The 72,089-nt window shown below is 40.3% G+C and overlaps 1 protein-coding gene and 1 long non-coding RNA gene across 2 annotated transcripts; one reads left to right on the forward strand and one right to left on the reverse strand.

Annotated features, from left to right (window-relative positions):
- Positions 1–6,349: 6,349 nt before the first annotated feature.
- Positions 6,350–26,089, reverse strand: LOC310637479. The gene is made up of 3 exons (XR_014491933.1): positions 26,026–26,089; positions 8,647–8,800; positions 6,350–6,405 (listed from the first exon to the last, which is right to left on the reverse strand). It is a non-coding gene; the product is annotated as an uncharacterized lncRNA (long non-coding RNA).
- Positions 26,090–26,163: 74 nt separating this feature from the next.
- Positions 26,164–44,175, forward strand: ZFP64 (ZFP64 zinc finger protein). The gene is made up of 6 exons (XM_083357425.1): positions 26,164–26,381; positions 28,962–29,201; positions 30,472–30,633; positions 37,850–37,912; positions 39,006–39,257; positions 42,869–44,175. The coding sequence occupies exons 1-6, from the start codon at positions 26,333–26,335 to the stop codon at positions 44,158–44,160; spliced, it is 2,058 nt and encodes a 685-aa protein (XP_083213551.1). The 5' UTR covers positions 26,164–26,332; the 3' UTR covers positions 44,161–44,175.
- Positions 44,176–72,089: the final 27,914 nt, after the last annotated feature.

A 72,089-nucleotide genomic window follows, 5' to 3' on the forward strand; every position in this document is an offset into this window, starting at 1 on the left:
AAACGATATGCAAGTCAGACAGTGTTATTTTAACATGGAGAGTTCCTCCTCCCCTTAAAAATGTAGCAATATTTAATTTGCATTAGCTCAAGTGACATACAATAGATCATGCCATAATCATGATTTATGTCGGATGAACTGGCATAAACTCAACATTATAAATTAAGCCGAAAAATGAAACTATTATTTTTACAGGAATTACTCTGGTGGAAAGGCTTAAGGGCCCTCAAGTCAACCTAAGTCAAACCCACTATTTCGAGTTTCATATTTTATGCCTGCTGTAAATGGTTAGGTGAAAGCTATAACCCATCCAAAAAAAAGTCATTTGAAGTCTATTAATTATAATAATACTGCCCCCAAAAAGCTATGAAGGCTTATTTTTGTGACATTACTCTTTGATTTGTTACTGCCTTAAATTATCTCTTTGTTGGCCTGGCAAGATTAACAATCATACTTTTGTCATTAAATATAAGGCATCCTAAAAGCCGATCCACCTTCACGCTAATTGATACTACTTTCATTTGGCAGATAGTGACCTGATTTATAATTTAAATACACATCATTATATGTATCTCTTCTGTATAATGAAAACGCAGAGCTGCTCTCATCTTTCTTTGCAGTGTTAACATCAAGGAAAGCATCTTCCTTTTCTCCCTTTTTGTACACGGTTCCTAATTGAAAACTGTTCATTGAATTTCAGCGTGATAGAAAAGTCTTTTTATCTCTCAATTTGTCCATTAGCCATTATAATTGAAGTATCTGCTACACAGCAGAATTGATATTGTACTTGCTTAAATTCTGAATTTCTCTTAATCTTCCATAAGAAATTATCCCTTTTTCTCTAGGCAGACCCATATACATCCACACAGGAACACGTATAGGGAACATGAGCTAACAATGCTACCTAAATGGGACCTTAAGCTTGATCTCCACATGTGCAAAGCTAGACAAAGTAGGAAGTCGTCTAATTTTGCTAAAGAATGTGTTGCATAGTAATCTTAACAGCATGACCATAAGGTTTGCTAATTGCCACATCTGTTTAACAGCTGTCAGATGGTTGCCATATGCTATCATCAATATTACAGTGGAACACATTACAGGGAGTTTTATTGTGTTCCACTGTTATTTATTTCCTGCAGACATTGCTACAGTTAGTGACATCTACTTATGTTAGAGTACTAATTATTTTCTAAAACCTGATGGTGGTCCAGCTTTTTCTCCTTTCCTCTGCATTGCATGGCACACTTTGCTTGCTCCGGTAGCTTTCAAAACCTTTCCTTTAAATAGCAATAAAGGGTCTTGTGGCACCTTACAGACCAACAAATGCATTATCACATATGCTTTCAGAATCTACCAAAGTTTATAAAGTAAATGAATTAGTCTTTAAGGTGCATCAAGATCCTTCCCTCATTTTTGCTGCAACACAGTGCTCTGAATATTTTATCTTAACCCTTTGGTTTCAGCAAGGTTTCTGAGACACTGAGGTAAAACTAATATCATTTCTATCACTGCACATCCTTCTGCAAAACTGTTCCTTATTTGTTCATGTGAGATAGATGTGGTCATGGGGGAGGTTTGCTGGATATGGTTAATGAACTGATAACTTTGATCTGAGGCAAATAAATGTGCCATGAGAAAATACTTCCATGTCATAAAATAAATGGGTTGTTTATCTTAAATAAGAAGAGCCCTCAGCAGATGAGAAAGCATTTTGAATGTCCCGTCTTGCATCAATCAGTCTGTCAATAGGATCCCCTGAGTGGATCAGAAATGATTTTGCAGTGCCAGGGCACAGTCAGGACTGGGGCACTTTGTTTTGTTGCTACAAAGGACAAGATGGCATCTGGTTGTTGGGTCCTCTGTAGAGGTTTTGGATTTGGAAAACAGATAATGTCCAAAAATAGTGAGCAATAACTCAAAATATCTCCAGTGGATGAGATTGTCCATTCCTGTCTCCCTAGTTTCTGATTATTGTGTTCAGAAGGAATGGTAAGCAAATTTTATTTCATTTCAGCTGTGCACCAACTTCTTCCATTTTATGTGCATACAAAGGCTGTGCTTTAAGGATACAAAGTTCATTACTTGACACCTCGACTTTGTTATACCCTGGTCTGACCCAGGTCATATAGGCAGATGTAGGCATCAATAAAGTCTTTTATTTCTCAGCCTTCCAGGGGTTTGGCAAAATTCCACTCCACTTTTCCCCACAAAACAAACACCCTCAGTCAACGTAGCTGGGTCCACTAGTCACCAGAACCACATAGTAAGAAAGTCCAGGTCTACAAACCAGATGCAAAGTTTGCAAAACAAAGTCTATAAACCACAATCCAGAATCAGAGTCTGCAAAGCAAGCTATGCAAATCCAAAGTCTGAAACACAAGTCTAAGTCCATGAATCAAGGTCAGGCATATTTGGAAAGCACTGGATTGCAAAGGCTGTCATAGCAAAGAATATGTGATAGGCTCATATGGGGTACCATGGCCTAGTGATTAAGATGCTGGGCTTGTCAACCAAGGTTGGCAGTTGGAGACTCAAGCAACACACAACAAGATGAACTCCCATTCTTGCCCAGCTCCTGCCAACCCAGCAGTCTGAAATCATGTAAATTCAAGATGAAATAGATACCATGCACCTCAGCATACAATTATGCTGGCCACATGACCACGGAAAGTATCTTTGGACAACACTTACTCCCTTGGCTAGGAAACAGAAATGAGCACCATCCCCTAGAGTTGGACACAACTGGGTAGGGGAAAACCTTTACCTTTACCATTTTTTAGTAGGCTCATGCAAGCAGTCCTCATAATTGTGCCCATCGCAGTGTCCCTAAAATGTGTGTTAGGCATTTGGCCAGTGAATGGAATGGAATGTACACCTAGAGAAAGGGTGAGGAGAATCCCATGAGGACACTGTGGTTTTCCAGGGAGAAGGCAATAAATTCCAGAGAAAAGCCCATATTAAGAGACTGCACAGTCCTGAGTTGGATGGGGAAGGGAGGAAGAAACTCAGGGCAGCCACACCCTAGAATCTCTCAAGATGTATCTATTAGGTTGGAAGGTTATAGCTTTGGTCTGGCAAGATTCTGTCTATAAGGTGCAAGCAAATAAATTAGAATCAGTTGGATTTCACTATGTTGTCTTTGGGTTTGGGCATGACATTGGCTCACAGTTATGAAGTCATAAATCTCACAATCATGTGATCACCATTTGGAAACCTCACTGCCAGCTTCTAGCAACCAAACGCAAGAGATCACAAATGGGGACCACATAACCATGAGACTCTGCAACCACATGGGATTTGCCTAATGGTAGCAACTGAGAACAGTTGTTTTAAGTTGCCCTGGTCACATGACATCATGCCTTATGACCACGTCACTTAGCAGTGGAGTTCCTGGTCCCAATTACTATCACTAGTTGAGGATTCCTGTAGAACATTATCTTAATAGCCACCTTTAGCTGCTTGAAATGATGTAGAGAAAGAAGAGGTCCATTGACACTTCATCAAATAACAAAAAAAATGAGAAGAACAGCTTTTCTTTTTATGCAACCTAAAAAGATAATTATTAGATTTTTAAAAAGAAATATGACATAGCTAAATAAATAATGGGGAAAAAACTCTATTCTTAGGAGACTCCTATGGCCTGCCTATTCTGCAGCCAAAATATTAAACACAGATCATGCTGCAGGTCTGGATGGCTTTCAGACAGATTGCCTTTGGGTGCCCCTCTGTAAATTGGGGCATATGGTTAACCTATAGATAAATCTGCCATGTGCTGTTGTCTTTGTTTGGTCTCTGTGCTTAAAATCTCTCTGCCATGGGAGGGAAGTTCACTGCATCTCTTAGATGTTTAATATAAAGTAATCAAACACAAATTTGTTTGCTCTTTAATGTACATTTTTATTTTTTTAAAAAATGCAGTGTTTATCTCCATTCTTTTAAAAATATATACATACATATATATATATAGCTGCTTCAATGATTAGCAAGAACACTGACAGATAAACTACAGATGTGGAGAAATATGCAAGATTTGATTTAATCTGAGTTGAAAGATGTCAGTGATCTGTATGATAAATAGTATGTATGTGAATCCCAGAAGATGTATTATTTATCTATTATAAATGTCTTCTTCTTTCATTAATAAACCTGCAATTAGAGAAAGAGGGAGATCATCCAGATGATGAAAGGAAATTTTTGATAATACAAAGTGCTTGTCTGCAGTTGCTCATTTATTTCTTCATAAATACTTTCTAAAAATACCTTTTGATTGTAGCCAAGCTTAAAAGACAGATACAGCACAATGGATACATTTTGACTCTTATATTGAGCTATAATGTTGTTTACTTACTTTTGGTTTAGCGTGTTGTATGAATTTAATGATTGCAGTTTTCAAGCCACAGCTATGCTGAATTGGCTTAAGCAACAAACCAGGTTAAATAAACTATGATTTACTATTCTGGGTACAGAAACCCCAAATTTAATCTCTGGAATCACCTGTTTACATTGGCGAGGGAAGATACAATTTAGCAGAGATCTTTTTCTCAGTAGAGAGACCTTGGTAGATCAAATAGCAAATGGATTAATTATAGGTTTAATGGATTAATAATTTATTCCCAAATAAGACTGCTCTCTAGAACCATTTAATTCCCAGTCATAGTGTCTTAGCTAACTGAAAAAATGCAGCCAGAGAAACACAAAATTATATTATGTACAGAAAATAGTACAGCCTATTTTTTAAAATAAATAAAACTTGACCACAAAACATCATTTTTGTAAAGTTTTTCAGGATATTGTTAAAGTGCTAGTTCATAAGAGATAGTAGTAATGCTAGACATAGTTTCCTATCTAGATAATATTCTAAAGTTATGGAAGCACAAACGACAATTGCCATACCACAATATAAGGCTGGGTACAGGGGAGTGCAACCATTTTTAATTTGAATCAGTTCCAATTAAAAAAATGCCTGTTTCAAATTAAACAGATGATTGTTACTTTTAAATTCTCAGGTGAACAAGTTGTCAGGAATCTTTACCTGGAATCAGACAACACAAGGACCAATAATGTTCTGGCAGAAGAATTCCATAATTAAGGGGCCACCACAGTGATAGACTTGCGTTTAGTAACCATTACCTTGCTATTTTGTGCCTTCTATTTTAAAGCAAAGCTAACATTTTCAAACACTAACAACAAGAAGAATTATCCTCTAATATTCAGATGTTTTAAAATTATAGAATACAGAATAACAGAGTTGGAAGGGATGTTGGAGAGACACATACAAAAAATCAATAACTAGCAGAAACTTGCCAAATGCTTTTTTTTTAGAAGATGGGAAGAATAGAATAGAATAGAATAGAATAGAATAGAATAGAATAGAATAGAATAGAATAGAATAGAATAGAATAGAATAGAATAGAATAGAATAGAATAGAATCTGGAAGGGACCTTGGAGATCTTCTAGTCCAGCCCACTGCTCGAGCAGGAGAATCTATACCATTTCAGACAAGTGACTGTCTAGTCTCTTCTTAAAATGCTCATCTGAACAAAGAAATATCATTTGCCAATAAAAACTGATTTTCTCTCCCTAGCTAATGTTGATTCAGGAGAAGAGCTTCCAGGTTCCAGTCCCCATATTTCATTAAAATAAAACAAAACTTTATTTCTTTTCTGAAAAAATGGTTGGAGTCTAGAAGATGACTAAGACATGACACCTTTTTTCAGTTCTTGGTTTTATTTTTGTTTTATGGTTTATGGTTTAATTGACGTAAATAAATCTCAAATTTTCACATTCCAATTCAGCACAATTATTAAAGCACAGAATATGTATTCATAATTTCCCCCTCTTTCAGCATAATTTTAATTCTTGCTGCTTGCAGTAACTCCTCTCTGATGAGATTTTTAAAAAGAAAAGGAAAGAAATCCATGAGAACTTCTTGTTTTGAACTTGTGGCCCTTTTAATTAGTTAAATGATACATCGATACAGAAGTTACAAAATTGATTTGCATTAGGATATAGGGTCTGTTTTAATTGAAAATGGGCTCAATACCCTTTCCAAATTCATAACAGAGACTTGTTAAATAGAAGTTACAGAAGCAGATGTCCCATCAGAACCAGGCAATAGTAAAATAATATTTCCTGTTATGAATGTTTTCTTCTTCTGCAATGATTGAAACAATATCTAAAACATATGTAAACTGATTTTTCAAAAATATTATGAACAGAAATGAGCTGTGAGATAAGAAGAGTTAGAAAGAAAGCAGGAGGGAAGGATAGGTAGAGAATAAGAAACAGGAAATTAGGAAATTGAGGGAAAATGGGAAGCAGAATGGAATTGCAGAAGTTAAGAACTTGCCTCATGTTTGAACGCAGCTCCCTTCTTGTGCCCCCAGGCTCCGCTCAGGCAGCAGCTATTAGAAATTAGGAGTACATATTCTTACTAATTTGAGGCAGGAAACACAAAAATTGTAGTTTAAGTCTAGCAGAATGAGGTACAGGTAGTCCTTGACTTATGATCACAATTGAACCCAAAATTTCTGTTGCTAAACGTGACAGTAGTTAAGTGACTTTTTGCCCCATTTTAAGACCTTTCTTGGTACAGTTGTTAAGTGAATCACTTCAGCTGTTAAGCTAGTAATATAATTGTTAAGAGAATCTGGCTTCTCCGTTAACTTTGTCAGAAGTTCACAAAAGGCGATCATATGACCCCAAAACACTGCATCCACCATAAATACGAGCCAGTTGCCAAGCATCTGACTTTTGATCATGTGACCATGGAGATTTTTTCAGACACTTTTTTCAGTGCTATTGTAAATTTTATTTTTGAGTCAGTGGGTATATATTTCTGTGTCCTTTTCCAGTAAGATATTCACAATTTGTATTACAAAGATCATGCCCAATACTCTGAATGTCCAGAACAAAAACTTTATTATTAATGTCCTAGATCTTTCCGCAAGCATTTCCAGGATTTCCCCCTTTTCCTGCCATCTTCCAGTCTTCAGCCCTATCTCCAAACATTACATTCAGGCTTCAAAGGCCAACCTTGGCCTAATCATAAATATATTGACTGGCAACACTTTTGCAAATTTTTACCTGCAACTCTTGTGGACAAAGGTTTTAAAGGCTTGTTTTATATATGCATATATCTGAAAGGCAACACTGAGGATGGATAATTTTAGAAAAAGTTCTACTATATGCCTGGTAAGAGTTAACACCAACTTGATGGCACGTAATCAATTAATCACTCAAGAGATGAAGAAGCCTCTTGGGTGAGAAGTGAAACGTCTTCAGAGAAAAACAAGGAAGTCTAGTTACCTTTTGAAAAAAGCACCTTTGGCATATTCAATCAATAGTCACAATGCTGCCATACTACTGATCTTTACAAACTATATGGATGAGTTTGTTTTACTAAAGAATAAATTTAAAATCCTTAACATTCATGAATATATGTCTCCTCCTCATCATTTTAGCCATTGTCTATCCACTGCAGGATGAAGGCCTCTTCCGCATGTTTCCAACCAATACGGTCCTGAACTTTCTTTTGCCAACTGGGCCCACAATGCTTGCTGATGTCCTTGATCCATCTTGTTTTAGGACTCTTTCATGGATGCTTTTTATCAAGTGGGATCCGTTCTATGACTGCCTCGGTCCACCTGCCATCAGTCCTTCTTGCTATGTAAACAGCCCGTTTCCATTTCAATTCTTTTACTCTCTTGATGATATTGTATAATTTCATTTGTTCCCATGTGCAGGTCTTTTTATCTTCTCTTGTAACACCGAGCATGTATCTTTCCATGGCTCTTTGCGCCACTCGTAGCTTGTGTGTGTGTGTGTGTGTGTCTGTCTGTCTGTCTGTGTGTGTATACCTGTGTGTACCTGTCTGTCTCTGTGTATATGTATGTATACATATGTATGTACACACACACACACACGGAGAGAGAGAGAGAGAGAGAGAGAGAGAGAGAGAGAGCGCTTTTAATGCAAAATCTGTCAGACTCAGTTGAACTACTTCTCTCACAAATGAGTGGATGAAATTCCAGATTCCCATTCTGACATACAAAAAAGGAGGGCACCAAGCAGAGCTGTTCTCAGCACAACCTGGACATAATAACTGGATCATATACACATCAGAGAGAATAAGTAGCTACACTGAAGGCATTACAGGAAGGAAGGAAGGAAGGAAGGAAGGAAGGAAGGAAGGAAGGAAGGAAGGAAGGAAGGGAGGGAGGGAGGGAGGGAGGGAGGGAGGGGAGGGGAGGGGCTGCTTCATGTCCCATTGTCAGGAAGTGGATAAATAGCCTTTGTCTTTCTGAGATACTTTTCCTTGATGGCCAGGAAAAGTTTTCTAGGAACATCGTCAGAATCCATTGTAGCCCATCTCACTGAAGCTGTGAATTAAACTAGAATTGCCTCATCCCATGGTTCTCATACATACTGAATGCTTTCCAAATTTTTCCAGGAAGCAGCACTGAAATTATGTCATTTGATTGGAAGAAACCTGGAAGCTAACAGGTCAAGAGGGAATATTTGACATACACTTAAGACACTTCTGTTCAACCAGTTCATTACCCCGTGAATGTTGGTAACATTTCATCAATGTACCCATGGGAACTTTTTAAAAGACAAATCAACATGCAAAACTCACCACCTACCTTAACCCTTGGGGAATATTGCACAGAGCAATGCAGTACACCAACATTGGTACAACTCTTGGGAAGGGCAACATTTTATTTGTTTGCTTAGTAGATTTATATCCAGTTTTTCTTTTAGGAATACACTCCCCACTATACCACACTGGATCTGGCTCTGAAAAGTAAAAGATTCAGCAGTGTGTGAGAATCCCAGCAGATGAGAGTGGGATTTTGGTATACTTTGGACTCATCCCATTTAGCCACTGACTTTTAACTTGAGAAATTGTGATTTAAATTATGTCCTTTTTAAAAGAAAGAAAGAGAAAGAAGGAAGAGAGAAGAGAGAGAGAGATGTTTCATTGTGTTGTATCATTATTTTTAATTTCTCAGTTGTTATTTTAGATTGTTTACCTGCTGAATTGTGGGAAACAGAATAAGCAACAGATAAACAAGTAAAAGGTGACTTTTCTGAAAATTGATTTATTTTAATGCTGCTTTGTAAAAGAACAGGGGTATCTGCAATAAGAGGTTATAAGGTCAAAATGACAGTCATAATTACAAGCAAAATAAAAGGGGTGGGAATTCAATTATGCAGTTGCAGCCACCATCTTGCCTAGTTAAACACCCCCCACTTCCTCCTCCCCAGTGGATTTCTACCATCATTTACCTTTTTCCCCCCTCTGGGAGTACGTAAAGTTGTTTTGAACTAGTTCAAGTAATCTATATACCTCTGAGAATGCATTGAAAAGACTTTATAAACAGCCACTAAGTTTTATTGGCCTGTCATTTGGGTTTTCATTAGATTCAGATAGCAATCTTCCTCCTATCTTATGAGGAGATATAATGAGATTGCTGTTGTTTTTCGAAGAAGGAGAAAAGAAAAATAAAGGAAAGTCAACACTGTCCTTTGCTGCATTGCCTGCAACTTAAACAATGTCATCACACTTAACCATCTCATTTTATTTTCACTGCAATCCAAGGATTTTTTTTTATTAAAAAATGCTGTCATTGCTTTGGTGAACACAGCAATCTGCCATATTTATTTACTTATTTACTTATGTAGTCATTTATTTCCATTCCTTCATGCCCTCTAGGGTTTCTTATCTTGACTGTAGCAAGACTGGCTAAGCTTTGCTCAGCCCTACTGACTACTTTGGAGTGCTTACAGAAGAAATGAAAAGAAAGAATGAGAGGCCATTGTCAATGGCTCTTCCTTTTGAATATGGATAACTACTACTCATGTAATTTGACAGCTGTTGACTCTCAGCTATATAATGGCAAAAAAAAGCCCTATAAGAATTTCAGCACCTAACTTCTGTCTTACTTCAAGATAAGCTTATCAAGGGTACCCCAAATCCCTATAGTTTTTGAGTAGATAGAAACCCATGTTGTGTTTGCCTCTTGGATTCTTAAGTTTTGACCATTGCTATTTTGGGTTTTTTTTAATCTTTACAGCTTTCAAAAGCCATTCTCCCAATATGCATAGCCACCTAGGATTCCAATATCCTTGCTTCAGGACAAGATTGAATCTATAATGAATTAATAGAGCCAGTTAGTTCTATGGTTCTTTGTTGAACAATGTAAGTGTAGACCAGCCTTCTCTGTGGGCGCGCCTGCCCTTTGGAACCAGTTACACGTAGAGCTCAGGACTGCCCCTGATTTTCGTTCGTTCCGCCGGGACCTGAAGACCTGGCTCTTTGAGCTTTCCAGCCAGGACTGAGGATTCTTAATTTTTTACTTATTGTAATTGGGTTTTTTAATCAGAGTTATAGGGGTTTTAGATTTTCTATCAAGGATAATTTAATCTATCTTAATTGTTATTAACTTTTGTATTGTAATATGTTTTAATTGCCTTGTGAACCGCCCTGGGTCCTACGGGAGAAGGGCGGTATATAAGTTCAATAAATAAATAAATAAATAAATAAATAAATAAATAAATAAATAAATAAGAATTTTCCATCTCAGCTCAGAGAAATTGGAGAGAGAAGATGAACACTTGCACATGGAGGCTTGGTCTCAATCTGCAGTGTTGCTCTGCTCTTGAGTTTACTACACCGGCCCCTCTACTAAACAGCCAAGGATATTGATCACCATTTGTGATCTTCCCAGATGGCTTCTGACAAGCAAAGTCAATGGGGGAAACTAGATTTGCTTAAAGACCACATTTCACTTAACAACTGTAATGATTCACTTAACAACTGTGGCAAAAAAATGTAAAATTGGGTGCAACTCAGCTAACAACTGCTTTGCTTAGCAACTGAAATTCTGATCCCAAATAGGGTCATAAGTCAAGAACCATCTGTGCTGGAGATATTTGATGATGGGCTATTTCCTTACTGATAGATATTCCTGCCTATATCTGCCTTTTGTGTCCTTATGATGCCACTCTATCCTCACAGCTAAGTGGCTGCCTTAGCACTTAATGGTTCTTACGCAGCTGTCCATTTGGGTCACAATAGTGTTTAAATAGTTGCCTCCCTGAGAAACCAAGAACCATGAGGCAAAGATGGAGACGGAGGAAAGGCATAGGAGGAGGCTCATTTTAATGCTCTTCCCTAGGCCAATTGAAAGAAAGTATTGATTAACCCTAGTGAATGCTTATAAAGGAGAACTGCAAACCATTACAAGACTGGTGATGGCTTAAAAAAATGAAAAGGCTGTTTGGACACATCTATATGTGTCCAAACAGAAAGATGAGAGAAATTAAGGTTAAATTAAGGCTGAATGTAAACTGTAAACACACCAATAACATACCTAAGGCATTGTTTTAATCACCTTTGAAGATTAAGGAATAATATAGACTTCTTCATAAGGTGGGTATTTGGCTAAATTTCCAGGAAACTGGAAATTGTATATAGTTGCAGGGTTTAATTGTGAAAATAGGAAGAGTAAATCCTATCTTTAGTCTCACCCAGAATAATTATTATTATTATTATTATTATTTATTCCATTTATATCCCGCCCTTCTCCGAAGACTCAGGGCAGCTTACAAGCTTAGCAGTAGCCTTCATTCTATGTACATGCCTGCTTATTAGGGCTCTCACACACACACCCCCAAGCGGCATTATTACAAAGTCAGCTTAATTGCCCCCAACAATCTGGGTCCTCATTTTACCTACCTCGGAAGGATGGAAGGCTGAGTCAACCTTGAGCCTGGTGGGATGCGAACCTGCACTAATTGCAGGCAGCTGGTGTTCCTTAAGGAGGCATTAGCCCACTGCTCCACCAAGCAAAAAGGTGAACAATGCTTTTAGCCCTGTCTGCTGCAAATTTTCATGTGTTATATTTAGAGCTTTAGAAAGGCTAAGCATACAGGTTTTATAGTATAATAAAGCCTACTCTATTTGGCAGGGACAATTTTCAAGGTATGTTTCAGAGCACAACTAGATCAGTCAAAGACATGGAAAGTCCTATTTTTCTACATTCACCTTTCTAATGATCGGCAGTGTGCCTCACTTCCAAACCTGCAATGAAATCCCAAGGAAAGACTTCATGAGGGAACCTCCAAAGACAGTTTATCAGTACTCATAGCATCATTACTACTACTGAGTCCTCCCCTTGAGAAACAAAGGGATAATTTTTACTTTCTCAGGGGGAAAAAATCAGAAATATCTTCCATCTAATTCTTCTCCTCCTCTCTCATTTGAGGGTGAATTTGGAAAGAACATTTGTGCCGAAAATCTAATCTGAAATGCCAAACAGACTGAAGAAAAGTTCCTTGGACAAAATGATTCATCCTTGGATACAGGTAGTCCTCAACCTGCAGTACAACCAAAACTGGAGCCAGAATTTCAGTTGCTAAACAGGACAGTTGTTAAGTTAATCAGACTAGATTTTGCATCCTTTTTTGCCACGGTTGTTAAGCAAGTTCTCAAGTAACTCATGTGATCATTAAGGGAATCCAGCTTCCCTCACTGTCTTAGTTTGTCGGAAACCATCTGGGAAGATCACAAATGGTGACTGCATGATCCCAGAGTCATGCTTCAACTGCAATAAATACATACTAATTGCCAAGTGCCCAAATTTGAGATCATGTCACTGTGGGGATCCTGCAACGGTTGTAAGTGCAAGGACCGGTCATAAGTCACTTTGCTGAATGCCAGTGTAACTTTCAACACTTGCTAAACAAACGGTTGTAAGTCAAGGACTCCCTCTACAGATACAGTATATCTTGGGGCACTTAGGTCTGGCCCATGACACATCCTCATAATAACATTCTGCCTAGAGATAAGACAGGGCATTTCTATCCCAACTTTCTTACCTGTACAGAGGGTGGGGCATCAATCTGCTAATTCATTTTGTTAGTTCTTGTGAAAAGACCAAAAAAAAAAGCCTTGCTGCTGCTTCTTTTCAATAATATATTCTAATTTCCTTGTTTGAATTTTTTTAGCTAGTTCACAGGGAAAAAGCCTCTTGAGAGGTACACCTCATTTTCATACATGCCCCAGGGAAAGAGAACTTGTCCTGTGGCGAAGCTGGCTTTCTATTGGCAGGCAGAGGTGACAACTAGCTAAGAGACACCAGGGAGCTCTGGAATTTAAACTTGTTAGATATTTTGCTTAATACAGCTGAGTTGGAATTTATGCTGGTATTGAAGTTTTCATAGCTAGGCTATGCTCTTTGGAATGGAATTTCACACTAATGAGCCTTTAAAAAAAAAGTAATGTCTGGAAGCAGATTTCAAAGAACGTTTGATGGTAGCGTTCGGGCTGTAAGATAGGAAATTTACAAACGCAACCAAGCAGCACCCTCTACTGACAAGACTTGAAAAGCAGCAATGAAATTACAGAACATTTTGCACATTGGAGAGGCTAATTTATATTGTTCAAAATACAAACATTGACAAAAGGATTCTCATTGCATCCTTTAGACAAGTTAAGATACTATTGCCATCTTTCACAATTGTCAGATCATGCCTTGGGAATTATAATCCAGCAAATCCCGAGGCAGCCAAATTATAGGTGCTAATTTAAGAAGAAAGGATGCATTTTAACCTGAATGTGTAAGCTGTAAATGTTGACCAGCAACTGTGATACTTACATGCAAAAAAAGGCCAAAGAAACCAGAACAACACCATGAACAGACCTAAGCAATTCTTTATTATTGATGACCTATATCACACAAATAAGGCTCACTGGTCTGTTTTATGACATTTCCTTCCCCAGGGCGACTCCATTTTGGAATGTCTCTTAACTCCCCCCTCTCCTTTAGCCAGTGATTCCATCACACCCCTATATGCAACCTAAAGTATTAATAAGTATATTTTTCTATAACCAGTTTAGGCAAATCAACCAACTAAAACACATTCTAGGAGCTGAAGTCTATCCCTCTTAAATTTGCCAAGGTTGAAAAACACCCCTATGGAGCATGCAACAAAATGGCTAATGATGTGGTGAATTTCTTCTAACCTTTGGTTGACTCAGTGTCTGTCACCTGACATAAACACTTACCTCATAGTAAGGTTAACCTCCTGTTCTCCCTACCATCTCTATACCTCATTGATCCACACTAAATACAGATCTTTTGGTTGTCTAGTAACCTGATATCCTACTAGCGTTATTAACACCTGATAGTGAAGTCCACAAGGTTATTTCTGCCTGTAGATCAGTTACCATTGCCTTCAGTTCCTAATATTTGCTCAACACATTGCCAACAATGGCTAAACACAGATCTTGATTTTATTCCTGTAATGCCCATCTTATGTGCAATGCAAAGAGGCAGTCAAATCCCGACTTGATACAACACACCTTATTACTGTCATTGTCATCATAATCATTTATATCTCTTCTCTGATAGCTGATAGAATCTTACATGGGGGTCTCTTTTAATTTTACTTCCACAACAATCCCATGAGGTTAGTTGAACTAAGGGAGAATGAGTAACCCTAATCATCCATTGAGCTTCATAGTTGAGTAGGAATTTCCCTATCACACGTCTGACACCTTAATCACTGATATAAGATTGGTTATACCATTTCAGGCTGCAGAGTGGGGAAATTTCTCCACTTTGACAGTCAAAATTCTGATACTTCATTCTGCTGGTTCAGAACAAGATCACCTGAGGGCAGCCAGTAACTCTGCTTAGGAAAAGTAGAATTTATTGAAGGGAAATGCATGCCAGTCCCTGAAGTGTATGTAATTTTAGTAGTTAAATGTGATACTTCCCTGCATTTTATACAAATGTACACTTTTCTTTTTAAAATATAATTTGTGGGGGCTAGGCTTCACTTGTAGTAGCCTCAGTTCTGATCAGTTGGTCCCTTCTGAAAGTCAGAGAACCATTCACTTTGAAGTGTTTTAAAAATGTTGTTTTTTATTATTATTGGTAATGGCAGCAACTATTCTAAGCTCATTTTAAAAATAATCACATCCTTGAACTTTTAAAAGGCAGATTGCTTTAAAGACAGGAGGCTATGAAGAAGCAAACAGCATTTTATCTGACAGTCTTGTGGGACAAAGAGTAGATGGTAACACTCATTTTAGAGCAGAAAATGTTAAGATATCTCCTAAAAGCTGTTGATGATGAAATTATTACATGTATAGTTATTGGCTGTTGATAGTTCATTATTTATGGTGTGTTGTACTTGTTTTTTTATTATGAAATAATTTTATCTAAATATATTATTAGAGTTATGAGTTTGTTATTTTTCCACCATGGATGCAATACTGAGCTTGCTGATATGGCAAGCTGCTCTGAGTTTAGATGATTGAGCAGCTTACAAATTTAACAAATTAGCAGTGGTGATATTAACTACATCCTGCCTTTCTGTATCTAGAAAATTCCAGTATGCACTCATATAGAATTTTTGATAATAGCAATAGCACTTAGATTTATATACCACTTCACAGTGCTTTACAGCCCTCTCTAAAAGGTTTACAGTCAGCATGTTGCCCCCTACAATCTGGGTCCTCATTTTACTTACCTGGGAAGGATCAAACTCCAGGCTGTGGGCAGAGTCAGCCTGCAATACTTCATTCCAACCACTGCATCACTATGGCTCCCAAGAACAATTTTTTTTAAAAAAAAGTTCTATTGTCATATAAATTGTCATCCATTTTTGAGCCTTATTTGGGCTCTCCCTTTTTCTTTTCCAAAGCCAGACTTGCTATCTTTCTCTGCTTTATGCAAGTGTATACACTATGATAAAAAATATTAGCACAAGGGCTGGTCACTAAACCAGAATAGATAAGGTTTTAAATAATAGGAAAGGCCATGCAGTATAAGCACATGCATGGATGTTTGAACTGGTGATGTCAGCATATATGTGCATGGAAGATAGAATACTTTATAAATGCTCTCCCATATTGGTTGCCCAGAAAGGGGGATGAGCAGAAGTCTGGAAAGAAAGGAGTTAAACAGTAGCCCGCTTAGCTGCTCTTCATCAAATATTCCAGTCTTCTAAGCAGAAGTATTATCAAGGTAATAAGCTGTGGTGGCACAGTGGTTAGAATGCAGTATTGCAGGCTGACTCTGCTCATTGCCAGAAGTTCAATCCCAACTAGCTCAAGGTTGACTCAACCCTCCATCCTTCCATGGATGGTAAAATGAGGATCCAGATTGTTGGGGCAATATGCTGAATCTATAAACCACTTAGAGAGTGTGTTAAAGCACTGTGAAGTGGTATATAAGTCCAAGTGCTCTTGCTAATAATGGTGATCACCCTGAGGCCTGCAGAGAGAGCCCCAGACATCCCTTCACACACACACAAAAAACCCCCCACACTAAGTCATAATGGGCTATATAAGACTAATATGTGTCCAAAAGAGGGCTAGATGTTGCCTAAGACAGCGTGATAGGTGGGGATGGAGCAGTAAGTAGAAGTGATCTGCAGAAAAGTACCCCAGCTTCAGTGTGGACCAACTGAGCCAACCGTTCAATGGTAGCAAATATATACAGAAAACATGAATTCTTTGACAGTACTAGTAGCCCAGATCAAGATACTGATACAACTGCATGATCTAGATTTGCACATTATGCTAAAATGTGGTCAGGAAGGTCTGAGATGTTGACGAATGTACAAACAGCTCAAGAACCACTGTGATTCTGCAATATATTTAGGATACTGGATTAGTTTCAGGGACATCCAGATTAAAATCCATTGTCCTGAACTTTGAACCAGTCTAGTCTACTTACTAGGACTTAAGACAAAAGTTGAATGCAAACTGAAAAACGATCATATATAGTAACTCAGGTTTCTTGTGGTGAAGAAGAGATATAAGTGCACCTAATAAAACTAATGTTGCTATGTTATAATAATGAATAGAAGAATAATATACAGCACTAGGAATAATAATAGATGAGATGAAAGTAAAACTGGATAACATTTCCTTCTAGTGCACTTTTTTTCTCAATCTAATGCTATCAGAACAGAGAAGTAGAAGCACCTATAATCTCTAAGCACTAGGGCAGTGATGGCAAACCTTTTAGAGACCAAGTGCCCAAACTGCAACCCAAAACCCACTTACGTATCATCGGGTGCCGGGTGGGCATGGCCCATTGAGTGGTCATGGCTGCAGTGATAACGGCAGACTGGGTGGGACTAAAAAGTTCAATCAATCAATTCCAACTTTGCGAGATCTTTTTTTTCCCCGCGAGAAGTTGAATTTGATTGACTGATTGAAACATTTTTTTTCTTGCACAGTGGCGGAGGCTGGCCTAGGACGACGGCACGTGTACCCACAGAAAGGTTTCTGCGTGCCACCTTTGGCACCCGTGCCATAGGTTCGCCACCACGGCACTAGGGCATCAGTACTGCCTTTATTATCAGTGTTGTTATTGTTGTGCAGCATTTTCTTCAATGAACAGCTCCTAGGCAGCTTACAAAAGATAAATAACAAACATGATATTGCTTCCTTGCTGGTTTACAATTTTAATAATTTAATGGACATAGCACAGGTATGATGAGGTGATTCCCATAATTGGAATATAGCAGTTGAGAAACATAATTTACACAATGGGGACAGATGCCATAAAATAAGTAAGGGATGGGGGTGGGTGGGGGAGATTATTCTATCCCCAAAATATCCATCTGCTCCAGGTAAAAGAGCTTGGAAATAGTGTAGAGCAGTATTTCTCCACCTTGTAAACTTTAAAATGTGTGACCTTCAACTAACCAAATCCACAGCCAGCACCTGGGTTGTAAATGGTATAAATAATAAAACTGATACTGTTGTAGTATTATCATTCATTCACACAAAGAAAAGATGTAGGTGATACATTCCACAATCAAGCTAAAGATTTCTTCAAAGCATAAATGGGGAATTTTAATTATCAATATATGTTGGGAAACAACCATATTATTTTAGAGATGAAATTCTGGGGAATAAGTGAAGTACCAGATGATGAGAGGACCATAAATATTGTATTATCTTCATAGAGGCTCAAAAGAAGATAGGGAGACTTTACTTTACTGATTACTGGGGACAGGTGCATTAAAACCAATTCCCAACGTAGTCATTTTCAACTCAATGTTTATTCTGTAACTATACAATACTAAAATACAAAGCTTAAAAGGGATGAGGGAGATGGGCATTGTGAGGCACTAATTCTTAAGACTGTAAAGCTGTAATGAATAAAACTTAAAATCATATAGTGGGGGGGGAAACCTTGGAAGTCCAGGAGTCAAATAGAATAATCCACGAATGGGCCCATAGACTCATATCTCCCTATACTACAACAATTGAATGACTACAGTACTCCTAGGTAACAACTGGAGCCTAATTAGCCTAATGAAGCTAATCTCTCAGTGGTGCTGATGTAATGGGCCCTGGATTCCTCCATCTTCAGTGCCAATTGCTATCTGATGGCTGTAATATAATGCAGTATAAATATATGGGTTATGGTAGCTAATTTTGGAAGGCTCATTCACATTAAGACTTATGTGTAATTTGGACATAGCAACTTCATTAAAAGTGAACAAGCCAGAGTAATCTAGACAAACAAATGATGCACCTCTCCTTTTTTTCCTCCTGCAGAGTCAATCCTGGAAGAAGTAATGTGCAAAGCCAGTTTAGTTAAAAACCTAAATCATATCACCTTGCCAAATTCAGAATGATATAGCCTACCCATGTCCCTGGATTTATGAGAGATGGTAAGATTTGTGGAGAAAAATGCTCAGAGAACATTATTCTTGGTGAGCTTTGGCACGTACAAGTTAATAAATTCTAGTTGTCTTGGTTCTACGGAATGCAGTTCTGTCTAAAATTTCAGTTTTGTTTTTCACCATCTTTCCCTGGTGGGGCTCAAACTTGGAAAGAGCATCAGTCAATGGCTCGTTAGTTTGATAAACTGGTATAAGTGACTCAAGCAAGAACGGGTACCTCCAGCACAGAAGCATTTATGAGTCTCGGGGGAATTCTGGCAAAACATCAGACAGCTTTTGCCTCCTGAATCAGAGCAAAGTATTGAAATCTTTAATGTTTACGTGTATAGACATGTGTGCCAATCTCTGCTGGACTATTTCTGTTCATACCTCTGTATGCATGTGTGTAAATATAGCAAACTCTGTACCTGAGGTATCTAACAACTGCCCGATACTTGCAGAATGCCTTTCCTTAAAATAAAATAAAAAGTGCGCGCGCATTTGTGTTTATGCTATGAAAACGTCATCCCTAAAATATGAAGTAAGTTTGTCCCACTTGGTTTCTATAACCAGTAAAGCATTCAAAAGCTTCTGGAATTGAATTACTTATCAAATGCAAAACTCCACCACAGGGTATTTAGGAAATCCCTCTATAGGTATTCCTTTCCATTTTCAATCCAGAATGTACAATAAACATGAGAAAATATTAATCTGGAACTGTCTGACTCTTTGCATTTGCTAGTTATCCTGCTGTCCCAGCGGCATTCCACCTTGAATTTTTATTTATACAAACATGTGTCAGCATAAATTTTGAGAGAAATTTCGTTTGCAAGGAAGAGGCTTGCTTCCAGATGTGACATATCTATCATCAGCGTGCTCCATTAATTATCAGAGCCAGCCAACAGAATAAATTGTCTGTTTTAAAGATTACATTGAATGCAAAGTTAGCAAGCTGATGACAATAGAATGATGACAAGCTGATGACAATAGAATGGCAAAGCGAATGATAAGTGGAGGAACGATAATCAGGCCTTTTTAAAATAAATTTAAAAGGACAATTAGGGCAGCTTTTCCAACCTGAATCACCTCTACAAATGGGTTCCACACTGAAGATGTTGGCTGGGAAAACATGGAATTTGGTTCACCTAGATCAGGGGTAGGCAACTTCGGCTCTTTTATGACTCATGGACTTCAACTCCCAGAATTCCTGAACCAGCTGGCTCAGGATTTCTGGGAGTTGAAGTCCATGAGTCATAAAAGAGCCGAGGTTGCCTACCCCTGACCTAGATCAATGTTTCTCAATCTTAACAATCTGAGGATGGGTGGACTTCAACTTCCAGAATCCCCGTCAGTTATTCTGCCAGCTCTATAGGATGCAGAAATTTGAATTTAAAAAAATATCCAAGTTTTGCCTGCTCTAATCTTTAATATGTCCCACTACCATATAGAATATGTCAGCAAATGACAATGAAAGAGAATTGGAAAGAATAAATATTAATGAATATTGTGGGACAATATTCTCATTGTTCTCAAAACACAGGTCCATATTTAGGTTCCAGAGTTTTGAAAAGTCCTCTTCCTCCCTTCCACCCCAATCATTTTGCGAGATTCCAAAAGCAAAGGCAGTATATAAATCCAAATAATAAATAATAAATAATAATAAAATTAGCCATTTTGAGTACCTAAATACCTATTTTCTGCGAACTTTAGGGAAGAATGTGAAACCATAGCAAAACATGTTCAAATTCAATCCATGACTGTCAGAAGGGCCAAGAGATTCCTCTCTGAATTTCAAGACTGCTGTCAACATTGACAATATCGAGTTAATATTTTAGTTTCCACTATGTGCATGGTGGACCCACTAGGTAGCCATACCTGATCTGCCTTGTTTATACCCAAAAGCTAAGCAAGATTAGTACTCCAAAGACATATTGCATGAGAATTCTAGGAATATTGGCTGGGGTGGACTGGGAAGTTTCTAAAAATCTGGGAAGATAATAAATCAATTCCATAACTCTTCCAAGAAAATAGCATGGATATTGGGTCCATTCTGGGTTCCAAGAACGAAATCCATGAGTCATCATCTCATTCGATACTCAGAGATATTGAATTCCAAGATATTTCAGAGCCTTCAGTTTTCCTACATCTTCACATGTGCTACAGATTTCACCAATGGGCAATTTCTTGATCCATTTCATACAACTGCTTATCTCAAAAAGAAAGCTAGTGAGCAAAAACACAGGCTTACCTTTAGATTGTGTTATCCTCTGAATCATCATTAAAAAAAGCAGATGTCAAAATAAATTCCAAGAGTTGAGGTTTTCACCTTAAGGTACCTTATGTTCCAAGGCACAATGATTTATCAGTCATGATTAAGTGTGACCGCAGATAATTATTGATTTATTATCATAAAAAAACTATATTGTGTAAACTCAAATGGGTTTGCTCTTAGTTTAAAAATCTTCCCCAACATGGTGCCTTCCAGTTGTGTTCAACAACAATTCCCCATATGGTCATCTTAGTTGTAGTGAAATAGAACTAGAAAGCTCGAGATTGGGAAGACTGAGATATAAGTCACTAAACAAAAGTCCATGGAGAACTAATCTCCTATATGACAAGTCTGCTTATAATCCTTGTGCAATCCTTATTTTCTGCTGACCAGTATGTCATGTGCTAATTAGAATGATAGATAAGTTCTCTTTCAAACTGAATTTGACTCTTGAAGAACTTCAAAGACACACCCATGTAACTTTCTTGGCAGTAATGTGGAAGTTTGTTTATTTTTACCACTGCTTTCTAGTATACTTTATCAATTTCTCAGTCTAGGTCAGGGGTGTCAAACTCAATTTCATTGAGGGCCGCATCAGCATTGCGGTTGCCCTCAGGGGGCCGGGTGGGTATGGCCAGGGTGGGCATGGCCTACTGGGTGGGCGTGGCTAGAGTACATATGGCCTACTGGGTGGGCGTGGCCAGCTCTACATCGTTCGCATCAAGGGTGCCTATGGGGCCCGGGCAGGAGTGGGACAGATCTGAGGGTCTCTGGCAGAAGGAGGGTCTCTGGGCCAGGGCCAAGGCAGTGGGGGCTGTTCCCTCTCTGTTTCCAGGATGGCTTCGTGGGCCACATGAAACCACTTCACGGGCCGGCTCCGGCTCCTGGGCCTTGTGTTTGACATGTCTGGTCTAGGTTATTGCCCTGTAATTTCACTCAAAGATTAACCAGGTTTGATCCTGCTTAGTTTTTCAAGATCAGTCAAGAATTTTTAGATGATATCACCTAGCTGGAGAAATATGAAGGGCTCTTGTTTTCTTTTTACCCATCAGAGAGTGCTGGCCATTTATTTTAACTGCCTCTAACACATTCTACATAATGTATCTATGCAATATTCACATAACTGCATTAATTAATATTCATATATGAGAGTCAAAGATGAATAAAAGTTTGAATTTATCTGGACCAGGTAACACCTACTTGGACATGAGATTTTATTGCTAATAGCAGATAAAAAAGAAACAAGACCTATGTGAGAATATTCAGGTTTGAATTCTACTCAACATGGGTGGCTGATGTTAGGCCAATCATGATCTTTCAGTAAAAGCTATTCCATAGGAAATAAAAGTAAGATAGAGGAAACTTTGCATATCTCGGGAGGAAAATGGGGGCATTCTGAGTACAACAATAAAAAATAAATATGGCTGGGACTTGTTCTGAGATCTTTGAAAAATGTCCCACAAATTTTGTATGAAAGTTAATTAGTGTAATAGAAAGAGCAACCTATAAAGAAAAATGATTTTGTGGGAAGGTTATTCCTTGTTGTCAATTTGTAGTGTTAAAGAATGGTTTCCATACCACTATTTCACTGTTCATGTGCTGATAGGAAATATCTCTAAGTAAGCTGCGATTCTTTTAATGTGGCACAGTGCAATTATATTTAAAAAATGTATAAATTGCAACATGTATTAAATGTCAAAATACCTACTCTGAATTATGAATTCAAATGACATTATTTAAAAACATGCAAGAAAGCATCTTCATAATTATATGTTATCAACACAGAGACAGATTAGCTATTCTTTTAACATAATTAATTTTATGCACAATGCATTTGTTTGTGGTATTTGTCATTATTCATCAATATAATTACGAATTACTGAGGATTGTTTTCTAGAGTCTTTTTAGTTATTTTAATTGCCAGTTGATTTCCTTCATTTCCACATTTCAGATTCTTTATTATTTTAACTACTGGGCGTTATTCCATATTAGCTGTTATCGAAATTGTTAAATTTAAATTTAACATTCATCTTCTTCCTCCTTCTCAAGGTGAGCTTGACTCCTGGTGACTTCACAGAAACAGCGATTTGGTAGACATTCTAGTGGCCTCTCACTGAAGTATATGAATATAAATTGAATGAATCGATAAATTCATTTAGAAATTTTACATTGCTGCCCATTTTAAACAACTCTGAAGAGCTAGCAGTCTACGGACACAAACAAAAAATGTCTGATAAAACTTCAATAAACAGAAGGAAAAATACAATTGAAATTCTCATAGTACAATAGCCAAGACACACATAACTTAATTTTCAACACAAAAACATGCATGTATTAGGTTGTTGTATACCCTCGCTCAGAGGCCTGGAAGAAAAGCAACCCAGAAGGCCAAAACAGTCTGAATCTCAGAGTGAAGAGGAAGCTGTTCCACAGGCCAGCAACTACCATTGGGTTCAATCCAGCTGGATTAGTGAAGGCTGTCTAGCGCTGTGGCCACCATGCATTACAACCTTAAGGCAACACCAATTAAATTAAATTAATTTCCTTTTAGAATTACAGCATTTTAATATTTTTCTCCTATCACATCAAGGCACAGGTCAATTCTGCAGCCACTGGTTGGCTTGGCCCCCTAAACTATATCTGAACCATAGTAACAGACCACAATGGCTAAATTCATCCATGGTAGGAAGCCAAATCAAACTGAATCTATTAAGGTTTAGCACAGGGATAAGCCACATATAATCCATAGGTTGCAGGTGATTTATCAGAATGCCTTTCGCAATGTCCAAAGCAGTCCAGAAATGAAAGGGCTTTTGTGCATAGGAAGGCAAAAATATTGGCATCTTTTTTGTAAATGGAATTAAGAGGCAATTTGGATGCCATTTCATTCACTTAAAATACGTGGAAAACTCATACCAGCCATTCAATTTTTTGAGGGAGAAAAAGAAAAAAATGGATAAGTAAGCTTTAAGCACAATTTCCAAAGTGTTCAACTATACAAAAAAAAAGTTGCTTTAAAAAAACTAGTAAAGTCATGGCATCTTTATTTACATCTCCATGGTGTTAAATAACTTTTTTCCGGGGTTTTTTTTTTTTGGATAAGGTTAGAGTGAGACTGCCTTGCCTCATTTGACCTGTCATTCTTGCCATTTTTTTCCTTCCTATTACTGCAATTATTTACTGTAATTTGTTTTGATTATGAACTGCCCAGAGCAGTATAGAAGTTTAACAAAATAAATACAAATAAATAGAATTCATGGATATCTGCAGGGGTTGGTTTTTTATCAAAATAAAAAGCAGCATTATGTTGCCATGCTGTAAGATTTAGGTAGGTGTGCATCACAACACAAATCTAAAATGTCCCCCCTTAACTCCCCTGCAGACACTATTGAATGCACTTTAAGTTGTGCTAATCCTGTTTTTGGATCATAAGTGGCTGCCATTGCAGAACAGACTGGGATCCTGATTGTACACTGTACACTCTAACGGAAACAACTGTACTGGCACCTTATTCAAGGTTTTGCTCCAGGCATACAAAGTCTCTAAGCAACTAGATTTCCTGTCAAATTGCCTTGCTCTTTATAATCCAGCAGATGTACCCTGGAAGATTCTGGAAAAGATAACTAAGCAACAAATCAGCAAACACCTAGAAGCACATAAAGTCATTACCAAAAGCCAACAAGGGTTTGTCAAAAACAGATCCTGCCAGACAAATCATATTGCATTACTTGACCAGATGACTAGAGGAATTCTGTGGATGTACGGTAATTTACTTGGATTTCAGTAATGCATTTGATAAAAAACCTTGTGAACCGCCCTGAGTCCTACGGGAGAAGGGCGGTATATAAGTCTAATAAACTAAACTAAACTAAAGTAGACCACAACCTACTACTTGATAAGATACAAAGATGTAGACAGCATCACCACCAGATGTACTCATAGCTGGCTGAACAGCCTACTCAGCGTGTGGTCCTAAATGAAACTGCATCTATGTGGAGTTGTGCAATCGGGTGCCCTGGGGCTCTGTTCTGGGCCCAGTGCTCTTCAACATCTTCATCAATGATTTGGATAAAGGGATAGATGGGGAACCCATCAAATTTGCAAACGACACCAAGCTGGCAGGAATAGCAAACACTCCAGAACAGACATGTCAAACTTGCGACGTCATGTGACACCGCGCAACATATCGGGACGGTTTTGCCATTGCCGGCAATGGGGTGGGCGCAGCTTCCGCATGACGTGTCCAGGCCCCAGGCCGACAGTTTGACACCCCTGCTCCAGAAGATAGGCTTAAGATACAGAAAGATCTTGACAGACTTGAACACTGGGCACTATCTAACAAAATTAATTTACAATGCCTTGGTAAGGCCACACTTGGAATCCTGCATCCAGTTTTGGTCACCACGATGTAAAAAAGATGTTGAGACTCTAGAAAGAGTACAGAGAAGAGCAATAAAGATGATCAGGGGATTGGAGGCTAAAACATATAAAGAACGGTTGCTGGAATTGGAAATGTCTAATTTAATGAAGAGAAGGACTTAGGGGTGACAGGACAGCTGTGTTCCAATATCTCAGGGGTTGCCACAAAGAAGAGTCAAGCTATTCTCCAAAGCACCTGAAGGCAGGACAAGCAGCAATGGATGGAACTAATCAAGGAGAGAAACAACCTAAAACTGACAGTTAGAAGAATTAATCAGTGGAACAACCTGCCTCCAGAAGTTGTGAATGCTCCAACACTGGAAGCTTTTAAGATGACACCGGACAACCATTTTTCTGAAATGGGATAGGGTTTCCTGCCTCCAAAGTACCTTCCAACTTTATTATTACTATTATTACTATTATTATTTTTATTATTATTATTATTATTATTATTATTATTATTATTATTATTATTATTATTATTATTATTATTATTACTGTTGATGGTCACCTGCTTCAGGATGGGAAGCGACTTGTACAACTATATATATTTTAGCAGCAACTAATAATCACACTGAGCATAAACGAGGAGAAATGTGGAACACGGAAAGAACCGCGGGCCTACACAAACCTATTTGGAAGCAAGTCTGGTGCAAATCTAACAGGCTTCCTCTCAAGTAACCCGCCAGAACCGTAGACAACCGGGGATAAAAGGAACGCTTCCTTGCGGTGTGGGCAGAAAGACTAGCTCCGTCGGCTTCAGCTTTTCCTACGGAGCATGCTCGACAGGCCCATATCCGTCCCCGCCTTAAGTGCTTGCGGGGGGAGGGGAGAGCAAGGCGGCTTTTTTTTTATTTTTGCCCCCTTTGTTTGCTTGTTTGCATGTTTCTTTTTTTTTGTAGGCAGCTTCAAGCCCTTGCATCCCCGCGGAAGCAACGATGAACTCGAGAGCCGCGGCCACTCAGCCCTTCTCCGGTCCCGTGCAATGTAAGTGGCCGCGCGGCTTATCCGCGCTCCCGGGCCGGGGAGTTGGAAAAGCGGCGTCGCGCTAAGGCTCAGCCGGGCCCCGCAACCTGAGTAGCGGCAGAAGCGAGCCTTCGGCCCGCCCGGGAATCTGGCTGAGCAGCGGCCCCGGAACCTGGGTGGAGAGAGAGCAGCGAGCGGATCCGAGAAGGCGCGTCGCGAGGTGGCAGGGCTGCGCGGGAAGAGGCGCCCGGCGGCTCGGAGAAGGGGGCTTTCCTCTAGTCTAGGCCAGCGTTTCCCAACCTTAGGAACTTGAAGATGCGTGGACTTCAACTCCCAGAATTCCCCAGCCAGCTACGCTGGCTGGGGAATTCTGGGAGTTGAAGTCCACGCATCTTCAAGTTCCTAAGGTTGGGAAACGCTGGTCTAGGCTTTATATTGCTGCAGTCGCTTATTTGCAAGATGCGGGGGAGGGCCACGGAGGAAGCCAGTACAATGCAAACGTCGCCGCGGATATGCAAGCGTGCAAGCTGCCCCGAGTCCCGGCTAGCTGCCCGTTTCGGGGCCTCTTACGGGGGGGCGGGGGGGTCCACGCCGACAAAGACGGCTGGGCTTGCAGAGAATGCAGGCCTCTTCCTAACGCGGCTACGCATCACGGAAGGCTTGGCTTTTGCGTTTCGCTTGCGATGCATCTTTTTTTTTTCCCCGATGACCGTCGTGCCCCCTTGCTTTTGTAGGGTGCCCTCCGGAGAGTTTGGACTGCGGTTGATATTTATCCCCAAGACGATATGGCCTTGGATGATCATTGGCATCCAGTTAGGAAATACTGCTTTTTTATATATAAGCGTGGGAAGCTGGTCATTTTGCATAATCCTCTCTTCTCTTTTTGGCAGCAAACGTTTAGATCAGGGACAAGATAGTAGTAACTGTGAGAGAGATCTAGGAGTCCTAGTGGACAATCACTTCAATATGAGCCAGCAGTGTGCTGCAGCTGCGAAAAAAGCCAACATAGTGCTAGGCTGCATTAACAGAAGGATAGAATCAAGATCATGTGAAGTACTAATACCACTTTACAATGCCTTGGTAAGGCCACACCTGGAATACTGCATCCAGTTTTGGTCACCACGATGTAAAAAAGATGTCGAGACTCTAGAAAGGGTACAGAGAAGAGCAACAAAGATGATTTAGGGGGCTGGAGGCCAAAACATATAGGCAACGGTTGCTGGAATTGGGTATGTCTAGTTTAATGAAGAGAAGGGTGAGGGGTGACATGATAGCAGTGTTCCAATATCTCGGGCTGCCACAAAGAAGAGGGAGCCAAGCTATTCTCCAAAGCACCTGAAAGCAGGACAAAAAGCAACGGATGGAAATTAGTCAAGGAGAGAAGCAACCTAGAACTAGGGAGAAACTTCCTGACAGTTAGAACAACTAACCAGTGGAACAACCTGCCTCCAGAAGTGGTGAATGCTCCAACACTGGAAGTTTTTAAGAAGAGACTGGACAGCCATTTGTCTGAAATGGTATAGGGTTTCCTGCCTCAGCAGGGGGTTGGACTAGATGACCTCCAAGGTCCCTTCCAACTTATTATTATTATTAAGAAAGGGAGGACCTCCAGATGTTGCTGAAGGACTAATCTCAGCAAAGCACCTGAAAGCAGGACAAGAAGCAACGGATGGAAATTAGTCAAGGAGAGAAGCAACCTAGAACTAGGGAGAAACTTCCTGACAGTTAGAACAACTAACCAGTGGAACAACCTGCCTCCAGAAGTGGTGAATGCTCCAACACTGGAAGTTTTTAAGAAGAGACTGGACAGCCATTTGTCTGAAATGGTATAGGGTTTCCTGCCTCAGCAGGGGGTTGGACTAGATGACCTCCAAGGTCCCTTCCAACTTATTATTATTATTATTATTAAGAAAGGGAGGACCTCCAGATGTTGCTGAAGGACTAATCTCAGCAACCACATCCAAGAGAGGCAGTGGTGAAGGATGCTAGGAATTATTCAATATCTGACGGGCTACAGCCCATGTTTTTATCCTAGTATCTATTTGCAAGTCATACCAGTTGCATAAACGTTGATCTATTTCTATATGAACTTGAGATTCTGAACCAAAGTGTAACATTTATTAAGCAAATTAAGAAAGGTGAGAAAACATGGGATACACATGTTAATTTAAATATATTTTTGTACAATGTGCCAAGTGTAAGATTCTGGCTAGGGAATTCTGGGAGTTGAAGTCTACATCATAAAGTCACCAAGGTTCTGAAACTGCCTTATTGTAGTAATGTAAAATATCAATCTGGTTTCTACTGGACAAAATCCAGACGGCTATTTTGAGCTTCCTTGGTATGATTTCTTCTTTTGGGACAACTTTTCTCCAAGTTCTACAAATGGCTCCCTCATTCCTTCCCTGTTCTCAAAGTTAGCTCTACATTCCTTCACAGCTCACTCTGATGATATAATGCTCTTACTGGCTACACCCCTGCATCTTTTGGAAGTCCATTTAAAAAAAGTCCCATCTATCATGCATTCAGTAGCTTCTGAATATAAAACATGTTAATATTTTATTGAAAGTCATTAACTCTTTCGTTCATATATTTTGGCAGTTCCTGGTGGAACCACAGTCCTTGTGGAGCTGACTCCAGATATCCACATTTGTGGTCTGTGCAAACAACAATTCAACAATCTTGATGCTTTTGTTGGTCACAAAAGGAGTGGCTGTCAACTGTCTGGCACAACAGCTGGCACTACCAGTACAGTGCAGTTTGTGGCTGAAGAAACAGTGCCAGCCTCACAAGCACAAACCGTTGCAAGGACCATCACATCAGAAACACAAACCATCACAGGTATTTTGCCTAGAAAGTTTGGGAAATGATGTCCAAGAAGCAGATAGCTTCATTTCTTTGAACACAAAGGGTCACCCAGAAGCTTGATGGTTTAATTTCTGTCACCTTCAGTGAAAACAGGAAATCTGCCCCTCATCTTAATGAGAAGCAAGATTCGAGAAGCTATAGGGGGTTATTGCTCAGAACATTTATATGATATTTGTAGGTTCAATTCTTGGGGACAGGAGGAAAGGATACAAAAAAGGCTTTGGGGAAAAAATATTCAATTATTTCCATCTTGGAAAAGAAGCCCCAAAGACCAATTTGAAAGTGTTGGGCTGGCTGGAGCAGTAGAAATAGTTTGGCAGGTATACGTAGTCCTCGCTTAACGTCCACCCATTCAGTAACCATTTGAAATTACAGTGGTGCTGAATATGAGGTTTTTATGACACATCTCCATAGTTGTAGTTGTTGCAGTGTCCCCATGGTCCCACGATTACAATTCAGGCACTCTGTGCAGCTTGCATTTATGTCATAGGATCTGATCAGGTTATCGACATTTGCGACCTTCACTGACAACAAATTCAGTGGGAAAGCCAGCAGGAGCTCGCAAGTCACAATCACAGACTGCTCAAGGGTTGCCTAACAACATCAAATGGGACTGCCAGAACTACTGTCATGATATGCTTTACAACTGTGTCATTTAGTGACAAAGTTCCTGGTCCCAATCACCATTGTTAAGTGAGGAATGTTGGTCAACTTCTGTATTTTCCTTTTTGCCCATCCCATGGTCGGGATAGGCAACCAAGTGCTCAAGAATGAAAATATCTCAACCTCCTGGTCTCTTCCCTGCCATTAATGCCTTACTAGCAGGCACAAGAAACCAGGAGTCAAGATAGATTTCAAAAGCACTGTGAATTTATTCCAAGCAGCCTATATAAGAATTTGATCTATTAACAGTCAGCAAATTAGGGGCAGATAAGAGGCAACGGACTTCAGGGGGAATGGCTGAACTTAGATCTCATTCGGGACTCCAGACTGATGATTCATTTGACTGACTGACACCTTTGGGCTCAGCCCGGTCATCTCCTACACTTACCTAGATCTAATTATAGGTAAAGGAATGTAGACAGAGCATGAAAATGTCTGATCAGTAGAAAGGTCGGCAAAGGTTGCACTGAGTGCATGAAAGCTTTTTCTTCCACCAATCCATGTATAGTTAAGTAGCAATATGAGGAAAGGATTTTCAGCATTGGGGATCCTAAAATGAAGCTTTTTTATGTTTTATCAGTATCAGCGCCCGAGTTTGTTTTTGAGCATGGCTACCAAACTTACCTGTCTGGTGAGAACGGGGAACCTCGGACAGCTACTCTTGTTACCACTCCACCAAAATCACGCAGCAAAAAGTCCAACACATCAGTGGCACAGAAGAAGTTCAATTGCAGCTACCCAGGTAAAGGATAAACCGGTGGGTAAATAAAAAATCTATTTTTGGATGGAAGGGGGAGGGGGACAGAGGGCACCCTTGGCATTTTGAAAATATTTTTTTTTATTTATTTATTTGATTTATATACCGCCCTTCTCCCGAAGGACTCAGGGCGGTGTACAGGGCAATAAAATAAGAATACAGGATACAAGATTTAAAGTTAAATGATTGTGCCCAATGTAATAAGTCAGTTAAAAATAATGTTAAAACCCCAAACCCATCAGACCAGGCCGGCTTGTTCGAATAGATAAGTTTTTAGATCACGCCGGAAGGTGCGAAGGTCGGGGGCCATCCGTATTTCAGCCAGTAAGCGGTTCCAAAGGACTGGTGCGCCCACCGAGAACCCTCTCCCCCTGGGGGTCACCAGTCGACATTCTCTGACCGGTGGTACCCTGAGGAGGCCCTCTCTGTGGGAGCGTACAGGACGGAGGGAAGTTGACGCTGGCAGTAGGTGCTCCCGTAGGTAATCCGGACCCATGCCATGTAGGGCTTTATATGTCATCACCAGCACCTTGAATCTCACCCGGAAGGCAACTGGAAGCCAATGCAGCTCACGGAGCAGAGGTGTAACATGGGAGTATCAGGAGACCCCCAAAAGAACTCGCACGGCTGCATTCTGTACCAGCTGAAGCTTCTGAGTGGTCCTCAAGGGCAGCCCCATGTAGAGAGCATTGCAGTAGTCTAATATGTTGTGAGTACAGTGGCTACCATGGAAGGAGGGGGGGGGAGACTTTTCATTTCCAGTCACATGATGTTTCCAGACAAGAATTGAGTAGGAAAGACCTTAGATAGTGCTGGAGGTGTCCAATATGTTTTGTTTCCAAATGTTTCTAGAGCAAAATTTTGCACAATGTCCCAATCTAAGAGTGAAATGGCCCTATTTTTATTATTATTCTGGCACCAACCTCAAGGTTTCTTCAAATCAGCAAGAAAATAAGTCAGTTGCCATGACACAACTTCCAAACAACTCTTGTCTGGATGACTGAGAATCTTCATCGACATATTGTCACACACTTTGGGGAAGAAATTTTGTGTTAGTGCAGGAATTCCCCCTAAGAATTTTAGGAGTTGGCACATTCCAATGGCTCTCTGCCTACTCAGATTCTCCTAACCAACTTGTTCAGACTAAAGAAGCTGCTGGGATGGACAACGAAACGTCTCAAACCATCAGGAAAATAAGTCCAGTTGCCGTGACTCAACCTGTAGACCCCTGATTTTAGCATTTAATTTTTCCAAAAGTTTTAAAACAACACATTTCTCATTGAAAAAAGTTCCTGACTATATTTGAAACAGTTGGAAAATGCACACTCCCCATGCTTACAATTACCCAGATCCCAGCATGCATAAACAGTGTGGGGAAAATGTCTTGCTTCAGTGACCTGGAACCTTTGGTCATGGAATTAGTAGGAGCCAAAAGACATTTAACTGCTATTTAATGCTGTCCTTTGCTGAGGGACGAAATCCACTAATACACATCTTTAATTCATGACCACCCAACCTTTGCTTAAAATCTTCTAATAAAGAATACTCCACTACCTTCTGGAATAAAATATTGTATGGATTGATGTAGACAAATTCTCCTGATGTTTCTTGTTGTTTTGCTTCTGGCAAAGGTTCACACTACATTAGCTCATGGAGAAGATGGACTGGCTGAAGTTAGAGGGCATTTCCAAAAGGAAATCCTCTGGAAAAGAAAAGGCAAGACATGGGTATAAGGAAGGCTACCTTCTACATATATGTTATACTCAGGCTATACACAGAAGCATTCAGTTATAAAGAGTTCAGCTTTGTCATACATTGAACCAAAGATCATTGTTTCAGATAGCTCAGTACTATATACTCTTGTCTAGGAGTAGCATGCTCCAGACACAAGTTACAGGTAATCTTCGACTTAAGATTGTAATTGAGCCAATAGTTAGATTGTAAGTTGTTAAGTGGGTCATCATGTGACTAATCTTATTTTACAATATTTTTAGCAGCTGTTGTTAAGTGAATCACCATGGTCAACAAGCAAACCCATTGTCTACAATGGGTGGGTTTGTTTTGTTTACCAGAAACTGGAAGTAAACACCGGTTTCCAACAACAAATATTGCAAATCGTGATCACAGGATGCTGCAAGCAGCTGTAAATGCAAGCTGGTTGTTGAGTGTTCAAAATGCAATTACGTCATGGGGGGTGGTGGTTTCAGAACTTTGAATCCAGGTCATAAGTACTTTTGGGAGGTCTGTCATAACTTCGGTTTCTAAGTAACTGGTTGTAAGTCGAGAACCACCTGTCTTAACTAATGATTGGTGCTAACTGATTTAAACCTGAGTACTTCCTCATGCACCAGATGATTTTTATCATGGAATTACCTCCCTACAGTGGCATGGCTAACTTTCTCAAGCACAAATCAAGCATGGTTCAATGAATTTTGTAGTTAACAGGCACCTTTCTTTAGCAGTTAGCACCAGTAAGCTCACCTGGGCTGATCTTAAATTGCTAAACAGAGTTGGACCTGATTAGTATTTTGCTAGAACACCAGGAAATCCTAATTATTAGTCTAGATGGGGAAGTCAAAAGATATTCCAGGAGAAGGAAGCCGCACTTGTATACTGTTTTCATCTAGTCATTAGGAGATAATCCCATCTAGTGGATTCCATTCGGCCATGTTTCTGTAGAAAAACTGAGATGGAGAATGGAAATGTTAATACTTCATTGCAACTGTTGACACATTCGATCCATAGCTAGAAAAATTGCAGGATTTTTATGGAACTACATCTGTACGTGCCTGCAAGTCTACGAGTTCCTTTTCTACACAAAAACACAAGCATGCCTGACCTTCAGGAAAAACCATGGTTGTATTATATGCAAATCATTTAAATGTAAGTGCTCAGAGAGGTTCTTTCTTCTTGTTGGGGCTTTTTTCTTTTTTTCCTTAGAAGCCTTGCAGGACCTCAAGGGACTTGGCAGTTGTGAATTGTTCTTTGCATTGTATTTACTTTCTGCCTATTGATCTGTTGCTCTCTTGAGATGGAATGAGGAAATAAATTGGCATCGCTTGTATTAATTTTACTCAGTGACATTGCCACAAAGTTCCAAGAAGATTCATGGAAGCAATTTTTAAAATTAATTTAGGTTGCCATTGATCATGAGGCCTAAAGAGGGGGGAAAATACCCTTCCACGTGTGATTAAGTCAATTAACTTCATTAGAACATACAGTCAAAACCTGTCTTGGCTTGAGAATTTGACTGAAATTTATGCTACATCTCTCCCCCCTCCACACTCCATTTTTACTTTTATGCAGACCACCTCAGGAAAGGACTCAATAAGCTAATTCAGTAAGGTTCAAATCCTTGTTCAATGGCGATGCTTGATGCATGGATTTAAATGAATTAATCTCTTTTACCCTGGTCTACTTATTTTGGAGAAACATATCCTTCTCCCCCATGTTCATTTTCATGGCCCCTGGGTTGCAAACTAGAATAGTGGGCAATGGTGGACCAAAACAGAAATAGAAAACCAGGTTACTGTATCCATAGTGCCATTCTGTGAAAGAATGATGTCAAGGCAATTTAGACTCAAGGCAAGTTAGACTCAAAAAAAACCCTGCCCAGGTTCCTTGAGTCATAGCAGGAGAAAAGAAATAGGAGGAATTCATTTCTTTTTCTCTTAAGAAGTAAGGACAATTTTATTGGTAAAAAGCAATCTACAAGGAATTATTCATCCTCCTCACTCTTGCTAAGAAGACATTTGAGTGCATGATGCTCCTGAGAGTTGTGATCTATTCTTTTCTTTCTTTTAAACTATTTCTGCCTTGGCTAGAGAATTAACAGGCATTACTTGTGCTCCATATTGGTATGTCAGAAAGTTTATTTGATAGCTGGCACCCTTTGCTGGGAGAGCTCACTCTCCAAATTTCTAAAAGAATCCAGCACCACAGATGCCTATGGAGGGATGCCACTATGGGTTCTGTGCAGTTCAGGTGACATATTTGGAAGTCATTACCTATGCCCAGAAGTTGTTTCCAATGTCAAGGTTCTGTGGTTACCAGATGAATAAGAACTGATTCTTTTCCACATTCATTAGAAAATGAAACTGCTTCAGAATTTGAAATGCTTTATTGATTCACCAGATAACCTAGTTTGGTGTTGGATCATCATTTCATAGATATTTCCTTACCTAAAAGGAAAAACAGAATGGCGGGGGGGGGGGGAGGTAGGAGTGGGAGCTTTGGAATCCTTTCTTGTTTGCTTGCTGGTAAGTGGCTGCTGTTGGGTGGGGGAAGGAGAAAGGAATTGCAGGATTGGCTAAAAAACTCACAGAATATCGAGAATAAAGGTCATGTGACTGCAGCAGCAGCCAGTAGTAATGAAGCAGTAGTCATAGCTTCTCCAAATTTCATTTCCTCGGAGGACATGGGTCTTGGATTTTGGACACATTTGACATATCTTGGTTGAAAAATTGTTGCCCTATGAACATTGTTTCATCTAGTTAAAGGTCATAACAAAAAGTTTTTAGTAATGTATAGATTCAGTCTGTCAATTTGGCCTCCATCTCAGCAAGTGTCTTGCTGAGATGGAGGCTTAGAATTTTAAAATAAATCAACATACAATCTTAAAATAAATTAAAAAAGAAACAATTGTTCATCATGTTTCCTTGCAACCATCCATCCCTAAATAAAAGAGGAAGAATGGATCAGTATGAGGTCCATGTATGGATAGCTACAGAATAATATGCTGCTAAGATAATCGCTTTGATAAACTCACTCTAGGAACTTGTCAGGTCAGTCATATTCTCAGAGGTAGATGTCATGACAAAAGCCAGAGTCTAGGATCCAGACACAATTCACTGCACTGGTAGCTTTCCTCAGGACTAGCAAGAGGAAGCCTGTGTAACTTCCTTGTTCAATTCCAGTGACCCTCAAATACCAAACTTGGCTTGGAGCACATATTGTAAAAACAGGATAGTCCTAAGCACTTGGTGCTGAAAGAATACCCGTAGCATTAATATTGGATGAAACTTGAAACTATACATAGTTTTCCTTAACTTTTAGTATTACCTCAGTGCCCCTTTGCTTTTCTGTTGACAGATAACTTAGCCACATATGTATGTAAATATCTATTTTTTTTCATGAGGGAGGTTAGTCTGGATGGAAATTCAACTGACGCTTCAGCTGAGTATGGCTACAACATATTCAGTTGAGTAAAGAACTGGTAAAGTTGGGTGGATTCAGATCTGGAAAAGTAGTGTCTAAATCCTCTGTCTTTCATGAACTTCCTCTTTAGCAGTCCCCCAGAGGGATCTCTTAAACATCTGTGACCAACCTCAAAGATTCAGTCCCTTTAGGAAGCAGAGAAGATACAGGTGCTGAGAAGCTTGGAATCTTTGTACTATTCTATTTGTTCCCCAGCATTTTACATTTGTTACTCCTCAAGCATTTCTCCTGGAAAAACACATTTCTAGCAGAAATTTCAGAACTTTGTTTGCTGGGGTGGGGGGGAGGGAATGCAATCTTCCCAATTTAGAAACTCTTCATCCAGGGCTGTCATTCATCACTAAGATGAATTCGATGTTTCACAGAAAGCAGCAGATGTCTCTACTTTCCTTCTGTTCCAAGAAGAAATGGCATTGGTTGGTTTAAGGTTTTAAGATCTCAGGGTATTCAGACTCTCCAGTTCCTCTTTGTTTTATTTTAGCCAACAAATGGGCAGTGACATCTAGGTGAATCAAGAATGCATCAGTCTGATTGGGGGTTCTCAGTCTCTTGCACTTCCAAAAAGTATTGGAATCCATTCTGTAAAGATCATTTGCTGTTGATACCCAAGGCAGCTAACCAGTTGTGTGTGTGTGTGTGTGTGTGTGTGTGTGTGTGTGTGTGTGTATTATATATATATATATATATATATATATATATATATATATATATATATATATATATATATATATATATATATATATATATATTTCAAATTGCTAATAAAGAATTTGGGAGGCTAAGATGATCATTTCGAACTCATTTATGTTCTCATCAGTTAGTCATACCCTTTATCTGAGATTCGAACCCGGGCTGATTGTATATCAGGCAGTGTTTTAACCTCCTGAGCCACGGGGTTCTTTCTCTCTTATATTAGCTGGAAGGCAAGGCAAATGTATGTTTAAGTATTTGTCAAGGCTTTTTGAATGGACCTTGCTAATTAACTCTTTCATTCCTGTTTTGGCCCGGCTCAGGGCTTATCCACAGGAACTAGTCAACTTATGACAGCTCATTATTTGTGCAAATTATTCAAATTGCTAATAAAGAATTTGGGAGGCTAAGATGATCATTTCGAACTCATTTATGTTCTCATCAGTTAGTCATACCCTTTATCTGAGATTCGAACCCGGGCTGATTGTATATCAGGCAGTGTTTTAACCTCCTGAGCCACGGGGTTCTTTCTCTCTTATATTAGCTGGAAGGCAAGGCAAATGTATGTTTAAGTATTTGTCAAGGCTTTTTGAATGCCTTGACAAATTGAATAATTTGCATATATATATATATATATATATATATATATATATATATATATATATATATATATATATATATATATATAATTACAAGTAGAACACTCTCATGGCTGCTAAGGTAAATTTGTGCAGCCTGTTAATTAGGCTTTTAGCAGGACTTCTGTTCCAGCGGGACTGCGCAGGTATAAATGTTATTTTTTTTCTTCCACTATAAGAAACTGGAACATTAGACTCTGCAATGTTTCTCTACCACAGTGAAAAGGCATCATCTCTTCTCTCTTTTTTTCCCCTCTCTCTCTCTCAAATCTCCCTCCACAGCATGGAAAGTGTGGTCTTCTTCATGTTTTAGTTGTTGTTGTTTTTTCATTTACGCCTTGTTGATTCCTTTAATAATTATTATATTTACCAGAAACCACATTCTTGCTTGGAAGTCACTGCATGTTCTTCCAGCCACTTTTAGGAGAATAGTTCTGTCTGCCTTACCAGGAAGAGCAAATACTGTCTGAACATGATGTGAGGCAGTGGTGCTGGGGTTAGTTTGGGAAAGAGAAGACCACCCAGTCAGCTCTGGATCTCACCACCTCTTTGCCCCACTGGTTGTTAGGGAAAGAGGAGATCCATCATTTGCAGGAACTGACAGTTAAAATGAGCTCCTAATAATTAATCTTTTACTTCTCTTCTTCTCCCTCCAGGGTGTCAGTTCAAGACATCTTATGGAATGAAAGACATGGAACGGCACTTAAGAACACACACAGGTACGTTCTGGGAGTTTTGGAATACAGTTAGTTCTTGACTTATGACCACAGTTGAGCTGAAAATTTCCATTGCTAAGCAAAACAGTTAAGTGAATTTTGCCCCATTTTGCAACCTTTCATGCTGCAGTTGTTAAATTAGTAACATGACTGTTAAGTGAATCTGGCTTCCCCATTGACTTTCCTTGTCAGAGGGTCACAAAAACTGATCACAGGACCCCGGGACACTGCAGCCATCATAAATGCATGCATCCAAATTTTGATCACGTGACCACAAGGATGCGTCAATGGTCGTGTGAAAAAGAATCATCTTGTCACTTTTTTTCAATGCCATTCTCACTTCAAATGGTCACTAAATGAATGGTGTTAAGTCGAGGATTATTTGTAAGTAGTTTTATTTTTAAATCAGTGGGTATAGATTTCTTAGGGTTGAGATGGGGGTGAACAGTGATAAGGGAGTATTGTTTTGTGAACTACTGCACATTTTTATAGTCATTTTGGGGTCATGAATACTAGTAGACATTAGGAAAAATAATAATAAATTTCTCTTAAAGTAAAAGGTAAAGGTTCCCCCGCACATGTGTGCTAGTCGTTTCCGACTCTAGGGGCCGGTGCTCATCTCCGTTTCAAAGCCGAAGAGCCAGCGCTTGTCCGAGGACGTCTCTTTGGTCATGACTAGACGCCAAAGGCGCACGGAACGCTGTTTGCTTCCCACCGTAGTGGTCCCTATTTTTCTACTTGCATTTTTACATGCTTTCGAACTGCTAGGTTGGCAGAAGCTGGGACGAGTAACAGGCGCTCACTCTGTTACGTGGCACTCAGGATTCGACCTGCCAAGCTGCCGACCTTCTGATCGACAAGCTCAGCGTCCTAGCCCACTGAGCCACCACATCCCTAAATTTCTCTTAGACCAAATGAAATTACTGTGACCATTGGAGCTTACCTGTATCTGCACCTATCCCTGATTTTCTAAGGAAAACTAAATGGCGTGATTAAAAAAAAAAACCTTGAACAATAATTTCCATTTCATCATGAAAAAGATTTAATTCCTTCCCCTCGGGAACTGGGTGCTTTACATTTCTTCATTTTTTTTCAGGTGACAAGCCTCATAAATGTGAAGTTTGCGGCAAGAGTTTCAGTCGCAAAGACAAGCTGAAAATGCACATGCGCTCCCACAGCGGAGTGAAACCTTACAAGTGTAAGCACTGTGACTACGCAGCGGCCGAGAGCAGCAGCCTAAACAAGCACCAGCGCATCCATTCCGACGAGCGGCCTTTCAAATGCCAGATCTGTCCTTACGCCAGCCGCAATTCCAGCCAACTCACCGTTCATCTCAGATCTCATACCGGTAAGGCTGGGGGTTTGTGGTCAATGTAGCCCTGAAAACCCTAGGATGTTGTTTGGAAAGAAAAAAGTATTTGCATATTTAAGATTGCAACGCGATTCAACAGATTTTTATTATTACTGTTTATCAAATTTTTATACTACCATCACTCTTGCATGGCTTTGGACAATTCACAGATAAAATAATAAAATTGTATATAGGCAACAAAACTAGTCCTCAACTTACGACCACAGTTGAGCCCAAAATTTATGTTGCTAAGTGAGACATTTGTTAGGTGAGCTTTGCCCCATTTTACAACTTTTCTTGACACTGGTTAAATGAATCACCGCAGTTGTTAAGTTAGTAACACGGTTGCTAAGTGAATCTGGTTTCCCCATTGACTTGGCTTGTCAGAAGGTCATGAAAGATGATCACAGGACACCTCCACCGTCATAAACAGGAACCAGTTGCCAAGTGTGTGAATTTTGACCACGTGACCACGGGGATGCTGCAATGGTTGTAAGCGTGAAAGACAGTCATCATTCTCTTTTTTTCAGTGCCGTTGTAACTTCGCTCGTTCACTAAATTAACTCTTGTAAGTCGAGAACTATCTGTAGTTAAAAACAAAATTAAACAGAGTTAAAAAGACCTTAACTTAAAAAAAAAGCAGACGGATCTCCTTCTGAATGGTGTTTTGACTTCCTTCAGCTGCGCATGAGCTCGTGAAAGGCGGCTGGTTTGCCCATAGCTCACCCCCCCCCTTTCAGGTGTTCACTGAGGGTGGCTTGTTTACATACAGGTAGTCCTTGATTTAGGACCACATTTGAACCCCAGATTTCCAGTGCTAAGCAAGACAGTTGTTCCGTGAGTTTTGCCCCATTTTATGACCTTTCTTGACACAGTTGTTCAGTGAATCACTGCGGCTGTTAAGTGAATCATTCCGTCATTAAGCAAATCTGGCTTCCCTTGTTGGAAGCCTCCTGGGAAGATTATAAATGGTGCTCACATGACCGCGGGACGGTGCAAGCGGCATAAATACATGCCGGATGCCAAGTGTGTCCAACGTTTGACCACGTGACCAGGGAGCTGCTGCCGCAGTCATTACTGTGAAAACCAGTCATAGGCCACTTTTTTCAGTGCCGTTGTAACTTTGGACGGTCACTAAACGAAAGGTTGAAAGTCAAGGACTGTCATTTGGTTTTGCTTTAGCAAGTTGTGCCAAAGCCCCTGTGGGTATCAGTAGGCTCTTTTTAAGCAAAACATGATATAGTGCAGTGCTTGAGTATGCTGTTAATACTGTAAGTAGAAGCTTAAAGGGGAAAAAAAATCTTTTTAAGATCCTGATTCTAGAAAATTTTCAGTTGTGGGAGAGACTGCCGTACCCAGTGTTGGTTCTACAGATGCTACCATTTCTCCTCTTTCCAATCAGACCCCCCATCTTAGGTCAGCGGTTTGAGCTGTATTATGAGCTTTCCCACTTGCAAGCCACAAGCCAGATTTCCAGACGTTATACCCAACTTTTGCAGTTCTCTCCAGCTTTAGTATTGTTGCTGCAGGCTTTTTTTGTCTACAGGGCTCTCCTGCAATACCTTGATTTTTGGCTGGTAAAATTCTGCTTTTCTCACAACCAAGCTTCTTGTAGGAATTCTCCAAAGCAAAGACATTTCCTTCTTCCCTTTTCGGCCTTTTATTCTACAGGCTTTAGGCTCAGCTAGCCAGGTTGCTTTTACTTGCTTTAACGCAGTTCGTAGGTGAAGTTTTGTGTTTATTTTGGGAGGTTAAAATTAAAGGTCCTCCTTGACTTTTTTTAAAGCTATTTTTACCAAAGCCAAATACTTGAGACCAATGGACTAAATCTTAAATACCCTGTTGTTGTTGTTATTGTTAGCTGTGAAGTCGTGTCCGACCTATCGCGACCATATGGACAACGTTCCTTCAGGCCTTCCTGTCCTCTACCATCTTCTGGAGTCCATTTAAGCTCACGCCTACTGACATCAGTTAAATATAGCTTTTTTTTTCAGTATAGTTTGGCATCCTAAAATGGAGGCTATGTGCACTGCAGCAGCTGTTTTTCAGAAAAAAGGAGATCAGGATTCCTAAAATTCAGGCAGTAATAGGCAGGGCCAGCCAATACAAAGAACAGAACTGTCAGTCTGTGCAACTTCATTAATATAATGTGTATAATAAACATTTTATAGCAAAGGCCTTAATCTTTAAATACATGCATGGATTACCACAGCACGCCATGTCATGATTTCAAAAATCTTTAGTTGGAATCAATGAAACATACAGCCGGCTAAACCAATTATGAATCTTTTTACAATCTTCCATTTATGAAGATCTATAAAATATTAACTTGTAAAGTAAATTAAGCCTCATGTGTCCTAGTTATTAAAGAATAGCAAATACACTGTATTACGGAGCTGGCTATATTTTATTTCTGTTTTAAATGGCATCCTGTGACTGTATGGGGGGGGCAAACAATACACAAGCTGTTCAAATGGCAAAAAGCAGCAGTAAATCAATAGTATTTTTTGTTTGTTTAAATATTAACAATAACCATGGTGGCTCAGTGGGTTAGGACGCTGAGCTTGTCAATCAGATGGTTGGCAGTTTGGTGGGTCAAATCCCGAGTGCCGCGTAGCAGAGTGAGCGCCTGTTACTCGTCCTAGCTTCTGTCAACCTAGCAGTTCGAAAGCACATAAAAATGCAAGTAGAAAAATAGGGACCACTACGGTGGGAAGGTAACAGCATTCCATGCGCCTTTGGCATCTAGTCATGCCGGCCACATGACCACGGAGATGTCCTCGAACAAGCGCTGGCTCTTTGGCTTTGAAACGGAGATGAGCACTGGCCCCTAGAGTTGGAAACGACTAGCACGCATGTGTGGGGGAACCTTTACCTTTACCTATTAACAAGATGGAGCTCATAACAGTTGTAGATGTGCTGCAAGAATTATCAATACATATTGTTGGACAAAGAGCTCACTTTCCTTTTTACCCTGGCATTTTTCCCTATAAATATCTCTTTGTAGCGTACTTTACCTTTTTTTTAATCAACACTTGAATGCAGTTTTTACCAGTAATATAGCAGCTAAATAAACAAAAGCCTACATACCAGATCAATGAAGGTTGGGTCTTTGGAAAAGCAGCTTTACACAAAACATATTTCTAAATGCAATTTCTTTTGCTGTACACAAAATATGCTTTATAGGGCACACTTCCCAAGCTAGTACTGAGAAACTTTTAACATTTCTAGCTAGCCTGTTCACTGCCACCTGGGAATTCTGGGAATTTTTTGTGTGGTTTGAGGAGTGGCAAATGGGCTACATACTGTATGTACCCTCAAACCCTCTAAAGCAATATTTCTCAACCTCATCAACTTTAAGATGTGTGGACTTCAACTCCCAGAATGCTGGCTGGCTAAGTATTGAAGTCCACGCACCTTAAAGTAGCTGAGGTTGAGAAACATTGCCTCAAAAGTGCCACCTTGGAATCCAAAGTGCTCTACAGCCCGAGTAAATATATGGTTTTCAATTACTTCATTAGTAAGTATCATGAGTTTCATTTGGCTAGAATGAATCTGAATCCCTGTCACGCAAATACTGCTATTGCAAACATTTGTCTCTCAAACAGGAGATGCTCCTTTCCAGTGCCGTCTGTGCCCTGCCAAATTTAAAATCAACTCTGACTTGAAGAGGCACATGCGTGTGCACACAGGGGAGAAGCCGTACAAATGTGAGTTCTGCGAAGTCCGGTGTGCCATGAAAGGTAACCTGAAGTCCCACATCCGCATCAAGCACAACATGGAGAATGCCTTCAAATGTCTCGTCTGCAAGTTCCAGTGCGGGAACAAGACAAGTCTCCGGCACCATCTGCGCACCCACCAGCCCGAGCAGGCTGTGAAATGCTCAGAGTGCTGCTATTCTTGTTCAAACAAGGCGACCCTCAAAGTACATGAGAGGATCCACTCCAAGGATCGCCCTTTCAAGTGTGAGTTCTGCCGCTTTGATACCAAGCAACGGAGCAATTTGACCACCCATGTGAAGAAAGCCCATCCCGATAAGGTCAGAATCAGGGAAAAGATATCAGGTCAAGGGGAAGGAGATCGGCCAAAGGAAGGCAGCTCCAGACAAGTTGCCAAGCTGGAGGCCAAGAAAGCCTTCAGGTGTGATTTCTGTGAGGCCTCCTTTGTCCGGGAGGACTCTCTGAGGAGCCATAAAAGGCAGCATGTTGAATATAATGGAACTAAAACTTCTGAGCTGGCCGTCCTGCAGTTCCAGATGGACCCTACCCCACAAGATGATACTCCCATTACTGTTAGTCATCTCCAGATGCCATTGCACACTTCCCCCTATGGGGAAGGGCAGGTCAAGATCATTGTTGGGCATCAGCTGCCCCAGGGCAGCAGCTTGGAACAAGGAGGTCAAGTCAATATTGTGTCTCCTACTTTAATAACTCAGAATCAGGATGATCTGTCTAGCAGTAACCAGCTGCAAATACTGCAGCAAGTGAGTTTATTGGCCCCACCCCTTCCTGTTGGGTCTCCGGCAGAAAGCCTTTCGGTCAGTCAACCCACAGTCCTTCTCACAACTCATAACCAGGCTGATGGAAGCACACCAAACCAGACTCTGATCTCGACCATTCCAGTAGGCAGCCATGAGGTCTCAACTAACCAGGCCTTCATCAATGGCACAGGGATCAGCTGCTCAGATTTGGAAGGGCTCAATGCTTTAATTCAAGAAGGGGCAGAAGAAGTGACAGTGGTCAGTGCTGACGAGCAGAACATCTCAGTGCGAGCATCAGCGTCCCCTCCACCAATCTTTTCATCCTCTTCTCATTCAGGTGTGCCAAAGCAAACCTACTCCATCATCCAAAGTGGAGCCCATGCAAATTTGTTGTGTCCCGCAGATTCCATACCAGATTAGACTGGAGGCTGAAAAAGTCATTTGTTTGCTCCATTTAGTCCTAGAGTGCCGAGCCTGGTGCCCTTTCTCGAAATGAGCATAGTTTGCATTCATGAGAAATATGGCGTTCCTGCTGTCTTTAAGGAGAGATTGTGGTATGAATAGATGCTCTTAAGGTGGGGATAAGTCCCATTGCACAAGACTCCTTTTCATCACTTTCAGGTCTAAATTTCTTGTTTGGTCTGATAACATATCTATCATGTTTAAATAATATCTCTTTAGCATAACTTATCCAACTTTGTACTAGGCTTAAAGAGATACCCAGTGAGTTACCCTGCGTGGGAAATTCTGTCAATCATCAAAGCTTGTAGCCTTAATGGGAACCATTGAAAATTGTTCACTGGCTCTTGGGTTCTCCTCCCCTCCCCTCCCCTCTCCTTTTTTTTTTTTTGCTTTCATATCTCAGACTTTAAAATTGTGTTGAACGTATAAATGATACATTTTTAATACTTATAAGAATAGTCTTACATTGTAATGCACTGCTGGATTGTTCTGCACTGTGATCAATGACTTTAGAAGGGCTAAAGAACAATACCTGGATATGATGTTGCAATATAATCCCCCAAAGTGGCTTTGTTCTTCTGTCTTCAAAAGCAGTTTGACATGTAACAGTCAAGACTCATGGAGGAAAGTGGGGAGAAAAATATCAGGTGTTGTTGATAGTATTAAGTAGGCAAGTTAAATTAAGTGGCTCAGGGCAGAAACAGTTAACTACTTCTTGAATATCTCAGTTCTGTATCAAGACTAGGAGGACCAGCTGGTCTACAGTATATCTGAACCATCTGCAGCAGACCAGTTTTGTGGTGCCTCAGATGAGTGTAGGCAAGCTCCACATGTATTAGGGATCTTCTTTATTTTCCAGATGTGGCACCTACAGGATACATTTGAGTATCACCCTAAACCAGCCCTATGACTTAGCACGGAATGCACTTATTATCTTCCTCTTACACCAGTTGGTCAATGGGAAATAGATGTCACTTTTTACTTCAGAGGAGAAGCAAGAGCACAGTGTTGATGTGACTTTTGTCAAGAGAAGGAGGGAACGTGACAAGCATCCTGGACTGAAAAATACACCATGTCCAACTCTAACACAAAAAAAAATAGGACGCTTTCACTATTTAATGGAAGTAGAAACTTTTGAAATCCTGGTTTTGTTTGAAGGTTGCCTTCATTTCTGCAGCATACAATAAAGTAGCTTAAATAGTTAACCATAACGATTAGATAGGACAGTACAAGATGTGATCCATTGAGCCCAACACAATCATTTATATAGTACAGCATACTGGGAACATACCCAAAGTTGTAGGCAGATGTAGGGTTTGTTTAACATTTCTCACTATGCTGGGCAATATTTAGCCATTAGAACATCTTGATAAAGTGCTCTTCCAAATCATGTGTAACTAATGGGAAAAATGCACTCCATTGTTGTGGTATGTATGTACGTAGAAGCTGGTAATGATTTTTTTTGTCATCTGTAGATGGTGCTAGAACTCAAGCTGAGATTTGAGAGGAAGGACTTGTTTAAAAAACAAGTACTGTATGTCCAATGAGTATATAAATCCAATAAAATAAAATAAAAAATAAATAAAAATTTCCTGTAACAAACAGTGAGCTCAACTGTTTTGTTTCAGTGTATGTACATGAATGTTAGCTTAGAATGAAAACACTTCCTGAGGTATATCCCACCAAAAAGATACCAGGTTTTCTTCAGTAACCAATAACATAAAAGTAGTTAAAATTTAAGTTTTTGTTATTTTGGAAATGGAGCAGGTTGAAAATCTGATGTTGCACGTGCACAAGCAAATGTTTATATGTGTATACTTAGGTATACAAATCTAAATAGGTATGTTTGTATGAAACATATTGATTTTTTAGTGAAAAGTTGAGAATATAGTCTTGTATCAGGCAAAAGTTTTGATCCACCTAAGGCAAAGGATGAATAATCAGAGACTCCGATGCTAGAAATGTTATTGGAAAATTTTAGATGAGGTTCCAGGAGACTAATAAATTTTATTATCAAATTACCATTTTAATAAGGGAGAAGTGAGGAAATAGTCTATATGTGATAGAAGAGTAAAACTGTTAATACGTTATTTAAATGTAAGTTAAATGAATTCACTTTTTTTCTATCTTTGCTAGCTAGTTTTGTTGGTGCATTCGAACATTCAAAGGTCAGGTACCATTCTTGGCCTAGAAGGAGGTTTCCAGCCCCTAGCATTTTGAGCTTTATCTATAGATCATGGATTCTTCAGTTTACAAAATAGATACTGCCACTAAATTATCACCACTATCAGTTTATAATGTTCATCAGCTCCTTCACTGCTCCTAAGTTACATGTTTAAAACTTAGAAAACTATATTTTCTAAAGAAAAAAGGAAGAATTAAGACAAAATAGGGTAAAAGACCTGAAAAACAGAATGTTGGGTTGCAGTGTTATATATTATACCGACCACAGAAGAGAATAGGTGAGTCTGGTAGAAGAAGATTGGCTGCAACCATTCTTCCTAAATGGAATTGCAGAATTGTAGAAGGTTGAGAAAATGGGGGAGGAAGAAAGAAGTGTTCTGCTCTCTGAGGAACAGAGATTTCGAAAGGATATCTTTCCTGGAGCAAGAGAACCTGTGATTCTGGCCTGAGTGAGAACCAGTTGGGGAATTGGAAACAGAAGTATAGTCTTTGGAGGTGAAGGGAACTAGGTGAATTTGGTTTGCAGAGAAGTTGTGTGAGTTGCGTAGTAAGGATAATTGATGAAGTGGAGAATGCATTGAGGATTTTGTCTGGACTGTTTAGAAGAAGGAAGCTGAGTATACAAGACAAAAATCAATCAGAATAAAGCTGATTGGGACCTTAGAGGTCTTCTAGCACAACCTCCCGATCAAGCAGGAGACACTATACTATTTCAGTATAGGTGGCTGTTCGGTCTTTTCTTAAAAACCTCCAATGATGAAACACCGCTGGTTAATTGTCCTCACTGTTAGGAAGTTTCCCCTTAATTCTAGGTTGCTTCTCTCCTTGATTAATGATAGTAGAAAGAGAATCAAGAAGAAGTATGGAGGGTGAGGGAGCCATACTAGAAGGGAAATTGGAAATGTGATGCTAATGTCCCTAAATCTTAATTCTTGGGCATCTGATTTTCTGGGTGCCAAGGCTTAGAAGGATGCTTTTGAATGCTGGGTCCACTCACAATAATGTAGCCTCATTGACTGTAATTGTGGATGAAAGGCCAGACCTGATCTGTGTCACTGAGACAGCTGTCACTGGATGAAAGGGAGGAATTCCTCTTGCTGAAATCTGTTCAGTGATGTTTTGTGTGCTGCATCAGTCCCCATCACATTGCAAGAGAAATGGAATTATAGTTGTGCACTGGGGAGGTATGGTTATTACAAGGACAGTACTACAAATAGCCAGATCTAAGACCTTCTTTATGAGATTAGGCCAAAGGGTCAAATTTAGAAATGTTACTTTGTATTATCCTTCCAGCTTCATTGCAGCATCCCTTCCTGAACTCAGTTTTATTACAGGTGGAAGTTTTGGCCATTCTGAAACCATTACTGATCTGCCCATATCTCCAATCTTCCTCTGTGGAAAAGCCTATTAAGAAAATGGCAGGGTAAAAATTACAGAAATCCCTGGAGGATATGGGTTAGACATGGAATAGAAGTCACGTTGGTCATTCTTGTGGACAACTTGTGCTGGGATTTGAAATTGCCATTACTATGAGGTTCTTTCCTGAGTTGACAGGTCAAATCAGTGGTCAGATCTTCAGTTGCTGCGGTATGAGCTACCTGAGGATTACAATTTTTGTTTTATCCTTTTTAATGTCTACATGAAGCTGCTGTAAGAAATAATCTGTCAGCTTAGGGATCAATTTATTTTCCAAAGTACCAGAGAGCAGGACAAGAAACAATGGATGGAAACTAATCAAGGGGAGAAGCAACCTAGAATTAAGGAGAAACTTCCTAACAGTGAGGACAATTAACCAGCGGAACATCTTGCCTTCAGAAATAGTAAATGCTTCATCACTGGAGGTTTTTACAAGACCCTGTCCAGCCACTTGTCTGAACTAATATTGTCTGCTTGAGCAGGGGGCTGGACTAGAAGACCTCCAAGGTCCCTTCCAGCTATATTCTGATTGATTGATTGGTACGAGATCATCAATCGGCAGATTATACTCGATCACGTATCTCCACTCGATAAGCCCGGTGGGACATACAGAGAATCCTGTGCCTGGAAACTGTAAGAACATGGAAAGGAGAAATTGAAACATTGAATCAGAGTGAACCAAGCAGATAGGGGAATGTTGATTCAGAGGCTTAGTGATTCCAGGATGATTTAAACATTAACTCTTGTTTTTTGTGCTTCTCCAAAATAAACAGGCTTGCAATCTCTTAGGTCTTTCCAGACTCAAGAGCAGGCAGAGACCATAGATTGGAGAGCATTTGCCCACCTCTGGCTAATTATCTTGAACCTACGAACCATCAAACTTGCCCTCATCTGTCTCTCAGTTAGATTACTGTAATTCAGTGTTCATGAAACTGCTCTTGAAGATCACCCAGAAACTCTAGCTGTTGGAAATGTATTGATAAACATGCTTAGTATGCGGTCATGCTACTGCCATAGTATCACTTTGCTGCAGAAGCTTAGGGTGTTCCTGGATCAATTCAAGGTGTTGGTTGCTACTGTTAAAGCCCTGTAGGACTTGGAGGTCTCAATCCTGGTATCTAAGGAACTGCTTTTCCCAAATAGAGTCTTCCCACTTAGTCCAAGTAGCCAGAGAATGCTTGCTAAAAGTCCCTGTTACTAAGTGTGGTAAGACAACCGTGAAGTTATTCTCTGTCAGGGCTCTTCTCGGAGACAGCTGCTTCTTGGATGGTTTTCACTCTCATTGCCTTCTGGAAGCTTATAAAAAGTTGAGAATTCCAGAAAATCCTTCAGGAATAAATTAATATGAAATGGCCAGCATTAGTGTTAATTTTTATTGTCTGTATTATGATTACTATAACTGGTATTTGTTTTAATTTATTAGTATCTGTATAGTGCCTAGTGTCTACTAGGATTAAGGTGGTATATAAATTGAATAAATAAATGAGTGATTTTTGCATTAAAATCATCTCCTGCCTCTAAAATGATTCATTATTATCTCTGCTCACCGCAATATTTTGTCAGATTTAATAACAACAGGGTATAAATTACAGTGAAGCTTTTTTCCCCTAAGGTACTATAATACTTCATCTTCTCCACTTCTTATTCTACAATCACCCATCTTTGGTGCTGGATTGCAGAAAGAGGGACCTTAAAGTCACATACACTTTATCATTTTTGCTTATCGTAGCCAATGGTACCACCTCACTATCCTTGGCTGATCTTGAAAATGGTAAGCAGGGTCAAACGTGATTCATACTTGAAGCCCCTAAGATACCCATCCTGAAAGAAGATAATGACAAATCATTTATTCTTGCTGTTACATCAGTCTAGACAGGTGTTCTGTACCAGCCTGCTACCGGCCCTGCAGAAAAGGCAGGGACAACCCCTTTACAAACGGCAAGAGGCTGGAATTAAGCCTGCCAAATTTATTAACATAGAGCAAAACAAGACACCAACCATGAAACAGGAGCTATGAAACAGGAACTATTCAAGCGGTTGCCTTCAGCAAACCAGCCCTCCCACACATTCCCCTTTTATACAGTTCAGGGTGTGGCTTCTCTCTGCCTCCTTCCGAGGTGCCCCATTGCCTTCCTCTGTTTACTCCTGATTGACTGCCTCCTGCGTCGGGCGTCCTTGAAAAGGGCCAGCTGTGGGTCATCTTCATCCACGCTGTCAGGCTCACACAGCTGGGTCTCCGTCGTGACCAGGTGGGAGGGGCCTGGCTGAGGGCTCTTATCAGCAAGCTCTCCAACCCCCTCAGCAAGCTCTCCAACCCCCTCAGCAAGCTCTTCAACACCCCCCTCCTCCTCTGAGTCGTCCGACCCAACTGCCGGACCCACAGGCTGACCCTGAATCACAACAACAGGTACAGAGAGTCACCAGGAATCCTACCTTACCCAAAGAATCTTTTACTTGGCTTTTTAAATTTATGGTTATTCTTAGCTATCAAGGTGTGTACTGAAAGTCAAGCTAAAAAAAAGCTAAGCTGCCACTTTATGGGGTGAAAAGGGAGGCCTCTCACTACAAACACCTGTCCACAAAACTTTTCTTGCCTGCTCTGGATAAAGATAATGGTGAATGTGAAACCCACCCCGCCAAAAAAAGTGCATAATCAGTTCCATTATTCTGAACAATGTCCCACTAGTAAAAGACATGGTATCAGTACTAATTCATGGAAATTACAATGAGAACTAACCCCCTACCTCACCCCATTCAAAAATGATTAAAAGACATCTAGAACAAAATATTGTTTGAAGGAAATAGTGTTAGGAAGACAGATTGGAAAACACATTGCACCTTACAAAGTGAATCAGAAGCTGAATTACCTAGAACGCCTAGATTAAACAAACTTCAATAAAATATACAATGGCCTGTAATAATAATGATGGTGATGGTAATGATAATTATTCAGCTTTATTTCGGCTGGTAATTTGTTTTTAGCATATTTTGATGTCCAAATCCATAGTCAAGATATGCCACCCACGCAACGTACAAGACTCTGTATAAATTAGAAGTATTTGGCACAACGGTGCCAGATACAATTTGTTTTAACCACAACTATGCTGGTGCTCTATTACAAAAGCAGTGAACTACACAGGAACATAATGCCACAACTAGGTTTTCTAACCACACTCCCTGCCTTTCACTTTTTCAGAGCCTGATGCATTGGTTATTTGATTGTAGGAAACTGATATGTTTATGTCATTGTGATGGCCAGCCTATTAACCTAGTGCCTGTGTATAGTTTTATAGATAAACAGGAAAGATAACCAGTGTGAAAAACTTAAAAAGGTGATATGCAAGCTCTCTGCACCACAATGATACATTATGCTTAAAGATATTTTTCAACTGGGATGGTTTTTTAAAGAAAAGTGCGTAAGCAATAGAAAATGAAGTCAATCTCATAATATAATATGATTAACTTTCAGCCAGTGAAAGCTCCACAATTGCTTTAATATTTGAAAACTGGCCATATGCAGAGATATGCTGGGATGAATTCAGAACATGGCCCAAAGTATGACAGTTTATAAACTATGGGTGGTACACTGCAGGACTTCTTATTGGAGGACACCCAAGATTTGCAATGCTATAGACTTGGCAATTTTGCCCCACTTTTGTTTTATATAACTTGTTAAATGAACCCCTTATTAGTCATAACAAGGACATGAAAGTCTGAGATCTTGCTATAGTGCTGCCCTTAAGAATTTTAATTCATCTTTGATATTAAGCACAATTCAAGCAGTTCCTTCAATGTTTCAGGTTTGCACTTTATTAGAAATGGAAAGTTAAGGATAATGAGTTAAAAAGAGAGCAAAAAATGAGACAAGAGGAATGACTTTATGTTGACCCAGATGGTGATGAATCCTTAGAAATTCAAGAAATCTACAGAATAATCTCATGGACAACACAAAAAAGAAATTTTCTTGTGAAAGTTCACATATTGTAAGACGAGATGCTCAAGATGATTTCTTAACCATTTCTGAAACAGCCATCCTTGTCTGTCATCTCATTTTGCAATAAGAAGTACTAGAGTTCAAGCTACCAAGGGGTAGGTTTTGATATTTTGATAAATTGATAAAAAATTATTTTATTTATTTATTTTATTGCATTTAGATACCGCCCTTTCCCTGAGGACTCAGGGCGGTTTACAGGGAGTTAAAAATCAACCATACAAAAGTTAAAAACCAATTTAAAAAAGATTAAACCAACCCTGTACAATTAAAAACCCCAATTAAAATAAATTTCTCCTCAGCCTGAGCCCGAGAGCTCAAAGAGCCAGGTCTTCAGGCCCCGGCGGAATGATCGGAGGTCGGGGGCAGTCCTCAGCTCCACTGGCAGCTGGTTCCAGAGGGCAGGCACCCCCACTGAGAAGGCCCTATCCCTGGGTGTCACCCGCCGGCAATCTCTTACCGGTGGGACCCTGAGCAGACCCTCCCTGTGGGAGCGCACTGGGCGAAGGGCATTTGATGCCGGCAGCAGGTGTTCCCTCAAATACCCCGGACCCAGGCCATGTAGGGCTTTATAGGTGATAACCAGCACCTTGAATTTCACCCGGAGGGCAACCGGAAGCCAATGCAGCTCGCGGAGTAGAGGTGTTACATGGGAGTATCGGGAGACCCCCATTACAACTCGCGCGGCTGCATTCTGCACCAGTTGAAGCCTCCGAGTGGTCTTCAAGGCCAGCCCCATGTAGAGAGCGTTACAGTAGTCCAAACGGGAGGTCACAAGCGCATGAGTAACTGTGCGTAGGGCGTCTCGGTCCAGATAGGGACGCAACTGGCGCACCAGGCGAACCTGTGCAAAAGCCCCCCTGGTCACGGCTCCTATGTGATCTTCAAAATTGAGTCGTGAATCCAGGAGGATGCCCAAGTTGCGAGCCCTATCAACGGGGGGTAACACCTCACCCCCCATCGTTAGAGGTGGAATAACCTGGTTAGCCCAAGATGCCGATATGCACAGCCACTCAGTCTTGGCGGGATTGAGACGAAGCCTGTTTCTCCCCATCCACACCTGAACCGCCTCCAGGCACCGGGACATCACGGCGAGGGCATCACTGGGTTGGTTCGGGGTGGAAAGAAAAAGTTGGGTATTATCAGCGTACTGATGATACCCCACCCTGAAGCCACGAATGATCTCGCCCAGCGGCTTCATATAGATGTTGAACAGGAGAGGCGAGAGAACCGACCCCTGAGGGACTCCACAAATGAGAGGCCTCGGGGCGGATCTCTGCCCTCCCGTCAACACCGACTGCGAGCGGCCCTGGAGGTAGGAGGAGAACCACCGTAAAACGGTGCCTCCCACTCCCAACCCCCTGAGATGCCGCAGCAGGATACCATGGTCGATGGTATCGAAAGCCACTGAGAGATCTAATAGGACCAGGACAGAGGAGCAACCCCTGTCCCTTGCCCTCCAGAGATCATTCACCAGCGCGACCAATGCCGTCTCCGTGCTGTGTCCGGGCCTGAAACCCGATTGGTACGGGTCCAGATAATCAGTTTCCTCCAGGAACAGAGGGAGCTGATGCGCCACCACACTCTCAACAACCTTCGCCAAAAAGCGAAGGTTGGAGACTGGACGATAGTTGTTTAAAGCAGCCGGGTCCAAAGCAGGCTTCTTGAGAAGGGGTCTCACCACCGCCTCCTTCAAGGCGGCAGGGAAGACACCCTCCTTCAAAGAAGCAGTTATTACTGCATGGAACCAGCCTCGTGTTCCCTCCCGAGCCGCATAAGCTAGCCAGGATGGGCACGGATCCAACAAACAGGTGGTGGTGCTCAGTCTCCCCATGATCCTGTCCACATCATCAGGGGAAACAGGGTCGAACTCAGTCCAGATAACGTGCTCAAGACCGCCCGATTCCTCCACATCAGACTCTGCCCAGTCAGAGTCCAGGCCGGTCCGGATCTGACCGATTTTGTCCGCCAGATGATGACTAAACTCCTCGGCTCGTCCCCGCAAGGGATCCTCTCTCATCTCCTGGTTAAGGAGGGAGCGAGTCACCCTAAACAGGGCGGCCGGGCGATTATCTGCGGACGCGATAAGGGCGGCAAAGTAGTTAGACTTCGCCGTCCTTATCGCCGCAAGATAAGACCTTATAAAGGTTCTTAACTGCAATCGGTCAGATTTGGATCGGCTGGATCTCCAACCGCTCTCTAGACCTCGTCTCCGACGCTTCATCTCCCGGAGCTCCACAGAGAACCATGGGGCCCAACGGGATCTGCGCTGGGTCAGAGGTCGCATGGGTACAACGCAGTCAAGTGCCCTGGCGGCAGCCGTTTCCCAGGCCTCCACCAGAGCATCGACTGGGCTGTGGGTAAGGGTGATAGGTATAGGCCCAAGCGCCCTCTGGAACCGATCCGGGTCCATTAGGCGCCTGGGGCGGAACCACCTGGTCGGTTCCACCGCCCAGTGGCGGGGGGTGGCATAACGGAAAACCAGCCTCAGGAGGTGGTGATCTGACCATGACAGAGGGGTGATGGACGGGGAACCCCCTCCCAGATCATCCAACCACTGTCCAGATAGGAACACCAGGTCGAGAGTATGATCCCCCACATGAGTCAGGCCCTCAATAACTTGGGTCAGGCCCATGGCCGTCATGGAGGCCATGAACTCCCGAGCTAACTCCGACGACCCTCCCAGTGACGGCAGGTTGAAGTCACCCAGGACTATAAGCCTGGGGAACTCCACCGCCAACCCTGAGAGAGTGTCGAGCAGCTCAGGCAGGGCTGTTGCCACACAGCTGGGCGCCAGGTATGTAAGCAACAAGCCCAACTGAGCCCGAGGACCACATCTCAAGAGGAGGGATTCACTCCCCGCCATCTGGACAATAGTGGCCTCCCGGGGACACAAAGTCTCCCGAATAACCACTGCCACCCCACCACCCCTGCCCTGAGCCCGTGGCTGGTGCAGCACCCGGAAACCTGGCAGGCATAACTCGGTGAGAGGCACCCCTCCCTCCGAACCCAACCAAGTTTCCGTGATGCACGCTAGATCCGCACATTCCTCCTCGATCAGATCATGGATGAGGGGAGCTTTGTTAACTACGGATCTAGCTTTAAAATAGACCAACCTGAGCTCAGGGACCTGATCACCCTCATCCCCCGGTAAGAGGGTGCTAACCGGAGGGTCGGAGCGCACCACCGCTCGGAGATAGCGGGGGCGCGATCCCAGGTGTTGATATGGCCCTCCGCGCAAACACCTGCTGCCATTCCCTATCGCCGTGGGGATTTGAAGCCCCACCCCCACATTCCCAGAACCAGCAGCCACCTCCCCCGACCCCGTCCCGTCAGGACCTCTAACAGGTCCAGACTGAGTGCCGGTTAAAGATTCCCTCCCTACCCCCCCCTCCCTACCCCTCCCTAACCTTTTAAAATAACCGGCTAAAAATTTTATCAGGGGCCTCTTAGCACGTCTCAACTCGAGGCCCCTATCTAAGCCCAGCCACCTCTTGGAGTCCCAGCGCTTGGGCTCGTCATTAAGGGGAGTATGGAAACAGGCGAAAGGTCGCGCCCAGGAGGCAGGAACCCCCCTAAGGGCATACAAGTCCGCTTCGGAGTAACGGTAAACCATACAGCGCTAGGATAGTCTCTTAGGGCAGATGTTATAAATATGTCCAAAGGGTCGCTCAATGATGGTATATAGCTGAAAAAAGAAGTCCAGTAGGCATATCTCTTAGTCCGCAAGGCCATCTCAGCTCTCACCTGAGATGGCAGTCCAAGGGACAGCCTCAGTCGTCCCCTCACTCCGGCTGAGGAGTCCAATCTGGAGCAAAGAGAAAAAGGGGGGTCCTGAGCCAAGCCCACCCCAGCTGGTCTCTCACACCAGTGAGGTGGTCGCTGACCAACCTTTCAACAACCTACATCTGCAAACAGCCTGTCTTAAAGAGCACCAAGGATTCCATGAATCAACCCTGTTCTACTGTAGATAATACATTTTCTACTGTTACATAGAATTATATAACATTATTATATAATAGTATATTATGGACTCCTATGGTGCCACCAATGGCCACCATATCCAACCCCCTGCTACATAAAGAAACTAATTCTACTATTAATTTGTTTTTACTCTTAAGATGTTATTCCTAATATTCATCTAGGAATATCTCCCTATAACTTAAATCCATTATTCTTTGTCCTACATATAGGAACACTAGAAAACTTTTTGTGGTCTTCTTCTCTGTGATATTTTGTCAGTAGTTAAGGATGGCTATCACATTACTTTTAACTTGTCTTTCCTCAAAGCTGAAAATGCCAAGGTCTCTCAGTCTCTATATAGGAAACTTGGTTTCCAATTTCCAACTTCTTCGTTCCAGTTGGTCCCAATGTTGCTTAAGGTGTATTTAGACATGTACATAATACTTCAGATGAGGTGTGAATACTTCATTCATACATTCATAGATAGGTACCTAAATACATACTCATTTTGGTATTTTCCACAAAGCTGAATAAAGTGGAAATGTGGGTCCAATATTAGCACTGAAAGTTAATGAACCATTTCAATGAACTGCAATCATTACAATTATCACTAGTATTACAGTTAACAGTATTCCAATATATCTTATAGAGCCAATTGATCTTTTTACAGCTGCAAACATTTTTTGTTGCTGTTGTTTGTTTGTTTCCAGCTACCAAAGGTCATGGAGATGTTACTAGTTAAGTGGCAACATTTTTATACGCCTTTTTCCATTTGCATATTTGGCCGATTCATAAATTAGTCTAAGGTTATCTTCATTGTTTGATGGGGGGGGTCAAGAATTCAAACTCAGGAGTTGCATACATCACTGTACTAATTATTTTAAATAGATATATATATATCCTAATTTCTAAACATAAGGTTATTTTTCTTTTTAAATGAATGCATAAATAATAAGCTTCATAAAGTCCATGCACTTATTTAATAACAGTACGTTCATACTGAATCATGCAAATATTGATTTGGCAGCCCAACCGTGAACAAAGAGCAAGCCTGCTAAATCAAATAATGCAACAGTTCTAGTCTCAGCCTTAAGATGTCACTAACAGTCTTGGCTTACAAGTTCTCACTTGGAGGCCACAAAAAGAAGAAACTTTTATGTTGCTTCTGACACTCCTACTTCCTACACTGAGGACAGACAAGATGTTCCTGTCAACTGAGCTATCTTATAGGGCTCTTTAAATCCACTTAATTCTACAGGCCTTCTTTATTTGGCACCATTTTCAGAGCCCAGCTGTTATAAAAATAAATGTGAAAACTATTTTCCACAGAACAAACATAACAAAAAACACAAGGAAACACTTGGAGCCCAGCAAGGCAAGAAGAAAAAAATGCAGCAATTTTATGGGTATAAGTTACATTACGTAGGCATTACAGAGACTTATAAAAAAAAATTATGTGACACTCTTGTTTGTTAAACCAGGAGGAGCAACTTTTTGGAACCGAGGCCACATTTTCTTTTCCCCCACCTGGGTCTTCAAGAATGCCTGGCTAACGTGGTCCAAAGTATCTCCAACACATTTCACCTAGACAGAATACTTAAATATTGCCTTTAGTAATAATCACAAACTGTACTCTGTAGTCACACCTTTCCTTGGGATTCTTGAGTGTGGTCTTACATATATTAATATTGATTTCATTATGTAAGACTTTCCTGCGCTAAAGGTACCATTTGCCTGGGAATAAACCATCAAACTGAGAATTGTTCTGAATAAATGTATTGAAAGATATTCTGACAGTTTTCCACTGTGCGTTATTTCTTGCATTGTTCCATGATAATTTTTAATTTGACTAACAATCAGTTTACATTTCTAACGTAGAAATGCATTGCACTGTATATAACTTATCTTTATTTATTAAGCTGCAAGATATGCTTTACTTATTGCACAATACTGTGCTGGGATGAATATTTTTCATTACAAAAGTTCCAGATATTCGGAATGACTGTCTTGAGAACTGCTCCAGTCAAATTTAGAACACACATTACCATCCTCATTCCATCAAATATCTTGGACCATAGTAAACAACATTAACCTCAACTATCCTCTTGATTAAACCTTTCCACTTTTTTAAAAAAGTTATGGTTCCTGTTTCTTAGGACTCTGTGAAGCTTCAAACAAATTATCCCTTTCAATGGATTCACTCAGCCAAATTGGTCCTTTTCAACTGACTCAGTGATTCTGAGGAGTTTTGAGCATGCACACAGATATACTTTTTTTCAGACTGATGATTCAAATTCAACTCACTCAACATAAAAGTGTAAATTGACCTCATTCATCAAAGTAAATCTTAAAGTGATCAGCACACCCTATTAATCATACAGTTAAAATATGTTTTGATTTGATCATAAACTAAAAAAAGGTCAGCCTGAGGTTTAAGAGATCTTTGAAAAAGTAGCCTCTGGATTATTTGTTTATCTTAGAATATTCTAGTTTTCAAAAATGGGACCCCAGCTTGTTGCAAAGTGAAGAACTACTAATCTCTGACCTTTATAAGATTGTTTTTGGTCCCATATTGATTTTGTTTGCATTCTTAAAAATAAAAATGACTAATGATTGCAGTTCATAGCTTTATTTGGAAATGCATTCACCTATTCCAAAGAGAGAGAAAGAATGCTAAAATGGAGTGGAGAAAAATATCTAGATGGGGTAGGGAAGTGAGATGGGGGGGCAATCTCATAAATATACCTTTTGATAAATACTGATTACCCTTCAACCTTTTCCCATGGGGAAGGTTCTTGAGACAATGGCAGTGGATCAATTATGAAGCACTATAGAAGAAATATTTATTAAAATGTAATCATGATCCAAGACAAAATACAAGGAAAAGACAAGCATTCATCAACACATATTTATACAATAACTACAAATAAATTACCTGGAATCATTTCAGTCAGGGTTCAGACACAAGCATGGAAGTAAGATAGCTTAGTATCTATGGAGATTCTCAGTCATCCAGTCCTTCGTTGTCCCAATGGTGCTTTTTCAAGAGGCAACTGAACTTTCTTGTTTTTCTTTGAAAATGTTTCACTTCTCATCCAAGAAGCTTCTTCACCTCTGTCTGGAGGGTGGGGAATGGGAGGATTTATATTCCTTGCAGACAGCTGGTCATTTGCATTCTTTTAGAGAGTTGTTGAAGACCCTTGGAGGTTTAACTATGTCATCAAGTAGTGCAAATGGACGTGGAGCCTTCTTTGGAGATAGATGACATCATATTCCTCCCCTCTGTTGAGAGAGGGTTGTTCAATTTTGACATAGATAGCCTCTTTGTTCCCACTTTCAAACTAGTGGTCTTCTCTGTCCAAAATGTGGACTTTGCTGTCTTCAAAAGAGTGGCTTCTATCTTTTAAATGCAGATGGACTGCTGAATCTTGTCCTGATGGGTTTGTTCTACTGTATGTTGTGCCATGCATTTATGAAGCAGTTGTTTTGTTACCCCAATGTACATGTTTCTGCACATGCAGGATGGCCTTTTTTGGCTCTTGGATGAGGACATTATACCTCTTATGGTCCTTTAGGACTTTAAGACTTCTCAGTAGCATTTGATGACATCAACTACAATATCTTACTAGACTGCTCAAAGAATTTGGGATAGGAGGTCTTGTCTTACAGTAGTTCTGCTTGTTTCTCAACTACTCTATCATCTTTTACTGTTTATATTTGTTGTTAGGATGAATATGACTGTTTTGTTTTTATTTTCTTTTCATTTTATTTTTTAATCTTATCATGCGTCTTTTCAATTTCCCCCCCACATCTTGTACATTGCTAGGAGTCATGAGATTGTGGCTGGAGATAAAACAAATACACACATAACCTATATACCTATAAATAATTCCTCTCACATAGTCTTGCAGATCTTATTAACAGCTTCAACACATACCTTTAAAAAAAGAACTTTATTGAGACTGGAATGGCAAAGTGTTTACAGTAGGGAAGTGTTTATGGCAAGGAACGCATGGGGAACAAATTTGTTTTTACAGACATTGGTGGGGGAACAAATTCTTCTCTGTCTCTGGATGTTTGGTGTAACCAGACACTGCAACAGCTATCACTGATTAATTCAAGGTCCAGCTTCCATCCTGAAACTCCCTTTATAAAAGTTCAACCTCCCAGAAGAAATATCTTGCCTAATTTTTGCAATTCTTACAAAAGCTTCACTCACTGAGAAGTCTGCCAAATTCAAACAATTCCACCATCTTTCATACCCATTTTGAATGGTTCTAATAAAGGTATTCTCTCCAGTGGTAACAGCCCCTGGGTGACTTTGGTTATATTGAGAAGTTAAGCAGGGTCAGGTGGGGTTAGTAATTGACCAGAAGCCTGCAAGGAGTTGCTAGGACCAAGGACTGGGAAATAAAAACCAAAACAAATCTACAACACAAGTACATAGACAGAGAAATCACAGAAAGAAAGATGTTGGCTAGCTTTCGTTGACAGTGAGCTTGCAACTTTTTTAAGCAAGTGTGTCAGGTCTAATTTGTAATAGTTTTATTGTCACAGAACTAAAAATGTGTATGGTACTAGATTGTTCAAATTCTTTGCTAGATGGTAGCATAAAAATACAATCTTGAGTTTCTGCTGCCATCGAATGGTTATCCTGATTTTTTTTCAGCACAGCTGTAGTGTAAATTCATGCATAAATGATATACTTACCAATGAATTTGGGGGTGTTTTGGTGATCTGTGGTATAGACCACAGAAAGTACATGGGCCTTCTTTCCTCAACACTGCCGATTTTCATACTTGCACAGGTCTCAGTATGTTTTTCACACATTGCAATATTTTCTCTTTAGATTCTGTTTTGCAGGTCTCTTTTGCCAAACTAATGCTATCGGCTATCAAGGGAAGAGGAAAAAAGAAGGGTTATTTTGCATCGAAACTCATGACAATCCAAAGCTGCAAGCTAATGCATCAATTGAAAATTGCCCTTACAGGACCCCTTCCCCACCTGCTGGAAAGCTCATAAAGCTTCACCCCAATTTCCCCGTCTTAATGCTTCTCTATACCTATCTAGCAAGTAGCAAAAATATTACCAATATAAAAATTAGCTTTCAATCTGTGTAACAGGTTTTCACTGGGGAAAAACTGAACGATATATGTTAATATACCTGTAAAATAATGCATTTGCCTCTGGGTATTTTCATGCAGATCTTTATCTACTCAGCTGGCAGATTTTTCTGTCAGTTCTTAATTTTTCAGCACTTCTAAATTTTATTTTACTTTGAGCTACGTTACATGCTAAGGTACTCTATTCTACCTTTGCTTTAACTGTGGCATTCCTACTTTAGGGTACAATCTTATGGCTGCTGTGTTCAGAAAGTGTTTTTCCCGGGGAAAAAATAATAGCCATAGTTATTTTCATCTGTAATGGGGGAGAGAAAGTTCTATTGTTACTCTAAGTGAAGTTACTCCTTGGCTAATTGGACTATTTGACTCATTGGTGCAGACATGATTAAAAGACCAGTGGATTTGCTCCCTGCCCAATAACAGATTTGGCCCACCCAGTTCATGATAGCTCCACTGTTTAGTTTGTGTTGATTCACTGAACAAACCAATGCTTTGCCATTTGTTTCTGGTATGATGAAAACAGTTTTGTAAATAATAGAGGTGATAACAGTTTGAGAATATGAAAAAAAGGAAGATAGACTTATTTTCCCATTTAAAAAATTGGTTGTTTTTTTTTCTCTCCCTATAAGAGAATGCATTTGCTGGGTAAACAGAATGCCTTAAGGCTTATATGAGTCATGAACTACATCGGTATTGTATTTAATACATTACACCCAGAATTAAAGTAAACAAGTTTATTTAGTTGTTAAGCGAATCACATGGTCATTAAGTGAATCTGGTTTCCCCCATTGACTTTGCTTGCAGGAAGCTGGCTGGGAAGGTCACAAATGGCGATCATTGGCCCTGGGATGCTGCAACTTTCATAAATATATGTTGGCTTCCAAAACCTGAATTTTGATCAGATTTTGGGAATGCTATGATGGTCGTAAGTGTGAAGACTGGTTGTGTCACTTTTTTCACTGCCATTGTAACGTTTGAATTACCTAAAGACTAAAACAGGGTCCCCAATCTGTGGGCCGCAGCCCACTACTGGGCCACTGCCTATTGGCCAACAGGTCACATGTGTGTGCGTGCACACACACAGCCCCATTCACATGAGCATCGCCATGAGCGTCGCGGGTGTTCACGGTCTCACTCGTGGAACGTGAACATTACGGACGTTCTCAGCCCCACTCATGTGAGTGCTCACAGCCCCATTTGCATGAGCAATGGGTATTTGTGTGTGTATTCACTCCCCCACAAAACCATCCCTTCTTCCCCTCTCCCCCAGCTCCAGGCCACCAACGCAAAATTTGGGGTACTCTGGTTTAAAACAATGTTTAACTAGCTTGGCATTTTTAAGACATGGACTTCAATTCCTAGAATTCCCTAGTCAGCCTTGCTTAAATTGCTAAAGTTGAGAAACACTGGTTTAAAATATCTGAAAGGCACCAGTTACCATCTGTTATGGTGTTTCCTCACTGCCAAACAATTAGTCCTATGCACCTAGCCTTGAATCAGCAGAAAACACCACCAGCATCAAATGTGCTGTATCCATTGCCAGTCCCTGTATTCTGACTCTGATCCCAGTCAGTGTCAGCCACCTGACTTCCCTCTCAGTACTGGGTTCAAGACTAACCAATTTATCCCTGGAAAAATACCATCTTAGTGCTGGTGCAACTAAGAGTGCCTTTCTCACTCATGGGTTAGAGACAAAATTATTTATTTATTGGGTTTATATGACTGCCCATATCACGTACAGTACATGACACTAGACAGTTCACAATATTAAAAAAATAAAATAAAAGCATATACAAAAATGTAAAACAGCTGGAAAACAATGACAAAGCCATGCGCCAGTGCTCAACATGTCCAAGCAATGGGTTGCATCCAACCTCCGGGGTTAGAGGCCTGAACACAGAGCCATGTCTTCAGAGACTGATGGCAAGTCGCAAGGCCTTTTTTCAGATCAGGGTAGCCACAGCTACTGTACTGCAGTATGAGGTAGTACTATAGTTACTGTCTAGTGAAGAAGTCAAGATGGCAGAAGTAACTGAGTAATCAAAGCCTCACTCCATTTTATGTGTATCATATGCAAACTTAAAGGGGTGGGGCTTGCCTCATACAGTCACTCCCTCCATCTTGATTTTTGTAACTCCTTCGCACATGTCCCCAACATAATGGAAATATTTCAAAGCATTCTAATAGCAACAATAGTTTCCTCTGCCTCCTCAAAATATTAAAGTATTTTCATAATCAACTCCAAGGAAATGCACACACACACACCCTTTTTTTTCCCCCAGGGAAGCCATTTCAGGAATTAGAGAATAAATAAGCATTCCAACATGCTCAATTCTGTGACATTCCAGAAACTGCAATTTATATTTAAATGCAATATAATCATGAGTTGTACCTTTGAAATTATTAATAGGTGGCATCTTCCACATGTCAAAAATATAGCCAGTCCAAACTGAACACACATTTTCAGTGAATCTGAGGAACCGCTTTCATTTGTAGGGATCAATAGTCCCCACTTCTTAAACTATGGTTGAAGAGATCAGCCATTGATAATTTCTGCCTTTATCTCTTTGTTTGCAGCTTGGAATGCCACTGATACTTTCTTTGTCTTTGTAACTGTTTTAATTAGCTACTCAGCAGGAGCCCCTGACAGTACTTTTGATAGAGCATTATGGTCAACACAGCAGGATGGAGCAGGCTGTTAGCGTGAAACATAGACATTATGGCAGGCTTAATTTCTTTGTGTTAAATTCATTTTCCTCCCCTCTTTTTTTTTTTTTTGGTCCCCACTCCTCTGACCTGGGGGAGGGGAAAGATAATTTTTGTCAAGCTTATATTAAACTTTGTGGCTCACACATGGAAGGTTTCCTCCCCACTTTTAAATATTGCCCTGGGAAATGTTTGAAGAAGACACACTTTGTTGATTGTATTCCATATTGGCAAATAGCCTTCTTAGTGATACTTTGGGAAGTTGATTTTTTTTCCATATCTTTTTGGAAGAGACTTTCTGTGTACTGTTTGTTCTTGCAGCACATCCTTCTTTTGTAAATAGGAATCTGCTCATTCAATTATGATGCAGATCCAGAGGACTTAACAGTAAACTTTGCAATGGGCTGTCCTTTCCAGATAATTCCTTTACTTAACAATGCAAAAAGGCTGCCAATATCCATGTGGTCCTAGCATTTTAAAAGAGATTTCAGAAAATCGAAAAATCAGTTGGCTTTCTTTCAGTGTCAGGAAATGAAAACTGAAAAACAAAATGCAGATGTGCCTCTCTGGGAGAGAAATTTTATTTTATATGTATTTTAGAGTATAAATGGCACACATTTAGTTGAAAAGCAGTTATGATTATTTCACCTAGCTGCATCCTCAACATTCATAAAAGTATCAGCTTTATTAACCAGGAATGTAAAGAGTTATTTTGCCACCTTCAAACTGAGCTATAAAGTTCATTGTATTTTATGCACTACCTTGTTGACCTGTTTGTTGACTTTTAGTGATAAGAAGTCTTTCATCATCAGCTCTAATGTGCCACAAAGTGATACCACCTATGCTTAAGATAGCTGTTTGAGTTGGAGGAGAGTATTATATGTGTATTGAAAAGCCAGATGTCTGGCATTTATAAACTTGTTGACTTTCCATATTAGCATTTTTACTCTGGCTAACCTAAATCAGGTTACATTTATAAATGAGAACAAGTAAAAAAAGTGAAAAGTTTAAGATATGTGACATGTTTCACCAGGGTTAAGATACAGCTTAAATTAATTTGTAGATCACTTGATATCCAATTTTCCAAAAGGTTCATTTATTTTTATAATGCATTCAGATATACAATTGTCATCATATAACCTTAGGCTAAGTTTCCTCCTTTCCCTCCAAGAGAAGACCATCAGCTTTTAATGATGTAAAGTCTCCCAAAGTCTCAAGTCTATTGGGTTGTTAACCAAATCAACAATATTAATAATTAGTCACCTAAAAGATTTATAAATTATCAGTCTCTAATTTCTAATTATGACTCCAGACTAGTTATTAGATGTGGAGAATGATACACAAATCTTGACTTTGCAAGATTTAAAAAGAGCAACTTGGCATGTTTTGGGCTTCATGGAGTACCTCTGCGTGCAATTCTAGAGACTTGTGATTGGACCTCCCAGGTCCTCTTTAGTTTGTTAAAAAAAAGTTGGGTTGCATTTGTATCTGCTGAGGGGGAAAGATGTACAGGTATGTAATCTGGGATCAGAGACTTTGGGTGAGGGGTGGGAGACTTAACATTCTCCTGTGCTGATTCTTTTAATACAAATTACCCCTTGGTCCAGAATTACTTTCAGCTACATGAAAGAAATATATATCAAATCCTATTTGAATTTTTGTTTATTTGTTTGGTGGAAATTCTATCTATGGAAGCTGTATAACCAAAACTTAACCTTAATAGGTAAGGTAAGGTAAAGGTAAAGGTTCCACCACACATGCGTGCTAGTCGTTTCCAACTCTAGGGGCCTGGTGCTCATCTCCGTTTCAAAGCCGAAGAGCCAGCACTTGTCCGAGGACATCTCCGTGGTCATGTGGCCGGCATGACTAGACGCCAAAGGCGCACGGAACGCTTTTACCTTCCCACCGTAGTGGTCCCTATTTTTCTACTTGCTAGGTTGGCAGAAGCTGGGACGAGTAACAGGCGCTCACTCTGTTACGCGGCACTCGGGATTCGACCCGCCAAACTGTCGACCTTCTGATCGACAAGCTCAGCGTCCTAACCCAGTGAGCCACCGTGTCCTAGTTTAAATCCCTGGAAAATTCCTCTTAGTTTGGTGTCAATCTGCAATTCAGGTGAGTATGGGGTCCCCAAAAATGTTGAGTGTGACCCCTGGAATTCTTCTAAATTTTGCCACAGAACTTTTTTTTAAAAATCACAAGAGGGGAAAACTTTGTTCTCTCTAAAACCTCTTTGTGGTAGCATCACCATTTTGGACATGGCCAAATGTTTGACCTAGTTTGTTTGTGAGATGAACAAATATCTGGCAAATATCCTGATATTATCCCAACCTTCACTGTTTTTCTCCCTCCCCCTCAATTTGGGCAGGGCTTTAAAAGCAAAATGGGTGTCTTAAGACATTATAAGTCTTAGACTATGCATACCCAACCCATGGCCTGTAGGCTGTATGCAGCCCTGGACACCTTAGTAATGCATTATTGTGTGATTTATGTACTTGAACTATATTATACATTTTATATACTGCCCAAGACAATTCCTTTTCACTCAATGCAGCCCAAGCAAGCCAAAAGGTTGGACACCCATTGCTTAGAGCATCAGTGTCATTCTTGGATTCCTCTAGTTCTACACCTCAAAATCATGGTAAAAAATTTAGTCCCACCCTTTCTCGGGGCTTCTTTAAGGGGTAGCAATTATATTAGGAGTCACACATGGGGGAAGACGGAAGCACTCCTATACAGTGGTTCAAAAATTGAACATGATTCATGGGGGGAAAATGTATGTCTGATGTGCATGCTTTATCATATTTCCACAGGCACAGGCCCTGGGTGATGCCTGTCTGCCTCTCTATCTGTCACCTTCAGAAACAGTATGTGCTCTTTGATGTGCAACTCCAACTTATTTATATCCATGGTCCACTGCATCCATGTGGAATTCATGCCACTTAGACATCACAAAATCACAATGATTACATCTAAAACATAGGCAGATACGATAGTACTCACAACTTTTAGTCTTAAAGCCCCTGGATTCCTTGCCAAAGTGAAACAAAAAATTGAAACTCCATCAGGTCACCTAGGTCTGAAATATTCAATGTGTTACAAAGAAATTTTTGATGTTATGTGTCTCTGGTTTGTAGAGAGTAAACAATTGGTTATAATGGCAGATGATTATTTTCTAGTTTTCATTTTCAAAGAGATGGAGAAATGTTGCCATATGGGGAACAAACACCACAAGGTCAAGGGGTGATGCAGAAGTGTGTGAAAAGGCTAATCCCAACGGTTCTGTTCTCCTGGGGTACCCATGTATTTGTGTACCCATAACCCTGACAAAAATCATAAACTTTCCATTCTTAAATCCCTTTGAGCTTGCCATTTCCACGATATCACATTCATATACTCAGTTCCCAGAAATGAATGATTTAAATAATCCCAGTTTTAGATCTTTCACTGCACTTTGAAATTAAGCTTTCCTGTTCTCAGCAGCACTTGAATGTAATAAAAAATCTTGAACCATTCGTTCTGGATCAATATGGTTCCTTTCAAGCATTTAGAATTTCATGAAACTGATTTATTTTTTATTTGACACAATGATATAAATGGAAGAAAGATACTAGCCTTCTGCTGTGCTATTGAGGCAGTATAAAGTGGTATACTACCAATTAATTCATCATCTGTGATGGACAGTGATGTCATTGGCAGTATGCCACACAGTGTGCTATTATGTTCCTACCACTATTAGTCTGAGGAAGGCCCTGAATGCCACACCTAATGGGATTTGGAAATCACCAGGTTGAAGAATGTTGTTACAAGCAGAAGGGGGGGGAGGGAGGAATGAGAAGATTAATGTGCATAACTCCATGAAGAAAATAGGAACACAATATGGTGCATATATAGAAATGCAGCTTAATGGGACTTCCACTTTATGAGTCTTCCACCCACCCTGCATTCTCATGAAGGAGTGTCATGTTCAAATTCTACTAAAAAAGCAGGGATGACATCCACCAAAGCACACTTCTAGCAGCCTTCAATAATGTCCAGAAATGTAAGACCACTGTTTTCCCTTCCTCAGTCAGCATGAGTTTATTTGTTTGTTTGTTTATATCTCGTATTTCTTAACTGCCCACCTCCCTCAGAAATTTATAGTTATGGGATTTATAGTTATAGTTGGGGAAGATTGCTACGTGGGATTGCAGGATTGCATCAATTAAATGGGAGATGGGAAGAGGTGGATTTAATGTGACACTACCAGTGGGGGTGTTAGTTTCACCAGACTGTATTACTTATAAATTAACATTGTTCAGTATGCCACCCAGAGTTCCAGTGTGAAGTGGCTGGCTATATAAATCTAACAAGCAAATAAATAAATTTGTTATTTATCCTTACATCATTATGCTATTCCAATATAGTATGAAGCATCCAGGAAAATACAACCAAATATAAACTGGCACTTAAAACAACTTACACAAGGTTAATTTTCCCCACTTTATACATTTTCATGTTAATGTATCAATTTATTGGTTTATTTTAAATACGTATTTCTCCTTCTTTTTAAAAAAGACTTTTAGGGTGGATAGATGGATGGATGGATGGACGGACAGACATTAGCTGGTTTGGTCTAGTGCTGAAGGCACCAGGCTAGAAAGCAGCAGACCATGATTTCAAGTTCTGCCTTAGCCATGAAAGTGATTACGGGTGACTTTGCGCCAGTTACTTTCTCTCAGCCTAACCCACCTCACAGGATTATTGTGGTGGGAAAAATAGGAGGAGGCTGGTGTGCTGGAAAAGTTTGCCACCTTGGGTTATTTGTAAAAACAATTAAAAGGCAGGATAAAGGTAAAGGTAAAGGTTCCCCCACACATGCGTGCTAGTCATTTCCAAATCTAGGGGCTGGTGCTCATCTCCGTTTCAAAGCCGAAGAGCCAGCGCTTGTCCGAGGACGTCTCCGTGGTCATGTGGCTGGCATGACTAGACGCCAAAGGCGCACGGAATGCTGTTACCTTCCCACCGTAGTGGTCCCTATTTTTCTACTTGCATTTTTACGTGCTTTCAAACTGCTAGGTTGGCAGAAGCTGGGATGAGTAACAGGCGCTCACTCTGCTACGCGGCACTCGGGATTCGACCCGCCAAACTGCCGACCTTCTGATCGACAAGCTCAGCGTCCTAACCCACTGAGCCACCGTGTCCCTTAAAGGCAGGATACAAATAAATAAATAGACAAAACCCACAGAAAACAATTAAATGTATAAAACAAAACATGCTCAAATACACACACAGAGAGAGAAAGAAAGTGTGTGAGAGATCACATGGTTCAAAAACAAAAGACAAAGGATTGAAATGTCATATTTAGAAGACCCTTGCCATTTCCATAGAATTGTTACCAATGAATCTCAGCATTTGAAAAAGAGATGCCACATCTATTGAAGACAGTGGGAAGGCATTTTTAATTAAACTATTCAAGATCAGATTTTAAGACCCAAAAAGCTCAAGAAAATGATACTTGTGACACAGCTGCTTCCCCCTAAACTTCAGTCTCACCAAACACTTGACAGCTTGCACCCTAAGAGTCTCTGTATGCAACAAGCTTTGTATTTGCGGGGTTTTTTTAAAAAAAAAATGGGGATAACATGTTGTGGTGGTTTCATGGGCCTGATGGTATTTATGAAAAGGTCACAGTGAGGGCTGGCCATGTATCTTCCAAAGACCTGTACCACAAAGGCCCCAGTGCATGCTGGGCCAAGGAAATCCTATGCAATTCCTTATCAGGAAGAGCTGTCAGCAAAGAATTCCAATCATCCAATCCAGAGGTCAGAAGTGCAGGAATAAGCACCTACAAATCGGATTGAGTGAGCAAAATAGCAAAGCCCTACTAGTATTCCATAGATGACAAAATGGGCTAATTCACCATGCTTCACATGTAATGAATAGAGATGGATTGGCACAGGACATCCCATCATCACCCTTTCTATTTTTAACTTTACAAAAGAGTGGAAATCTTAAGAATAACAGCTGAGATAAAGAATGAGAAGTAAATGCAAAAAAAATGGTAAATACAACTTAACTGGTAACTAGTGTCCCCTCTGCTATTTTCTTTTATTTCTTCGATCAATCAATCAAAGAGCTGGAAGGGACCTTGGAGGTCTTCTAGTCCAACCCCATGATCAAGCAGGAGACCCTATACCATTTCAGACAAGTGACTGTCCAGTCTCTTCTTTGAAAACCTCCAGTGATGAAGCACCCACAACATCTGAAGGAAAGCTGCTCCACTGGTTAATTGTCCTCCCTGTCAGGAAGTTTCTCCTTAATTCCAGGTTGCTTCTCTCTTTGATCAGTTTCCATCCCTTGTTTCTTGTCTTGCCCTCTGGCGCTTTTCTTGTAAAAGCCACATCAACTGTGAAGGAATAGGAGCAGTGGGCTCAAGGAGATAGCATCTGATCTTTTTCTCTAGAAATGAGGATTATAGTAGAGGTAGTCCTTGACTTACCACAGTTCATTTAGTGACCATTCAGAGTTACAACAGCACTGAAAAATGTGAACTTTGACCATTTTTCATAGTTGCCCCCTTCGCTGCATCCCCATGATCATGTGATCAAAATTCAGACACTTGGCAATTGGTTCATATATATGACCATTGCTGTGACCCAAGGTCATGTGATCACCTTTTGCAACCTTCTGACAAGCAAAATCAATGGAGAAGCCAGATTTATTTAATAACCAGGTTACTAACTTAACAACTGTGGCAAGAAAGGTCATAAAATGGGGCAAAACTCACTTAACAAATGTCTCACTTAACAACATAAATTTTGGGTTCAATTTTTGGTCATAGGTCGAGGACTATCTGTAATGTTCTAGGGATTATGCCAGAAGCAGAGGGTAAAAGAACAATTCTACTTGATTTCTTGATCGTTTAATTTTTCATCACTTTGCTCTTTAGTAGGATGAGGCAAAAGTTTTGAAAGCAGTGCAAAGTTGAAGAAAGCACCTCTTTTTTACTCAAGAAAGCAGCTGTGTCTCATAGACTTCTTTCAAATGCATTGCATGTCCTGCTTTTCAACACTGTACACTGAATGTGTGAATATTTAAAGATGGAGCTCCTTTGGAGAGCTTTTGATGGATAAGCTTTATAATGCTTATTGTTGGTATGTTGACTCCATAGTTTTGATATTTGTTTTGGTTTTGGATTTGTTATTACTATAGATGTTTTAATGATTTATACTAGAAATGTTTTAACTATTTTATCCTGCTGTGTGCCACTAAGACTCTGACATAGATTAAAATGGTTAGAGAAATAAGTGAATGGTTTAACTCTACTGTAATACCATTTGTATTTGACTTTATAAAATACTCCAGCCTATGCAAGTCAAAGAGACATCACCCTGTCAACAAAAGTGCGTACAGTCAAGGCTATGGTCTTTCCAGTTGCAATCTGTGGCTGTGAAAGCTGGACCATAAGAAAGGCTGAGCGCCAAAGAATTGAAGCCTTTGAACTATGGTGCTGGAGAAGACTCCTGAGAGTCCCTTGGACTGCAAGGCAATCAAACTGGTCAGTCCTAGAGGAGATCAACCCTGACTGCTCTTTAGAAGGCCAAATCATGAAGTTGAAACTCAAATACTTTGGCCACCTAATGAGAAGGAAGGACTCACTGGAGAAGAGCCTAATGCTGGGAAAGATTGAGGGCAAGAGAAGAAGGGGACGACAGAGAATGAGGTGGCTGGATGGAGTCACTGAAGCAGTAGGCGTGAGCTTAAATGGACTCCAGAAGATGGTAGAGGACAGGAAGGCCTGGAGGAACATTGTCCATAGGGTCGCGATGGGTCGGACACGACTTCTCAGCTAACAACAACAAATGCAAGTCAATGAGCAAAGTTCATTCTCTTTGAAGGATACCCCTTGATATTATTGTAATAAAGAACAAAATACTTGTAAATTCCTTTTATTTTACTAGAATAGCTAAGCACTGGCTTAAGTGAATAGATTGTTTTTTAAAAAAGAAAAACAGGGTGAGAAAATAGCGAGCAGAGATCAGAAGTGTAGAATGCCAAACTTATGAAGGAGGATCAATATCAATCAGCAAATTAGTCAAATTTAATGAACAATCTCAGAAGATTAATATAAAACAGGATAAAACCTTTTTATTGATTATAGTACAGCAAATTACAGGGAAAAATGTATAATTTCATTGTTTTTTCTTTCCCATCTTTCCTTATTCTCTGATGAGAATGTTGCCAATTTAGAGCATATTCGCTACGAAATGTATTTGTTTCTTTTCCTTGTATCTTTTCTTTTATATAACACATTATTTATTTGTTTTGCTACAGGGTATGATTATTGATGTTAATAAGGCTGTTGATACATTTGATATTGTGATATATATAAGTCATATTTGATATAATTTTATGAAAAAGGTATGCCCTAATGAAATAAACTTTATAATAACTTGAAATGTGAAGCCTTAGAAAGAGCTTTTTCACAGACTGTACTTGGACTCAGGCACAGGGTATTTGTG

The sequence above is a fragment of the Vipera ursinii genome, assembly GCF_947247035.1.
Source record: "Vipera ursinii genome assembly, chromosome: 3".
NCBI classification, from domain to species: Eukaryota; Metazoa; Chordata; class Lepidosauria; order Squamata; family Viperidae; genus Vipera; species Vipera ursinii.

What these genes read in the sequence shown, in the direction of transcription:
- ZFP64 (XM_083357425.1), top strand. Translation starts at nt 26,333, where the DNA reads ATGAACTCGAGAGCCGCGGCCACTCAGCCCTTCTCCGGTCCCGTGCAA. An exon ending in CTTCTCCGGTCCCGTGCAAT is followed by an intron (nt 26,382 to 28,961) that starts GTAAGTGGCCGC and finishes ATATTTTGGCAG; the next exon opens with TTCCTGGTGGAACCACAGTC. An exon ending in GTTCAATTGCAGCTACCCAG is followed by an intron (nt 30,634 to 37,849) that starts GTAAAGGATAAA and finishes TTCTCCCTCCAG; the next exon opens with GGTGTCAGTTCAAGACATCT.